Below are 72,089 nucleotides of genomic sequence, written 5' to 3'. Positions count from 1 at the left end.
CAAGCAACAATTTAAGTTTGGTGTTGTGATGAGCGGATAATTTATACGCTTTTTGGCATTGTTTTTAGTATGTTTTTAGTATGTCTTAGTTAGTTTTTATTATATTTTTATTAGTTTTTAGTTAAAATTCACTTTTCTGGACTTTACTATGAGTTTGTGTGTTTTTTTGTGATTTCAGGTATTTTCTGGCTGAAATTGAGGGACTTGAGCAAAAATCTGATTCAGAGGCTGAAAAGGACTGCAAATGCTGTTGGATTCTGACCTCCCTGCTACAGAAGCCCAATTGGCGCGCTCTCAATTGCGTTGGAAAGTATACATCCTGGACTTTCTAGAAATTTATAATAGTTCATACTTTTCTCCAGATTTGATGGCCCAAACAGGCGTTCCAAGTCAGCTCAAGAATTCTGGCGTAAAACGCCGGAACTGGCACAAGAATGGGAGTTAAACACCCAAACTGGCACAAAAGCTGACGTTTAACTCCAAGAAAAGTCTCTACACATGAAAGCTTCAATGCTCAGCCCAAGCACACACCAAGTAGGCCCGGAAGTGGATTTTTATGTCATTTACTCATCTTTGTAAACCCTAAGCTACTAGTTATCTACAAATAGGACCTTTTGCTATTGTATTTTCATATTTAGATCATTTTAGATCTTTTGATCATCTTTGGACGTCTAGTTCTTAGATTATTGGGGGGCTGGCCTCACGGCCATGCCTAGACCTTGTTCTTATGTATTTTCAACGGTGGAGTTTCTACACACCATAGATTAAAGTGTGGAGCTCTGCTGTACCTCGAGTATCAATGCAATTACTATTGTTCTTCTATTCAATTCGGCTTATTCTTGTTCTAAGATATCACTTATTCCTCAACTTGATGAATGTGATGATCCGTGACACTCATCATCATTCTCACCTATGAACGTGTGCTTGACAACCGCCTCCGTTCTACCTTAGATTGAGTGGATATCTCTTGGATTCCTTAATCGGAATCTTTGTGGTATAAGCTAGAATTGATGGCGGCATTCAAGATAATCCGGAAGGTCTAAACCTTGTCTGTGGTATTCTGAGTAGGATTCAATGATTGAATGACTGCGGGTTGAACATTTTCACTGAGAGGACGGGACTGTAGCCACTGACAACGGTGATGCCCAACACACAGCTTGCCATGGAAAGGAGTAAGAAGGATTGGATGAAGACAGTAGGAAAGCAGAGAGACAGAAGGAACAAAGCATCTCCATACGCTTATCTGAAATTCTCACCAATGAATTACATAAGTATCTCTATCTTTATTTTATGTTTTATTCATAAATCATCCATATCCATTTGAATCTGCCTGATTGAGATTTACAAGATGACCATAGCTTGCTTCATACCAACAATCTCTGTGGGATAGACCCTTACTCGCGTAAGGTTTATTACTTGGACGACCCAGTGCACTTGCTGGTTAGTTTTGCGAAGTTGTGATAAAGAGTTAAGATTACAATTGAGCGTACCATGTTGATGGTGCCATTGATGATCACAATTTCGTGCACCACTGAGCATTGAAGCTTTCACGTGCATAAGCTATTCCTGGAGTTAAACGTTAGTTTGCAGCATGTTTTTGGCGTTTTACTCTAGCTTATAACTTATTTCTGGTGTTTAACGCCAGAATAGGGCAGAAAGCTGGCGTTGAACGCCAGTTTGCGTTGTCAAAACTCGGGTAAAGTATGGACTATTATATATTGCTGGAAAGCCCTAGATGTCTACTTTCTAATTCAATTGAGAGCGCGCCATCTGGACTCCTGTAGCTCTAAAAATTTACTTCGAGTGCAGAGAGGTCAGAATCCAACAGCATCTGCAGTCCTTTTCAGCCTCTAAATCAGATTTTTGCTCAGGTCCCTCAATTTCAGCCAGAAAATACCTAAAATCACAAAAATACATACAAACTCATAGTAAAGTCCAAAAATGTAAATTTTGCATAAAAACTAATAAAAATATAGTAAAAAGTAATTAAAACATATTAAAAACTACCTAAGAATATTGCCAAAAAGCGTATAAATTATCCGCTCATCACAACACCAAACTTAAGTTGTTACTTGTCCCCAAGCAACTGAAAATCAAATAGGATAAAAAAATAGAATATATTATAAATTCCAAAACATCAGTGAAACTTAGTTCCAATTAGATGAGCGGGACTAGTAACCTTTTGCTTCTGAATAGTTTTGGCATCTCACTTCATCCTTTGAAGTTCAGAATGATTGGCATCTATAGGAACTCAGAATTCAGATAGTGTTATTGATTCTCCTAGTTTAGTATGTTGATTCTTGAACACAGTTACTTTTGAGTCTTGGTCGTGGCCCTAAGCACTTTGTTTTCTAGTATTACCACCGAATACATGAATGCCACAAACACATAACTGGGTAAACCTTTTTAGATTGTGATTCAGCTTTGCTAAAGTCCCCAATTAGAGGTGTTCTGAGCGGAAGACTCAAAGGGGCAACTATTCCCAAGAAAATAGATGGTGCACGAAATTGTGATCATCAACAATGGTGCCAAAGACTTGGAGCTCTCAAACGTGAATCACACTTTGTCACAACTAACCAGCAAGTGCACTGGGTCGTCCAAGTAATAAACCTTACGTGAGTAAGAGTCGATCCCATGGAGATTGTTGGTATGAAGCAAGCTATGGTCATCTTGTAAATCTCAGTCAGGCGGATTCTAATGGTTATAATGGTTTTTGAATATAAAGATAGATAAAGCATAAAATAGAGATAGAGATACTTATGTAATTCATTGGTGGGAATTTCAGATAAGCGCATGAAGATGCTGTATTCCTTCTGAATCTCTACTTTCCTACTGCTTTCATCCAATCATTCTTACTCCTTTCCATGGCAAGCTGTATGTTCGGGTTTCACCGGCGTCAATGGCTACCTCCCATCCTCTCAGTGAAAATGGTCCAAATGCTCTGTCACAGCACGACTAATCATCTGTCGGTTCTCGATCATGTCGGAATAGGATCCATTGATCCTTTTGCGTCTGTCACTACGCCCAACACTTGCGAGTTTGAAGCTCGTCACAGCCATCCCATCTCAGATCCTACTCGGAATACCACAGACAAGGTTTAGACTTTCCGGATCTTAGGAATGGCCGCCAATAATTCTAGCTTATACCATGAAGACTCTGATCTCATGGAATGGGAGGCTCGGTTGTTAGGCAAGGCAACCATGCGTCGTGGGTCAGGAATACAAGAGATACACACTCTAGCTTTCGTAGGTAGAACGGAAGTGTTTGTCAGGCATGCGTTCATAAGTGAGAATAGTGATGAGTGTCACGAATCATCACATTCATCAGGTTGAAGTGCGAATGAATATCTTAGAATAAGAATAAGCATGAATTGAATAGAAGAACAGTAGTAATTACATTAATACTCGAGGAACAGCAGAGCTCCACACCCTTAATCTATGGTGTGTAGAAACTCCACCGTTGAAAATACATAAGTGATAAAGGTCCAAGCATGGCAGTGAGGCCAGCCTCCCTAAACGTGATCAATAGTCTCCAAAATGATCTAAGGAAAGCTAAAGATTGGTCTAAGGACTAAACGTCCAAAGATTTTAAATACAATAGTAAAAAGTCCTATTTATACTAAACTAGTTACTAGGGTCTACGGAAATAAGTCTAAGTGCAGAAATCAACTTATGGGGCCCATTTTGGTGTGTGCTTGGGCTGAGCTTGAGCTTTATACATGCAGAGGCTTCTCTTGGGGTTAAACGCCAAGTTGTAACGTATTTTTGGCGTTTAACTGTGATTTGTGACGTGTTTCTGTCATTTTACTCCAGAATGCAGCATGGAACTGGTGTTGTTTGCGTCATCTAAACTCAAATAAAGTATAAACTATTATATATTGATGGAAAGCCCTGGATGTCTAATTTCCAACGCAATTGAGAGCGCGCCATTTGGAGTTCTGTAGCTCCAGAAAATCCATTTCGAGTGCACGAAGGTCAGAATCCAACAGCATCAGCAGTCCTTTGTCAGCCTCCTATCAGATTTTTGCTCAGGTCCCTCAATTTCAGCCAGAAAATATCTGAAATCACAGAAAAATACACAAACTCATAGTAAAGTAAAGAAATGTGAATTTTGCATAAAAACTAATAAAAACATCCCTAAAAGTAGCTAGATCTTACTAAAAACTACCTAAAAATAATGCCAAAAAGCGTATAAATTATCCGCTCATCACAACACCAAACTTAAATTGTTGCTTGTCCCCAAGCAACTGAAAATCAAATAGGATAAAAAGAAGAGAATATACTATAAATCTCAAAATATCAATGAATATTAGTTCTAACTAGATGAGCGGGAATTGTAGCTTTTTGCTTCTGAACAGTTTTGGCATCTCACTTTATCCTTTGAAGTTTAGAATGATTGGCATCCATAGGAACTCAGAGTTCAGATAGTGTTATTGATTCTCCTAGTTAAGTATGTTGATTCTTGAACACAGCTACTTTTATGAGTCTTGGCCGTGGCCCTAAGCACTTTATTTTCCAGTATTACCACCGGATACATAAATGCCACAAACACATGACTGGGTGAACCTTTTCAGATTGTGACTCAGCTTTGCTAAAGTCCCCAATTAGAGGTGTCCAGAGCTCTTAAGCACACTCTTTTTGCTTTGGATCACGACTTTAACCACTCAGTCTCAAGCTTTTCACTTGGACCTGCATGCCACAAGCACATGGTTAGGGACAACTTGATTTAGCCGCTTAGGCCTGGATTTTATTTCCTTGGGCCCTCCTATCCATTGATGCTCAAAGCCTTGGATCCTTTTTACCCTTGCCTTTTGGTTTTAAGGGCTATTGGCTTTTTCTGCTTGCTTTTTTTAGAAGCTTTATTTTTCACTACTTTTTCTTGCTTCAAGAATCAATTTTTTGATTTTTCAGATCCTCAATAACATTTCTCTTTTTCATCATTCTTTCAAGAGCCAACAATTTTAACATTCATAAACAACAAGATCAAAAATATGCACTGTTTAAGCATTCATTCAGAAAACAAAAAGTATTGTCACCACATCAATATAACTAATTTCAAGGATGAATTAGAAACTCATGTACTTCTTGTTCTTTTGTATTAAAAACATTTTTCATTTAAGAAAGGTGAAGGATTCATGGAATTATTCATAGCCTTAAGACATAGTTACTAAATACTAATGATCATGTAATAAAGACACAAACATAGACAAACATGAAGCTCAAAAACCAAAAAACAGAGAGATAAGAACAATGAAGTTAAGGAATGAGTCCACCTTAGTGAGGGTGGCGCCTTCTTCTTGAAGGACCAATGGCGTCCTTGAGCTCCTTTATGTCTCTTCCTTGCCTTTGTTGCTCCTCCCTCATAGCTCTTTGAATTCTCTAATCTCATTGAGAATGATGGAGTGCTCTTGGTGTTTCACCCTTAATTGGTTCATGTCATAACTCAATCCTTCTAGAGAAGTGTTGAGTTGTTCCCAATAGTTGTTTGGAGGAAAATGCATCCCTTGAGGCATCTCAAGGATTTCTTGATGATGAGCTTCCTCATGCGTCTCTTGAGATCCATGAATGGACTCTCTTGTTTGCTCCATCCTCTTCTTAGTGATGAGCTTGTCCTCTTCAATGAGGATGTCTTCTTCTATGACAACTCTCGCTAAGTTGCATAGATGGCAAATGAGATGAGGAAAAGCTAGCCTTGCCAAGGTGAAACGCTTTTCGGCTACTTTGTAGAGTTCTAGAGGGATGACTTCATGAACTTCTACTTCCTCTCCAATCATGATGCTATGGATCATGATGGCCCGATCCACAGTTACTTCTGATCGGTTGCTAGTGGGGATGATGGAGCGTTGGATGAACTCCAACCATCCTCTAGCCACAAGCTTAAGGTCAAGTCTTCTCAATAGAACCGGCTTGCCTTTTGAGTCTCTTTTCCATTTAGCTCCTTCCACACATATGTCCATGAGGACTTGGTCCAATCTTTGATCAAAGTTGACCCTTCTAGTGTAGGGGCATGCGTCTTCTTGTATCACGGGCAAGTTGAACGCCAACCTTATGATCTCCAGACTGAAATCTAAGCATTTTTCCCGAACCATTGTGAGCCAATTCTTTGGGTTTGGGTTCATGCTTTGATTATGGTTCCTAGTGATCCATGCGTTTGCATAGAACTCTTGAACCATTAAGATTCTGACTTGTTGAATGGGGTTGGTGAGAACTTCCCAACCTCTTCTTCAAATTTCATGTCGGATCTCCGGACACTCATTTTTCTTGAGCATGAAAGGGACCTCAGGGATCACCTTTTTCTTAGCCAAAACTTCATAGAAGTGGTCTTGATGGACCTTTGAGATGAATCTCTCCATCTCCCATGACTCGGAGGTGGAAACTTTTGTCTTCCCTTTCCTCTTTCTTGAGGTTTCTCCAGCCTTAGGTGCCATAAATGGTTATTAAAAAACAAAAAAAGCTATGACTTTACCACACCAAACTTAGAATGTTGCTCACCCTCGAGCAAAAGAAGAAAGAATAAAAGAAGAAGAAGAAGAAGATATGGAGAAGAGGGAGAGAGTTGTGGGTTTCAGTCAAGGGGGAGAAGAGAAGGTAGTGTTGTGTGAAAATGAAGAAGGATGGAGGGGTTTATATAGTGGAGGGAGAGGGGTTAGGGTTTGGTTATTTAGGGTGGGTTTGGGTGGGAAAGAGATTTTGAATTTGAAGGTAGGTGGGGTTTATAGGGAAGAGTGGATGGATGTGATTAGTGAAGGAGTAATAGGGAAGAGAGAGATTGAGGTGATTGGTGAAGGATATAATGTTATTGGATTGTGTGAAGAAGAGAGAAGTGGGGTAGGTGGGGATCCTGTGGGATCCAAAGATCCTGAGGTGATCCTGTGGGATCCACAGATCTTGAGGTGTCAAAGATTTATCATCCCTGCACCTTTTAGGCGTGTAAAATGCCCTCTGTATGCAATCTTGGCGTTTAACGCCAGATTGATGCTTGTTTTTGGCGTTAAACGCCCAGATGTAGCTTGTTTCTGGCGTTTAACGCCAGTCTGATGCTTGTTTCTGGCGTTAAACGCCAGCTTGGTGCTTGTTTCTGGCATTAAACGCCGACGCTTGTTTCTGGCATTTAAACGCCAGACAACTCTTCCTCCAGGGTGTGCTTTTTCTTCTGCTGTTTTTAATTCTGTTTTTAATTTTTGCAATTGTTTTGTGACTCCACATGATCATAATCCTAATAAAACATAAAAGAACAATAGAAATATAGATAATGAAAAATTGGGTTGCCTCCCAATAAGAACTTTTTTAATGTCAATAGCTTGACAGTGAGCTCTCATGGAGCTTCACAGATGTTCAAAGCATTGTTGGGACCTCCCAACACCAAACTTAGAGTTTGAATGTGGGGGTTCAACACCAAACTTAGAGTTTGGTTGTGGCCTCCCAACACCAAACTTTGAGTTTGATTGTGGGGGCTTTGTTTGACTCTGTATTGAGAGAAGCTTATTGTGCCTCTTTTCCATGGTTGCAGAGGGAGATCCTTGAGCTTTAAAAACAAGGTAGTCCTCATCCTTCCCAGTGTCTAGGATTATGAAATCAGCAGGGATGTAAAGGCCTTTAACCTTCACTAACACGTCCTCTACCAATCCATAAGCTTGTTTTATTGACTTGTCTACCATCTCTAATGAGATTCTTGCAGCTTATACCTCAAAGATCCCCAGTTTCTCCATTACAGAGAGTGTCATAAGATTTATACCTGACCCTAGGTCACACAGAGCCTTCTTAAAGGTCATGGTGCCTATGGTACAGGGTATTAAGAATTTACTAGGATCTTGCTTCTTTTTAGGTAAAGTTTGCTGAACCCATGTATTTAGTTCACTAATGAGCAAGGGAGGTTCATCTTTCCAAGTTTCATTACCAAACAACTTGGCATTCAGCTTCATGATGGCTCCTAGATGTTGAGCAACTTGCTCTTCAGTTACATCTTCATCCTCTTCAGAGGAAGAATAGTTCTCAGAACTCATGAATGGCAGAAGGAAGTTTAATGGAATCTTTATGGTCTTTTTATGAGCCTCAGATGCCTTTAGGTCCTCAATAGGGAACTCCTTTCTGTCTGGAGGATGTCCTATGAGGTCTTCCTCATTGGGATTCACGTCCTTCTCCTCCTTTGTGCATTTGGCCATATTGATTATAGCAATGGCCTTGCACTCTCTTTTTGGATTCTCTTCTGTATTGCTTGGGAGAGTACTAGGAGGAGTTTCAGTGATTTTTTTACTCAACTGACCCACTTGTGCCTCCAAATTTCTAATGGAGGATCTTTTTTCACTCATGAAACTTAAAGTGGCCTTAGATAGATCAGAGACTATATTTGCTAAGCTAGAGGAGCTCTACTCAGAATTCTCCGTCTGTTACTGAGAAGATGATGAAAAAGGCTTGCTATTGCTAAACCTGTTTCTTCCACCATTATTAATGCCTTGTTAAGGCTTTTGTTGATCCTTCCATGAGAAATATGGATGATTTCTCCATGAGGGATTATAGGTGTTTCCATAGGCTTCACCTATGTAATTCACCTCTGCTATTGCAGGGTTCTCAGGATCATAGGCTTCTTCTTCAAGAGATGCCTCTTTAGTACTGTTGGATGCATTTCGCAATCCATTCAAACTCTGAAAAATTATGTTGACTTGTTGAGTCAACATTTTGTTCTGAGCCAATATGGCATTCAGAGCATCAATTTCAAGAACTCCCCTCTTCTGAGGCATCGCATTACTCACAGGATTCCTTTTAGAGGTGTACATGAATTGGTTATTTGCAACTATGTCAATGAGTTCTTGAGCTTCTGCAGGCATTTTCTTTAGGTGAATGGATCCACCTGCAGAATGGTCCAGTGACATCTTGGAGAACTTAGATAGACCATCATAGAATATATCCAAAATGGGCCACTCTGAAAGCATGTCAGAAGAATATTTTTTGGTCATCTGCTTGTATCTTTCCCAAGCTTCATAAAGGGATTCACCATCTTTTTGCCTGAAGGTCTAAACATCCACTCTAAGCTTGCTCAGCTTTTGAGGAGGAAAGAACTTGGCCAAAAAGGCTGTGATAAGCTTATCCCAAGAGTCCAGGTTATCTTTAGGTTGTGAGTCCAACCATGTTCTAGCTCTGTCTCTTACAGCAAAAGGGAAAAGCATGAGCCTGTAGACTTCAGGATCTACTCTATTAGTCTTAACAGTATCACAGATCTGCAAGAATTCAGTTAAAAACTAATAGGAATCTTCTGATGGAAGTCCATAAAACTTGCAGTTCTGTTATATTAGAGCAACTAGTTGAGACTTCAGCTCAAAATTGTTTGCTCCAATGGCAGGGATTGAGATGCTTCTTCCATAAAAATTGGAAGTAGGTGTAGTATAATCACCAAGCATCCTCCTTGCGCCTCCACCATTATTGTTGGGTTTGGCCATGTCTTCTTTTTCGAGATTCTCTGTAAGGTTTTCTCTGGATTATTGTGCTTTAGCTTCTCTTAGCTTCTTCTTTAGAGTCCTTTCAGGTTTAGGATCTGCTTCAACAAGAATGTCCTTGTCCTTGCTCCTGCTCATATGAAAAATAAGAAAACAGAAAGAAAAGAGGAATCCTCTATGTCACAGTATAGAGATTCCTTTATGTGAGTAGAAGAAGAAAAGAATAGAAGAAGGAGAAGAGAAAAATTCGAACACAGAGGAGAAGAGAGGGTTCAAATTTTGAGATGAAGAGAAGTGTTAGTAAATAAATAAATAAATAGAGAAAGATAAGAGAGAGAGAGAGAGGGGTTTTCGAAAATTGTTTTTGAAAAATAGTTAGTGATTTTCAAAAATTAAGAGAAGAAATAAAATTAAAATTAAAATTTGAAACAATTAATTAATTAAAAGAATTTTAAAAAAGTGGATGGTGATTTTTGAAAATTAGAAAGAGAAAAGTGGTTAGGCGGTTTTGAAAAAGATAAGGAATAAACAAAAAGTTAATTAGTTAGTTGAAAAAAATTTGAAAATCAATTTTGAAAAGATAAGGAGTTAGAAAAGATTTTTGAAATTGATTTTGAAAAAAGATGTGATTGAAAAGATATGATTGAGATTTGTTTTGAAAAAGATTTGAAAAGGAAATTAAAAAGATTTTATTTTTAAAATTAAAATTGATTACTTGACTACAAGAAACTAAAAGATATGATTCTAGAACTTAAATATTGAACCTTTCTTAACAAAAAAGTAACAAACTTCAAATTTTTTAATCAATCACATTAATTGTTAGTAAAGTTTTCGAAAATCATGAAATAAAGATAAGAAAAAGATTTTGAAAATCAATTTTTTAAAAAAAATTTCAAAAAATAATAAGAAAAATGAAAAAGATTTGATTTTTGAAAAAGTTTTGAAAAGATAAGATTTTTAAAATTGAAATCTTGACTTGACTAACAAGAAACAACTTATTTTAAAACTTTTGACAAAGTCAACCCAAAAGATTTCGAAATTTATGAGAGAAATAAGTAAAATATATTTTTTTATTTTTGAATTTTTAATGAGAAGAGAGAAAAACACAAAAATGACTCACAACATGAAAATTTTGGATCAAAACCAATGATGCATGCAAGAACACTATGAATGTCAACATGAACACCAAGAACACTTTGAAGATCATGATGAACATCAAGATTTATTTTTGAAAAAAAATTTCATGAAAAGAAAAACATGCAAGACACCAAACCTAGAAATTTTTCATGCTTAGACACTATGAATGCAAAAAAGCATATGAAAAATAACAAAAGACACAAAACAAGAAAATATGAAGATCAAACAAGAAGACTTATCAAGAACAACTTGAAGATCATGAATAACACCATGCATGAATTTTTTCGAAAAAAATGCATAAATTCTAAAAACATGCAATTGACAACAAACTTAAAAATTGACACTAGACTTCAACAAGAAACATAAAATATTTTTGGTTTTTAAAAAAAAAATTTGTATTTTTTGAAAATTATTTTTTTTGAAAAACGAAAACAAAGAAAAAAATTTTTTGAAAAATTTGTGAAAACTTTTTGAAAAGAAAATTACCTAATCTGAGCAACAAGATGAACCGTCAGTTGTCCAAACTCAAACAGTCCCCGGCAACGGCGCCAAAAACCTGGTGCACAAAATTGTGATTATCAACAATGGCGCCAAAGACTTGGAGCTCTCAAACGTGAATCACACTTTGTCACAACTTTGCACAACTAACCAGTAAGTGCACTAGGTCGTCCAAGTAATAAACCTTACGTGAGTAAGGGTCAATCCCATGGAGATTGTTGGTATGAAGCAAGCTATGGTCATCTTGTAAATCTCAGTCAGGCGGATTCTAATGAGATAAAGCATAAAATTGAGATAAAGATACTTATGTAATTCATTGGTGGGAATTTCAGATAAGCGGATGAAGATACTGTATTCCTTCTGAATCTCTGCTTTCCTACTGCTTTCATTAAATCATTCTTACTCCTTTCCATGGCAAGCTGTATGTTTGGGTTTCACCGGCGTCAATGGCTACCTCCCGTCCTCTCAGTGAAAATGGTCCAAATGCTCTGTCACAGCACGGCTAATCATCTCTCGGTTCTCGATCATGTCGGAATAGGATCCATTGATCCTTTTGCGTCTGTCACTACGCCTAACACTCGCGAGTTTGAAGCTCATAACAGTCATCCCATCTCAGATCCTACTCGGAATACCACAGATAATGTTTATACTTTCCGGATCTTAGGAATGGCCACCAATAATTCTAGCTTATACCACGAAGACTCTGATCTCACGGAATGGGAGGCTCGTTTGTCAAGCGAGGCAACCATGCGTCGTGGGTTAAGAATCCAAGAGATACACACTCTAGCTTTTGCAGGTAGAATGGAAGTGTTTGTCAGGCACGGGTTCATAAGTGAGAATAGTGATGAGTGTCACAGATCATCACATTCATCAGGTTGAAGTGCGAATGAATATCTTAGAATAAGAATAAGCGTGAATTGAATAGAAGAATAGTAGTAATTGCATTAATACTCAAGGAACAGCAGAGCTCCACACCCTTAATCTATGGTGTATAGAAACTCCACAGTTGAAAATACATAAGTGATAAAGGTCCAGGCATGGTCGTGAGGCCAGCCTCCCTAAACGTGATCAGTAGTCTCCAAAATGATCTAAGGAAAGCTAAAGATTGGTTTAAGGACTAAACGTCCAAAGATTTTAAATGCAATAGTAAAAAGTCCTATTTATACAAAACTGGTTACTAGGGTCTACAGAAATAAGTCTAAGTGCAAAAATCCACTTCCGGGGCCCACTTTGGTGTGTGCTTGGCTGAGCTTGAGCTTTACACGTGCAGAGGCTTCTCTTGGGGTTAAACGCCAAGTTGTAACGTGTTTTTGGCGTTTAACTCTGGTTTGTGACGTGTTTCTGGAGTTTTACTCTAGAATGCAGCATGGAACTGGCGTTGAACGCCAGTTTGCATCATCTAAACTCGAATAAAGTATGGACTATTATATATTTCTGGAAATCCTTGGATGTCTACTTTCCAGCACAATTGAGAGCGTGCCATTTGGAGTTTTGTAGCTCCAGAAAATCCATTTCGAATACAGGGAGGTCAGAATCCAACAGCATCAGCAGTCCTTTGTCAGCCTCCTATCAGATTTTTGCTTAGGTCCCTCAATTTTAGCCAGAAAATACTTGAAATCACAGAAAAATGCACAAACTAGCAGTAAAGTCCAGAAATGTGAATTTTGCATAAAAACTAATAAAAACATCCCTAAAAGTAGCTAGATCTTACTAAAAACTACCTAAAAACAATGCCAAAAAACGTATAAATTATCTGCTCATCAATAGACACATTCAACAAAGGCAAGGATTGAACAGATAAAAAATATTTTTTAGATGACAAAAACATAAATGACACCAAACTTAAAACATGCAACTAGACTCAATGAGAAACTAACAATTAATAAAGAAAAATAATATTTTTGAAGAAATTTTTTTTGAAAAGAAAGTAAAAGACTCTAAACCAAAAAGACAAATTTTTCCTAATCTAAGTAACAAAATAAACCGTCAGTTGTTCAAACTCGAACAATCCCCGGCAACGGCACCAAAAACTTGGTGCACGAAAATTACAATCTCACTTTGTAATTCCGCACAGCCAACTAGCAAGTGCACTGGGTCATCCAAGTAATACCTTACGTGAGTAAGGGTCGATCCCACGGAGATTGCCGGCTTGAAGCAAGCTATGGTTATCTTATTATTCTTAGTCAGGATATCAATAATGGTTCTTAGTTTTAACTGCGAAAAATAAAAGAACATGAATAAATACTTGTTATGCAGTAATGGAGAATGGGTTGGAGTTTTGGAGATGCTCTGTCTTCTGAATCTCTACTTTCCTACTGTCTTCTTCTTCACGCACACAAGGCTTCTTGGATGGCAAGCTGTACATTGGTGGATCACCGTTGTCAATGGCTACCATCTATCCTCTCAGTGAAAATGGTCCATGTATATGGCTAATCATCTGTCGGTTCTCACTTGTGTTGGAATAGGATCCAGTGATCCTTTTGCGTCTGTCACTATGCCCAACGTTCGTGAGTTTGAAGCTCATCACAGACATCCCCTCCCAGATCCTACTCGGAATACCACAGACAAGGTTTAGACTTTTCGGATCTCAGGAATACTGCCAATTGGTTCTAGTTTATACCACGAAGACTCTGGACTCACGGATTGAACGCTCTATTGTCAGGAGAGTCAGTCAAACCCGTGAACCAGAAACCCAAGAGATAAACAATCAATCTAAGGTTGAACAGAAGTGGTTGTCAGGCACCCGTTCATATGTGGAGAATGGTGATGAGTGTCATGGATCACCACTTTCATCATGTTGAAGCGTGAATAAATATCTTAGAATAGAAACAAGCGTGATTGAATAGAAAACAGAAATACTTGCATTAATTCATCGAGACGCATCAGAGCTCCTCACCCCCAACCATGGGGTTTAGAGACTCATGCCGTCAAAGATACAAATTCAGAGGTAAAATGTCATGAGGTACAAAATAAATCTCTAAAAGTAGTTTTTATACTCAAATAGTAACCTAGGTTTACAGAAAATGAGTAAACTAAGATAGATAGTGCATAAATCCACTTCTGGGGCCCACTTGGTGTATGCTGGGGCTGAGCATTGAAGCTTTCACGTGCATAGGCTATTTCTGGAGTTAAATGCCAGTTTGTAGCCTGTTTTGGCATATAACTCTAGCTTATAACTTGTTTCTGGCGTTTAACGCCAGAATAGGGCAGAAAGTTGGCGTTGAACGCCAGTTTGCATCATCAAAACTCGGGAAAAGTATGAACTATTAATATTTCTGGAAAGCCCTAGATGTCTACTTTCTAACGCAATTGAGAGCGCGCCATTTGGACTTCTGTAGCTCCAAAAATTTCACTTCGAGTGCAGGGAGGTCAGAATCCAACAGCATCTGCAGTCCTTTTCAGCCGCTAAATCAGATTTTTGCTCATGTCCCTCAATTTCAGCTAGAAAATACCTGAAATCACAGAACACACAAACTCATAGTAATGTCTAGAATTGTAAATTTTGCATAAAAACTAATAAAAATATAGAAAAAAGTTATTAAAACATATTAAAAACTACCTAAGAACAATGCCAAAAAGCGTATAAATTATCCGCTCATTAGGCATATTTTTGAAGAACTTGGACAATTCGTACATTGCCTCCGAGACAATAGTATGATTAGTACAAGTGGCCCTCTCTGGCTCCTCCAATTATAAGTTAATGCCATTTTCGAAAAATTTATGACAAAGCCCGGAGGTGGTGCTACTGATAAAAAGCACATCGAAGGCTTCCGATTAGCTTATTACAAGCCCAATTTCCCAAATACACAATCAGATAAAGACCAATTCTGGGTTGTTTTTTCTCTCTTCCATTCCTGTAAAGATTTCTACAATGACAGCCTCAGTTTTGCTCCTTTTATGCGTCAAAATTGTGGTCCTGCATGGCTTGATCATTTACTCTTCCTAAATGACACTGAGGAAAATGAACTTGCAAATCGAAATTGGGAAAACTTGCTAGCTGTCCAAATAATTCCTACAGGGCTACCCCAGCACAGAAAGGAAAGGTTCAAAGTGACCCTGTATGCCTCTCACTTTACAGCCAGGCAACTGGGCTTTTCTCAAGCCATCACAACTCCACTGCCTCGAAACAGTGACCCATTCTGCCACCTTACTCTGACTTCCCAAGAAGAACTCGATGCCTGCCTCTTAAAAAATTAGCAACACAGGAAATGTTTTAATTTCCTTGTTTATGACCGCAGCTCATATATAAGTCCTGCTTCGAATGGTGGACTGCTTACTACTCTAAGTACACTCATAATTTAGAGGAAATTCAACAATCTGCTATTCGTACAACCCCTGCTGCTGAAAGTTTTCCTAAAAGAAACCACAAAAGAAAAGCTGACACTACAACTTCCTCACGACAACCATAACACAAGAGTCGAAGGACTCCCACCAGGACTTCCAAAAGGGTAATTATTTCTGAAATTGAAATATTCTAAAAGCCACATTTATTGAACAACACTCGATTTTGATTTTTCATCAGTTATGATTGCAACCGTCAAGTGAAAGCTCTAATGGAAGTGAGCAAACCATTCAGAACATTCTTTCTACTTCCTCACAATCAGAGGATACAGCTGATTCAGATACTGGTGCTCAATTAATTCGGAAACCAAGACTCATTCTGGTAACATTGTCATTTCTATATTTACTTCATTTGAGTTAGAATAAATCTTTAACTTATAACAGTGAACCTTTTATAGCAGCACACTACTACAGCTCACTCATTCATATCTTCCTTTTTAATATGCATCAGAGAAGGTGGATATAGTTGCTAAAGGATTACGATTTTGAACTAAGTTATCACCTTAGAAAGGCGAATGTGGTGGCAGACGCGTTGAGTCAGAAGCCTTTAATAATAGCTTGGATGAGAATCAAGGAAGAGGAGCTAGTGGATAAGTTTGTAGATCTTAAGTTGAATATTGGTAAAGTGGCTGGAAGAGCTTGTTTGAACCAGTTGCAGATTTCAAGTACGTTTAAAACAGAGATTCAGAGGGCTTAGCAAAATGAGCAAAGGCTTCAGCAGTTATTTCAACTAGTTGGCAAGAAGAGGCATAGAGAGTTTACTAAGGATGATGAAGGGTTGTGGAGATATAAGGGGAGAATTTGTATACCAGATGTTAGGGGTTTGAGACAAGACTTGTTATCGGAAGCTCACAACAGTGGGTTTTCTATTCATCCAGGAAGTACTATGACGTACTATGATTTAAACAAGATGTTCTGTTGGCCTGGGATGAAGAATGACATAGCTACAGTGGTATCCAAGTGCCTGACGTCTCAGAAGGTAAAGATAGAGCATCAGAAATCATCGAGAATGCTATAGCCACTTGAGATTCCTCATGGAAGTGGCAAGGAATTGCGATGGACTTTGTGACCAGATTGCCGAGGACTAGGTCGGGATTTGATGCGGTTTGGGTGATCGTAGATCACTTAACCAAATCCGCTCATTTTCTGCCTATCCGAGTAAATTATTCTATGGAGGAGTTGGCGAGATTGTACATCAAGGAGATTGTAAGATTTCACAGTATGCCATCGAGCATAGTGTCGAACTGTAATCCCTGGTTCACATCAAGGTTTTGGGGAGCTTTCCAAAAGGCTTTTGGTATGAAGCTATGTCTCAGTACTGCGTATCATCCACAAACGTATGGACAGTCAGAAAGGACTATTTAGACACTGGAAGATATGCTAAGAACATGTGTTTTGGATCAACTCGGAAGTTGGGACCGTGACGTTGGGATTTTTGCTAGTAAAGAATTTTATAAAAATAATCGATTGTAGATATAGATTCTAAACCAACAGAAATCCCTTCGTGCAAACGATTTGGTTGTCACAAGTAACAAACCCCTAAATAAATTGATAACTGAAGTATTTAAACCTCGGGTCGTCTTCTCAAGGAATTGCAGGGAAGTATGTTCTTATTATTGGTTATGGAGATTGTAAATTGGGGTTGAGAATGAGGAATGAATATGGCAAATAATTTAAATGGCAATTAAAATAAATAAATACTGTAAAGCAAACCTTTTGGCAAGATATGAGAAATTGGAAATCTAGACTTAGTTATTCTTATCAATAATAATGAAAGTTGAATCTTAATTCCACTTAGTTAACATTTGCTAAAGCAAAGGAAAGTCAAGGGACTAATTAGTTTGACCTTCGAATCCTATTTATTTCTTAAGAAAAGGTTGGGATTATTGAAATCAGTTCAATTAGCAAAGATAACAGTTATCAATTATGTTGAGCTAAGATAACTCCTGAGTTACTGATTTCTTAACCAAGACCAAAAGGGAAGGAAATTAAATCTACCGGAATAAGAATATCTTCAGATTGGGAATGATCAATAACATGAATAAAAAGAGCAATATTGAACTGAAATATCTCAAGTAACATTAAATAAGAAAATCATAACATGAATGTAGCATAGGCCAAATAGGCAACATAACTAATACAAGCAAGCATTAATGGTATCTGAAAATAAGAGATAACTGTCAAGCAAAAGAACATTGAACCTGGTAAAAAGATAATCCTTGAAGCAAATAAAATCCTAAAACTAAATCCTAATCCTAAAGAGAGAGAGGAGAGAACCTCTCTCAAAACTAAATCTAAATCATGGAAAGTGAATTATGAAAGCATTATCTGGATGGATGCATTCCCCCACTTTATAACCTCTGGTCTATGCCTTCTGAACTTGGATTTGGGCCAAAAAGGGCTTCAGAATCCGCTATGAACGTTTTCTGCAATTTCTGGTGCGTGGCCTCTGTCACGCGTCCGCGTGGGTCACGCGGTCGCGTCAATTGGAGTTTTCCTTGTCGTGCGGTCGTGTCAGTCATGCGACCGCATCGCTTCTTCTTCTCGCTTGGCGTGCGGCCGCGTCGTCCATGCGGTCGCGTCGCTCCAGTTTCTTCACAAACTCCGTTTTATGCTTTCCTTCCATTTTTGCATTCTTTCTTTCCATCCTCTGAGCCATTCATGCCCTATAATATCTGAAAACACTTAACACACATATCAAGGCATCTAATGGTAATAAGAGAGGATTAAAGATAGGGAACTTAAGGCCAAAGAAGCATGTTTTCAATCAAAGCACATAATTAGGAAGGTAAATGTAAAACCATGCAAATAGTATGAATAAGTGGGTGAAGAGTTGATAAAATTCACTCAATTAAGCACAAGATAAACCATAAAATAGTTGTTTATCAACCTCCCCACACTTAAACAATAGCATGTCCTCATGCTAAGCTCAAGAGAAGCTATAAAGGGGTGAAGAGGGATGGTAGAATGTATGCAATGCAACCTATGAATGCAACTACATGCTAAATGCTTTTACTTACTTGGTTAAGAGTAAATAAGTTCTTCAAGACAAATATAAATCAAATTTCACTAATTCAAATCATACAATAAAAAGTAAGTAAACTTGTAAGAAGATGGCTCATAAAAGCAGGGAACATAGAATCAAGCACTGAACCCTCACTGGTAATGTATATCACTCGAGTCTCTCAAGTGTCTAGGGTCAATCACTCTACTCTTCCCTAGTCATGCTTTCTAAACTTTGTTCTTCATCTAACCAATCAGCAAATATTTAGCATATCAATGCAAACATCATGAGGTCTTTTAGGGTTGTAATGGGGCTGAGGTAAAGGTAAGGATATATGTATGGCCAAGTGAGCTTTATAAAGTAGTCTAAAATCTCACCTAACATACACATACTTTATATAAATTAAAATGCTTTACCTAGCTTCCCAAATTTTTCCCACTCATGTATTACATTGCTTTATTTTGCATTTGGGAAATTCTTTTGTATCCCCTTTATTCAAATACTGAATTAATTTTTTTTTAATGCACATGGTAATTCAATTATTTTGATTTCACATGAGCATGCTTCCCAAAATTTTTATTTTGAATTATTTCATTCTTTTCAGCTTCCTACCCTTTGTTTTTATCATCCATGTTCCCAATAGGTTTTCCACACTTAAACAATTACACAATTTTTATCTTAAGCTAATCAAGGATTCAACTTGGGATTTTAAATTTGTTTTTCTGCTTAAGGCTAGTGTTGTGGTTTATAGAATAAGAGGGAATTAAAGGCTCAAGGGGGGCTAACAAGGGTGATGTAAAAGGTAGGCTAATTTTGGGATAAGTGAGCTAGAATCAAACAATGGCCTCAATCATATGCAAGCATGTAAATATATTAAATATTGGACATATAGAATGGAACAAAACAAAGATTACAATTATAGAGAAGAAAACACACAAGAATAAAAATTTATGGTTAAATAATGTAACCATATAAATAAGCTCAAAATCTAACAGGTTGTGTGTTCTTTAGCTCAAAAACCATATTCCAAATACAACTTCAAAACAAGTTTAACACAAAATTTTCAATTTAAATTAGTGAAATACTATAAAAATTTCTTGAAAAAGAAAATATTTCTTCAACCAAGTGGTAAAATATGCACAAAATCAAATAAATATGCAAATGCAACAACTAGCTACAAAGAAAATTTAAACATTGGTGTTGAGACAAGAAAGTACTAACCCATGGAGATCAGTGTCAACCTCCCCACACTTAAAGATTGCACCGTCCTCGGTGCATGCTAAGATGTACAAGTGGATGGGCTGCTCCAACTGATGCCTTTCTCCAAAGATTGTGCAGGTGGACTTGTTTGTCTTCCCATTAAGAAGCTTTTCCTCTCTCTTCGTGGTGGCCATCCTGAAAGAAGAGAGAAAAGAAGAAAAATAACCCAAAAATAAAGATAAAAAATAAATAAAATATGGGTGCTAATGCCAGATAATAAGGGTCTTAATTACATGGTAGCTACAACATGCAATTGAGAAAACAGTAGAAGTACATGGCACAGCAAGAGTGCAAAAATTTGCAACAATGGGAAAGAGAGTGCAAGATAATATAAATTCATGTCAATGCAAAATTAATACAAATATCATAAAAGAATAGCATTGACTTAAACAATATTACCCAATAGTGTAAAACAAGTCACTGAGTACAAAAATAATACCAGAAAAGACATAACAGTTGAATATGAACAAGTAACACCAATGGAAAAATTAATAAATTTAGAAAAGAAAATAAAAAGATGCACAAAATTAAAATGCAATGGAAGAAAGTATGCAAATAAATTAAATAAAATAGAATGGAGGTGAAAAAGATGAGAAGAAGAAAGTAAGAAAAGGAAGAAGAAGGAAGAAAAGAAATAAGAAAGGAAGAAAAGAATTAGGTATAGGGAAGACAAGATAAGATATTTGGCTGCGTTGAAAAAGTTGTGCGGCGCAAGCGACGCGGTCGCGTGGGGACGCGGTCGCGCGACTGGCGCTTAAATTAATCGACGCGGTTGCGTCGGTCACGCGGATGTGTGACTCAGGTTATGCTACTGGCGCGAGGGCAGCCTCGCGCTCACACAACACTCTGTTCGAATTTTTATTTTTTGCCAAATTTGGGGTGATGCGATCGCGTGGGGCATGCAATCGCGTGAGTGGGCTTGAGAAGGGAATGACGCGGACGCGTCGGCGACGCGGTCGCGTGATAGAGATTGTGCGTCCAGCACCAATCCAGCACCACTCTCGCACAATAATTCGTTGTGCACCCTTTGTACGTCGAAAATTAGGGCACGCGGCCGTGTGGGTCACGCGGTCGCGTGGGAGGCCATTATTCCCATGTGACACGGACGCGTCAGCGACGCGGGTGCGTGGGGCAATTTGTGCCACTGGCACGCCTCCAGCCACGCTCTCGCGTGACTCTCTGTTTGATTTCTCTTCTTCACAACGCACATGTGACGCGGACGCGTCAGCGACGCTGCTGCGTCGCGTGCGTGCTTTTTTTTTCATGGGAGTCTGTTGAGTGTCCGAACGTCTGAAAGATAATTGATTTATTGCTTGCTCCAGTTGTTGAAGGGTTGCATTAAATCGGTTTACTGATTCTTCGAGGCGAACCTGTGATTCTGGCTTTGATGGATATAGGCATGGTGTATGGGGGAGTGGTGGTTCTTGGGAGTAATTGGATTGGCATTGGGGTGGATAAGGATCCTGTGGTGAATGGTGAAAAGAAGCTTGTGAGTGTTGTGGTTAGAGGTTATGTTGAGAGGATGGTCTATAGGCACGGGGTGGGGCTTGTTGGTAGTTACAAGGTTGTCCACCATATCTTTCAGTTGGGGATGCATTGTAGAATGGTCGTTGTCCATGATATCTCGGAGGGTGTTGTTGCCTAAAGGGTTGATTAGATCCTCTTGGCTCCATCCATCCTTGATTGGTCTGACCTTGATGCATATTCCTGTTATAGCTTCCATTCCTTGCAACAAAATTAGAACTAAACTCAAAGCGAGAGGGGTGAGAATTCATAGTAGTTATCAGAAATAAGTGGGAAAAAGAAGAAACAAATAAACAAGTAAAAGAAAATCTTTTTTTTTTGAAAAAAATATTTACAATAACCAATAATAAGGCACACGTTTGCAATTCCCCGGCAACGGCGCCATTTTGACGTTAGGATTTTTGCTAGTAAAGAATTTTATAAAATAATCGCGTTGTAAATATAAATTCTAAACCAACAGAAATTCCTTCGTGCAAACGATTTGGTTGTCACAAGTAACGAACCCCTAAATAAATTGATAACTGAAGTATTTAAACCTCGGGTCGTCTTCTCAAGGAATTGCAGGGAAGTATGTTCTTATTATTAGTTATGGAGATTGTAAATTGGGGTTGAGAATGAGGAATGAATATGGCAAATAATTTAAATGGCAATTAAAATAAATAAATACTGTAAAGCAAACCTTTTGGCAAGATATGAGAAATTGGAAATCCAGACTTAGTTATTCTTATCAATAATAATGAAAGTTGAATCTTAATTCCACTTAGTTAACCTTTGCTAGAGCAAAGGAAAGTCAAGGGACTAATTAGTTTGACCTTCGAATCCTATTTATTTCTTAAGAAAAGGTTGGAATATTGAAGTCAGTTCAATTAGCAAAGATAACAGTTATCAATTATGTTGAGCTAAGATAACTCCTGAGTTACTGATTTCTTAACCAAGACCAAAAGGGAAGGAAATTAAATCTACCGGAATAAGAATATCTTCAGATTGGGAATGATCAATAACATGAATAAAAAGAACAATATTGAACTGAAATATCTCAAGTGACATTAAATAAGAAAATCATAACATGAATGTAGCATAGGCCAAATAGGCAACATAACTAATACAAGCAAGCATTAATGGTATCTGAAAATAAGAGATAATTGTCAAGCAAAAGAACATTGAACCTGGTAAAAAGATAATCCTTGAAGCAAATAAAATCCTAAAACTAAATCCTAATCCTAAAGAGAGAGAGGAGAGAACCTCTCTCAAAACTAAATCTAAATCATGGAAAGTGAATTATGAAAGCATTATCTGGATGGATGCATTCCCCCATTTTATAACCTCTGGTCTATGCCTTCTGGACTTGGATTTGGGCCGAAAAGGGCTTCATAATCCGCTTTGAGCGTTTTCTGCAATTTCTGGTGCGTGGCCTCTGTCACGCGTCCGCGTGGGTCACGCGGTTGCGTCAATTGGAGTCTTCCTTGTCGCGCAGTTGCGTCAGTCATGCGAACGCGTCATAGGTGTTCTTCTTTAGGTGCGCGGTCGCGTCAGTTATGCGGCCGCGTCGCTTCTTTTTCGCGCTTGGCGTGCGGCCGCGTCGCTCCAGTTTCTTCACAAACTCCCTTTTATGCTTTCCTTCCATTTTAGCATTCTTTCTTTCCATCCTCTGAGCCATTTATGCCCTATAATATCTGAAAACACTTAACACACATATCAAGGCATCTAGTAGTAATAAGAGAGGATTAAAGATAGGGAACTTAAGGCCAAAGAAGCATGTTTTCAATCAAAGCACATAATTAGGAAGGCAAATGTAAAACCATGCAAATAGTATGAATAAGTGGGTGAAGAGTTGATAAAATCCACTCAATTAAGCACAAGATAAACCATAAAATAGTAGTTTATCAGACCGTTACATGCCATTAGTGGAGTTTGCGTACGACAACTGCTTTCATGCGAGTATTGGGATGGCTCTGTATGAGGCTTTGTATGGACGGAAATGTCAATCTCCACTTTGTTGGTATGAGTCTGGTGAAGTAAGTGTTTTAGGTTCTGATTTGGTAGCAGAGACTACTGAGAAGATTAAAAAGATTCGAACAAGGATTTTAACTGCGCAGAGTCGACAGAAAAGTTATGCGGATTAGAGAAGAAAACCGTTGAAATTTGATGTGGGAGAGCATGTATTCCTAAGGGTTACACCGACAACTGGGATCGAAAGAGCAATCAAAACGAAGAAGTTAAATCTGAGGTTCATTGGACCGTTCGAGATTCTGAGACGATTCAGGCGGTGGCATATCAAGTAGCTTTGCCACCTCACTTTTCTAACTTGCATGACGTATTCCACGTGTCACAACTCCATAAGTACACGTCGGATGCAGCTCATGTGTTAGAACCCGAGTCGGTCGAATTGAGGGATAACTTGACTTTTCAAGTAACACCAGTGAGAATTGATGACACTAGTGTGAAAAAGCTGTGAGGAAAGGAAGTTCAGTTAGTTAAGGTTGCTTGGAAGAGAGCAAAAGTAGAAGAGCATACTTGGGAATTGGAGTCTGAGATGCGAAAGGATTCCCCCGAGCTATTCTCAGGTAATCACTAAATTTTGAGGGCAAAATTTCTTATTTGATGGAGAGAATGTAAGAACCGAGACTAATTAAACGTCTAATTAAATAATTAATATTACCCAAAATAGGATCCAAAAATTTAGAGTGAGAATTGGAGGATTTAAACATAATTTTTGGACTCAGTAGATTTTTCTGAGTCAGAAAATGTATTTTCTACGAAAAATCAAAAAAACTGTGAACCGGCAGCCGAACTGGTTGAACCGGTTTAAGTCTGTCTGATACTATGCGAGAAAAATTAAAAACAGTCGAAAAACTTAGAAAAATATTAGAGGACGGAGGCTTAGGTTTCTGGTGTACTGAGGATAGGTATGGTGGAATGAGAATGGAGGAAGATATATGAATTGAGAAATTGATGAACTAATGAGTTCGGAATAAAAATGTTGAATTGATAGTGGTTGAGATGAGTTGAAGACTCGGAATGAAATGATGGATCCATGATATACTGAAAAATGTTTTATGAAAACCACTGAACTACTATTTTATACGGAGATTGTTGAGACACTATGCACCCAGTAGGGACGGCGGTTGGATCCCTCCTGTCGAGGTAGCGGCGGCAGCGTAAGGGCGGTAGTTCATCCCGCTTACGTTGAGATGTGAGGTCCGTGGCAAGAGTATCCCGCTCGCATCCCTTCGAATCACTAGAGTGTGCAGGCACAAAATCCTGGACGGTGTTCCGAGCACCATATCTCGGGGGTTCCCAATTATGATTCTGAAGGGCGACATCTCCACGGAGATGTGTCGGGTTGGTAGTTGAACCGACAATGTGATATCACAGCCAATAGGACAGGCATTCGTCATGTGCATCTTCTATTTGTTTGTTTGCTTTGCTGACTTGTAATTGCTTGCCTAATTGTATAACATGCCTAATTACCTACTTGAATTACTTGACATATATACTTATAATTGTATTTTACTTGCATTGTTATTATCTGTGCTTTCTACTGGGATTGAGAAGGTTCAAAAGGTAGTGGCGATGGGATTGCATGGAGGATGGGTTGGTGAAGGTTGTGGGACAGCGGAGAACTGTTAGATTAGAAATTCCTTTAAGTTAGATTACCCTTTTTATTGTATTATGGTTTAAGTTATGCTTTACTATTTTAGTTATGCTATAAGATGAATATGGTGATAGATATGAAGTTCTAGGATTGCCTTTGGCGTCCCGGGGTCTTATATCTTACATCACTGGGCACTGTTACCATACTGAGAATCCCCGGTTCTCATACCATATTCTGTTGTTATTTTTCAGATGTAGGTCGCAACCCACCTCGGTGAGTTGTTCTGATGGTGACAGAGCGGAGGATCCTAGATGTATATTTTGGATGTCTTTTGCTTATTTTGTATATATATCTCTCATCTTTTGTATTTACTTTTGCCTATAGGCTTATTTTGAGAGTATAAGCTGTTTTCACTTCCAAACTTCTGTATGGTCTGTATATAACTAGCCGGCTTAAACTCCGCGAGCCGTGGCTAGGTCTTTATGCTATTATCCTCTTATATTTTGTTATATTATATATTTATCTTGCGCGTTAAGTTTGTAGCTTCGTGAGTACGTTTTTCATTTTTGAATCCTGTTTTTGAGCTATATCCTTTATCAGGCTTTTAGAGTATATTACTTTTTCTATATATTATATTTATGAGCTTAGAACTGTCGTAACCTTTGATTAACCATTGCTTTACGACGCGTGGTAAGGCTTACGGTAATTAGGGTGTTACACATCTTTTACTGGAGATCTGAAAAAGAAGGTCTATATGAAACCACCTCCGGGTTATCCTTGTCCTTCTAGCAAATTCTATCTCCTTCGTAAGGTACTTTATGGTCTTAAACAAGCTCCTCATGAATAGTTTGACAAGTTCAGCAACACTATATGTAATCTCAGTTTCACTTGCAGCCTTTATGAGAATGTTCTCTTTATTCGTAAAAGTGAACATGGAGTTGTTCTTCTACTTTTGTATGTTGATGACATGATCATTACTAGAGATGATGTTGATGGTATCTCTGATCTTAAAGCCTCCCTTTACCATACTTTTGAGATGAAACATCTTGGTTCTCTTAGTTATTTTCTTGGTCTTGAGGTCATATCCATAGATGATGGCATCTATCTCTCTCAAGCTAAGTATGCTTTAGATCTTCTTGCTCACGTTGGGATTACAGATAGTCGCACTGAGTCTACTCTCCTTGATCCTAATATTCGGTTTACCCCTATGGATGGCACTGTTTTGGATAATCCTATTCTTTATCGACAGTTAGTTGAAGGTCTCGTCTACTTGACTATCACCCAACCAGACATCACATATCCAGTTCATGTACTTAGCCAGTTCTTATCAGCTCCTCGTACGTCTCACTTGCGACAGTTATTTGTATTTTTCGCTACATCAAAGGCACCCTATTTCATAGTCTTTATTTTTCTTCCCATTCATCTTTGTCCCTTCAGGCATACTCATATTTTGGGCTGGTGATCCCACTAATCATCGTTCTACTACTGGTTATTGTTTATTTCTTGGCGACGCTTTCATTTTTTGGCAAGCTAAGAAGCAAACATTCACTACTTGATCAAGCAGGGAAGCTAAAAACTGTGCTCTCGCTGACACCACTGCTAAGGTTGTCTCAATTTGTTGGCTTCTTGCAATTTGGGTGCTCCTCAGTCATCCCCAACCGATGTCTTTTGTGACAATCGCAGTGCTATTTAGATTGCGCATAATGATGTGTTTCATGAACGCACCAAACCTATTGAGATTGATTGTCACTTTGTCCGGCATCGTCTCCTTATTGATGCTGTTTGCCTCGTCGCTGTTGGAATTTTGGATCAGACTGCTGATATCTTTACTAAGACTCATCATCCTACTCGTTTCCGGATTCTAGTATCCAAACTCAAGATGGTATCTTTAGCTTCCACTTGAGTTTGAGGGGAGGTGTTAGAGAATAAATTAGAATCAAATTAGATCAATTAATATCATTTATATTTATATAAAATATCTGTATATTAATTGTAGGATTATATGCTTTTATTACTTTGATTCTTCTAGCACCTATATATACCCCTATATATTGTACCTTTTAACTTACTCAATAATATACTCTTCAAATTATTCTCTTAGTTCTAACACCCATAATGACATGTACCTATCTGGTATCACTCTTTCTCCTGAGAATCCTAATAGCTCGTTGTTGTGCAGCTCGAAGTCCTTTCTTGTAAGCCCTAAGCATTGAAACAATGTCACAGGAGGATGTCAATGGAACTAACTTGGTCCACGAAGAATCTACATACGTTGGAGTTCATCATTAGTAGTTGATTTGAGCTTCTTGTATCTCGGGGGCAAAGAATGTGATTGCTAGAGGAGGAAAATCTCTGAGTGCTCTGCGCATTAGATCAACCAAGAACCATTGAAATCTTCCTATCTTAGCTTTTATGTTTCCGCCCTCTTGGAATTCTCCTAAGATAATGGTGATTTCCCTGTGGCTAGTCTAGGTCTTTAATTCTTCGCTGTTTGACCCATTTTCGGAGGTAGGGACGGACCTAGAGGGGGGCGAGTAGTGGCCTTGGCCCCCCAAAATTTTAAAAAGTTATATTTATATATGAGATATGTGTTTAAAAATAAAAAATATTATGTAATTTAAAAATTGAATATGTATTATTCTTTATTATGTAATAAATTTATGTCTTAATTATTTAATTCACTAATATTTATAACTTAATTAATTTAATATCATACCCTCAAGTCTTTGTATCTTTTAAATTAGATTTTATATAATAATCTCTATATTTATTTAAAAAAATCATTTATTTTTTTATATTAAAATATTTAATATTTATATTATTATATTAATAATAACTTATGTAGTTATATTTTAGTAATCATATTATGTACTTTAGATATTCTTTTCTTATAAAAAATATTCATTTTTCTTCTAAATTTACGTTGTTAAAAAAAATTTTATAAAATTATCTTATATCTTGTATTCTATAAAGATATTGTGTCTTTCAAACAATTAATATTATATAATTTATTTTTAAATTTTTTAAAATTTTTGGATGAATTAATTCTAATTATTAAAATATGTGATAATTTTTAACTAAATACATTATAATTTATTGGTATTTTATAATTTTATAATATACTATTGATATTATTCTATTTTTTTATGTAATATTTAAAATAAAATTATAAAAAAAATTATAATTATATATATTTTGATAAATTTTTTAAAAAATTAACTCTAATAATTATATATTAATTATTTTTATAGAATAAAATAACTATTTTAAATTCGACTCTACATATTAAAATGTCTGGATCCCATCGGTCCTACATGTCGTGACTGTGAGCCACTTGTGATAAAGAAACATTGAGAGGATGACTGGGCTTCTGATCCCTCCTGCATCTGTCCTCCCTAGAATGACGTACACTTCCGGGTGTCGTCACAGCGACTTCTATCTTCTTTTCACAGCCTTCTAGCGCTTTTCCTATTGTAGGTAGTCGTATGCGTCTTTCTAAACAGGCCGAATTCCGTGCGTTCTACCCCATCGTGGGAGATGCTCTACCCCATCGTGGGAGATGGACCGTAACATAATACATCGTATCTCGTATATTGACAATCAATTACATTACATTTAGATTATCAAATATGTATGTGTTACAAAGAGTGTATAAGTCAGACCAATTAAAATAAAAAAATTGACACTCTTACTAGAATTGATTACAGAAAATAATGAAATGAAACATCAGAACCAAATTAAAAAGAAAAAAAAAATCGAATTGGAGCGCGACGTATACCCATAAGTGGGGTTTTAATGGCATCTGTAGAAGAGAAATGTCTTCTACTCTTTATTTTCTTCCTTGTTGGTCCACCGTACCCACTCTGATATTTGCCATTATATCTTCATGGCTAGGAATTTTTTAGTCAAATTGTCCTTAAGTTCTGAGCACAACTACATGTTCCGGCATTCTGACTTTTACATTATTCATTGGTATTGCTGAAAGTTGGTCAGAAATAAATGGCCAAATGCAACCAACAAATTAAACGCTGAGAAAGATGAGATAAATATAGTTAAAAAAGCATTCAATATAGTACTAAATCACAATGATGACTTTCATTTTTGAATCACACTGTACATTGAGTTAGTATTCATTTGTTAAGAGAAGAAAAAAGAAAAAAAAAAGAAAGCGTTGATTATTATGTAGACTTCACATAAAGACTTCACATAAAGATTTTTTGAATACGTATGTTCAAATATTGACATATATTATGTAGTTAATTTAAGGGTGAGCACGTAATTTGAGAATTTTTTTTTTTAATATTGAATTATTAGGAGTGAAATTTTTTATGATGAACCAAATTATGTGTTAAATATACTATATTTATTTACAAGAAGTCAATGACGTTTTGTGTTTTTCAATTAAAATAATATTTTTTTACAAAATATCAATGATGTTTTGTATTTTAATAATTATAATATTTTTTTATTATAAAACGTTAGTGACGTTTTGTTCTTTCATAATTAAAAATAAAATTTTATTACAAAACGTCAATGACGTTTTCTGTTCATAACTATATAGAACACTAAAATAATTAAATATTTTTTATATTTTACATTAAAATTATTCATATATAAAAATTTTAGTCCCTAATTTGACTCTTGACCATTACTTAAAAGAATAAAACGTTTTTTAATAATAAAAAAAGAGTTTAATCTGATTCTTGTCTTTTAACGTTTTGGGACAATGTTATTCTCTTCTTTCATCTTTATTGTTAATTTGTAAGAAAAATTATTTAGGTGATATGTTTGAGTAATGAATTGGTACATTGAGTATCATATTGTCATAATTAAATTGATTAGGAACTTATTTGTATTTAAATTTAAATTGTTCAAGAATCTATTTATTTCTGTTTACTCAAAAAAAAATATTATTTTGACATTAAATTAATCAGACACCTATTTGTTATGTGTCAATTTATCTCAAAAAAAAAATTTGATATAATATCTTTTTAAATTAATTTTTAATTACTATGATATTCATTATATTAATATTCTTTTTTAATAAATTATTAAACATATGGTAAAATAAATATAAATTAATTAATAAATTATTTAAATTTAAAAATATAATTTATTATAAAACGAAGTAAATAATTTTCAATATAATTTTTAAATATATAAATAAAAATTATGCGATCAAAAATAAATAATATTAGTAAAAATTAAAATAAAATTAATAAATAATATATAATATTTAAAAAATATATTGAGAATTATTTATTTTATAGATTAATTATATTATTAATATTTTAAATTTATTAATGGCTAAAATACAATTAATTATTTAAAAAAAATAATTTTCTTTATTTTCTTTATTTCATTTAGTACTAAATTACTAATAGCCATTAAAAGTGTTTTTCAACACAAAGATATCAAAATTATTATTAATTTAGTTTAATTTAGCTTAGTACGATGATGATGATTATTATATATGTCACATATACTAAATAATGTATTCACTAGTTTGTAAATTTTCTTTCAATTTTCATTAACATTTTGCTTTTAATTACTAAATATTTTATTTATATATTTAAAAAATATATTAAAAATTATTTATTTTGTTTCATAATAAATAATATTTTTAAATTTAAATAATTTATTAATTAATTTATTTTTATTATATCATACATATAATAATTTATTAAAAAATATTAATATAATGAATATCATAACAATAAAAAAATAATTTAAAAAAATATTTATCAATTTTTTTAAGATAAATAAGTTTTTAATAAATAAATTTTTGATTAATTTAACATTCAAATAACATCATTTCGTCTATGTGAATAAAGATAAATAGGTTCCTGATCAATTTGAATTTAAAAATAAATAAATTTTTAACTAATTTGATAATATTAACATAGTACTTATTAATGTATTATTTCACCACTTAAACGTGTCACCTAAATAATTTTCGTTATGAATTAATAATAGAAATGACAAAGGTCACGTTTTTTTTTTTTAATTTTAAGAGACAGAAATTGAATTTAACTTTTTTTTTTTTCAGGAAGAGCTTTGTCCTTCTAAATTATGGTTAAGGGACGCATTAAATATTCACTCGTTAATGTAACAAAAAAATATCTGATTTGATTAAATCAAGATGAAGTTCGAAGAAAAAAAATAATTAGTACCCTCTTATAAAAGATAAATTAGATATTTTTCATTAAACGATTATATAATACGTGACAGTATCTGAAGCTATATTTTCAATTCACATAAAAACAATTCTAGATATGTTTATCTGAGTTTTTAGCTAAAAAGACATTAATGCTTGGTGTAACAGATCTTATCATATAAAATTTTATGTTTAAATTATAAGATAAATGTGACGATGTATTACGACATCTAAAATTAAAATACATATATACATATATATATATATATATATATATATATATAATATAATAAAATAAATATTTATAACTAAAAGCTTTTGAAGATAAGTTAAAGCAAAAGCGGTAAAACAAAACATGCAACACTCACGAAGCGATAACATAAACGAAGCAAAGTAAAAGTAGCTAACGTGATGTAAACAAAAAAGAATTTTAAGGTACAAATATCAAAATTCAAGACTTGGCTCGTGAAGCCTAAACCGGCCAGAGAACACAAGTGTATATACATATATATAAGAGAATCCAAAAAAACTCAATATATAGAGTTACATACAGAACCTATTTCTCTAAAATAACCTCTAAGAAGAAGTTAATATATATATATATATATATATTAAGTGGAGATAATAAGTATCTATATAAATACATATAACCAAAATAAAGTTCCAACAGCTCAAAGATCTTTGCCATTAGAAGCTTCTAGAATGCCTCAGCAAAGTGCCTCACGTCCTGCATCTAAAAACCACAAAATCTACATGGGGTGAGAACCGGAGGTTCTCAACATGGTAACAGTGCTGATGATTGGATTTTTGTGTGGTCTAGAATTTCGTTAATAAAATCTCGTTGCAAGTATAGTTTCTAAACCAATAATAATCCTTTCATACAAACATTTGGTTGTCACAAGTAACAAATCCATATAGAAATAACCGAAGTATTCAAACCTTGGGTCATTCTCCCTAGAAATCGCAATGAAGTGTTCTTGTTATTGGTTTTGAAGTATGTTTGGGGTTTTTGAGATAATAGACAAGAATTATAAATGGCAAAGGAAATAGACTAACAACTAACAAAACTCTTGGTAAGGTATGAGAACTAGAAGTCCTATCCTAGTTATCCTTATCAATTGTGATGAGAGTTGTTCATTGCTCCCACTTAGTTAACCTCTAACCATGGAGGAAAGTCAAGTGGATGAATTAACTTGATTCCACAAGTCTTAGCCAACTCCTAAGGAAAGACTAACTTTAGCGGCATTCAAGTCAATTAGCAATCTCTAATTGTCAATCAACAAATAAAGGAATTGGATAACTCAAGTGTCTCCAATTACTCTACCTAGGCCAAGAGGAGAAAATTCTACTCTAGCATCCTTACAAGCATTTAATCAAACACTTGGAAGGCATAAAATGAAAGCATAGTAAATTGACAACAAGAATAAATTCTAACAACAATTAAATGCAAAGAATTAACAACAAAAATCAAAGAAAACACAATTAACATGAATTACCTCAAATTGCATTAAAAGAAAATAAGAAGAACAAGAGTAGATCAATTACAAAGTATAAGAGCAAAATAAAAGAAATGGCAACAAGGGAATAAAAGAGCAAGATGTCGAAATGTAAAATTGAGAAGTAGAAGTAGATGAAAGCAAGGATTAAAACCTAGATCTAAGAGGAGAGATTAACCTAAACCTAATCCTAATTCTAGAGAGAAGAGAGAGCTTCTCTCTCTAGAAAAACTAAGACTAAAACTAGATCTAATTCTCCTTAATGATCCATGATGCCTTCCCCTCCAATCCTTGGCTCTTTTTTAGCATTTTGGCGCAAAAGTTGGTTCAGATTGGGCCCCACACCTTCTATGAATTCGCTGGGCACGAATTCACTTAAAAATCACGTGTCAGCATCGACGCGTACGCGCATGGCACGCGTACGCGTCCATGGTGTTTTTGTGCGATCTGCGCGTCTACGTCTAGTGCGCGTGCGCATCCATGGACTTGTCTCAAATCTTTGGTTTTTCATGATTTCTTCGCTTTGCATGCTTTCTCTTCACTCCTTTGATTTATTCCTAGCCCTTTTCAATCTGAAAATCACTAGCAAATACATCAAGGCATCTAGTGGAATCAAAAGAATATTAAAATTATCAAATTGAAGACCCATAAAGCATGTTTTTACACTTATGCACAATTAAAGGAGAAATCACAAAACTATGCTATTTTATTGAATAAATGTGAGAAAAGGTTGATAAATGCTCTAGATTCAACACAAGATAAACCCTAAAAACGGGGTTTATCAACCTTCCCACACTTAAACCTTAGCATGTCCTCATGCTAAATTAGGAAGAAAACAAGGGATATGACATTCATTCAATGTAACTAAACTATATGCAAACTATCTAAATGCAACTATCTATATGAGTGCAAACGCTTGGCCAAAACAAATCAACTTCCAAGGAAGCATATGCTAGTACAAGGGCTAGAGTAATAGGAATCAAATCTAAATCAAACCCACAATTGCATCGAATTTCCACAAAGGGTTGAAAACTTGCATGAATATAGATGATAGTGGTGAAAACATGAAATTGAGCAATCGAACCCTCACCGGATGTGTATTTGCTCTAGTCACTCAAGTGTTTAGGGGTTGATTCACTCAATTCTCCCCTAATCATGCTTTCCAAAATTTGTTCTTCATCTAACAATCAACAATCGTTCAACGCATGCATACAAATATCATGAGGACTTTCTCAAAGGTTGTAATGGGGTTAGGGTCTAGGTAGGATCATATATGGTGGTTAAGTGGACTCGAATTTGAATCTTTGATGAGCTTAAACTTTCCCACCTAACCTATACAATGACCTATACAATTAAGTGCTAACCTAACTACCCAAATTTCACGTTTTACATACTCATGCATTCTCTTTTCATTTCTCAACACTTATGCATTGACACTTATTAGACTTCACTTTGGGGTATTTTGTCCCCTTTTTATTATTTTTCTTTTTCCATTTTTTTCTTTTTCTTTTCCATATATATTTTTTTCCTTTTTCTTTTCTTTCATTTTTCTCCCTTTTTTTTCGAACTATATGGAAGAACATCAATGCACAAGGTCTATACATTTAATCAATACATGAGCATGCACCCAATTCCCAAATATAAAAATACAAAACACCCTTTTATCCCAACCAATGTTCACAAACCTCCCCAAACTTGAATAATAAACACTCTCACTAGCCTAAACTAATCAAAGATCCAAACAAGGGATAGTTATTGTTTTTCGCTTTAGGCTTGTAATGTGCTAGAATAAAGAACAATTGGGTTAAGCGTAGGCTCAAAATTGGTTCAACAATGGCGAGTAAAAGGTAGGCTATTTGGGTAAGTGAGCTAATAAAATAATGGCCATAATCATATAAATGCATGAATACAAGGAATCATTGGATATATAGAATGAAAAAAATCAAGGATCACAATCATAGAAAGAGAACAATTGCACACAAGACGGAAAATGGGTGGTTATAAGATGTAACCACATCAATAGGCTCAAAACTCACAAGCTTGTGTTCTTAGCTCAAAACATGCTTCACAAGATATAGGATTCAAGCAAGTTCCACAAAAATTTTCCAATCAATTTGGGGTGGTGCCCTAAGATAAATTTCTTGGAAAAATTTCATTATTTTGACTAAGCTTGTCCTAAATGCAATGTTGTGATTAAAAAAAAAAATCAAAAAGATCATTCCTTACTTCATCCCTTTTTCAATCAAAATCAATTTATTGTGCAAAAAGGGTCAACTAGGTTCCAACAATCCAAGATATTTTCTAATCACAACCAAAAAGCTAAAATAACTATATAAAGGAATTCCAACTAAAATATGGAATATAAAGTGCAAAGTGCATACACTAAAGTAAAAGTATGCTAGAACCAAAATAAAAGTATCCAGAATACTAGTATATACAATAATCTCAAAAAAAAAAGTGCAAAATAAAGCAGAATAACATAAACTAGAAGATAATGTCCGGAAATGTTCACCAAAAAGATAACTCCACCGACGGCGACGAAGGTGACCTCCCCACACTTTGAATCAAACATCGTCCTCGATGCTACTGCTCGGGCACATGGGGGTCAACGGTCGTGTCTGGCTGCTAGAACTGAGGCTGTGGCTACTCAGGCGGCTGCTGCACCTCCGAGGTGGCCTATGTCTATGGTGGCGCCTCTGACTGAGCCTGCTCCTCCTCATCGGATGCGGAAGAAGCGGGGAGAGGGGACGGCTCAATGCCTAGTGCCATGAACATCTGATCTATTTTGTCTAGGCATCTCAGAATGCCACGCTCACTGCGCTCCATGAACTGGAAAAGATGCTGAACTAGGAGATATGTCAGCTGGGGGGATGGCGATGGTACTAATGGTACTGCTGGTGTCGAAGGTCCTACTGCTGCTGAAGAAGAAGATGGACCGGTTGGTGCTGCCCTGGCTTGAGCCCTGGATGCGCACTGGGATGGGGGCTTTTCGTGCACCCACACACCCTACGGAATAATGTCCTCCTTGTCGTCGTCGTCTGGGGGTGGTGGTGTGACGTCGTCGTCCCTCCAAGGGGCACCTGCTAACTCAACCATCCTGGTGACCAGAGTGGGGAATGGGAGTAGGCCACGGATGTGTGCTCGCCACATGTACCTCTGGTGCAGAATTTATGCCCACAAACTAACCGGCAAGTGCACCGGGTCGTACCAAGTAATACCTCAAGTGAGTGAGGATCGATCCCACGAGGATTGATGGATCAAGCAACAATGGTTGATTAATTACTTAGTTAGACAAGCAGAAAATGGTGTTTGAAGGTTCAAAGGCATTAAACAGGAAACTCAGAATATCAAAAGACAGACAATAAATAAGTTGGGAAGGCAGTTAAGGCTTCAAAGTTATCTATTTTCCGGATTGACTTTTCTTATTAATTTATTTTAATCATGCAAGATTTAATTCATGGCAAACTATATGTGACTAGACCCTAATTCTTTAGACCTTTCTACTCTCCTCTAACTCTCATCAACCGCCAATTCCTTGATCAATTAATTCCAATTAGAGGTGAAGTTCAATTCTAGTTATATGCCACAGAAATCCTAATTACCCAATTATAAGAGGATTATATGTCAGGTATCCCATTAAATCCAGATAATTAGAAATTTAGGAGAATATATTTTCAAGTTGTTGTTCAAGTAAAGAGCTTTTCCAAGTTATACAAGAACTCAATTAGAAAGAGGGTCATACTTCCGTTCCACCCAATTTTATAAAATAAATAACGAAAACAATTCTTGAAATATAAATCAGTACATAAATTAAAATAGAAAAAACAAGGAACAAAATCAATCCATACAATAGACAGAGCTCCTAACCTTAACAATGGAGGTTTAGTTGCTCATGGTTCAGAGAGGAAAACTAGGATTCAGGTAAACTGTAATTTACATTATGAAAATGGAATCCACCCAGAAGAGAAGTTTCTTTTCTCTTTTATATCTAATCCTAATAAATTTAAAATCTAATTTCTTAAATTAAAATAATATCTTTTCTTATTTTAAAAATAAAATTTAAATTTAAATCAGAATTAATTAAAGATATTCGTATTGTAACATGGGGACCACTTGGCTTCACTAGGATCCACACCTAACTTGGGCTTGGTAGCATGAATTGGAGTTTAGTTGAGTAAAGCTGCGCCTAACTTGAAGTGGGCAGAACCAATCTCAAGTTAGGCGCAGCCTTGGAAGCGTGGTTGGAGAAGAAGTATGGACTATTATACATCATTGGAAAGATCTAGAAGTTAGCTTTCTAACGCCACATGAATCACGTCCATTTGACCTCTGTAGCTTGATTTATTCAGGTTTGAATGCAGAGAGGTCAGGATTTCCAACATCATTCGTCTTCTTCTCTTTTTCTGCGGAAACTCCATCAAATTCATTTGAATGCTACCTGAAATAAATAGAATTGCATACAAATCAAAGTAGCATCCATAGTTGCTAAAAGATACTTAATTCTTGATTAAATTCAATAAATTAAATACAAATTCACTAGGAAAAGATAGGAAAGATGCTCACGCATCACAACACCAAACTTGAATTGTTGCTTGTCCTCAAGCAACCAAAATAAGTGCATGATTAAGATGTGAATTTGCATGAGAAGTGAGAGTTTAGTCATACTCAAGTCTACTCTTAAAATGTGGTTTATTCATTGTAACTTTGAACAGTTTTGGCATCTCAGTCTCCTTTGAATCAGAGGAATATCAGTGTCATTTGGAATTAGAATCCGGATCATATTATGAATTCTCTGATCTTTATACTCCAATTTAATCCTTGAACACAGCAAAATTTACTTTAATTCTCTTTTCTTTGGTGCTTTGTACCGTGAGCCTAGCCGTGACTTTAAATATTTTGTCTCAAGGGTTACTTGACACAAAAACACCATAAGCACTTAACTAGGAAACTCTCTTTAAGTTCTGATTTTTCTTTCAGTTACTCCCAGACAGTGGTGCTCAAAGCCTTTGGCATACTCTATTAAATGCATTTGATCTCGACTCTTAGTGTTCTATCTCAAGGATTACTTGACACAATCACACCACAAGCATATGACTAGGGAAACAACTCTTTGAGCTTTTAATCATGTCTGACCTCCCTAGTTATTGATGCTCAGAGCCTTGGACATTGCTTTTATTTTTTTCTTTTGATGTTTTCTTTTGCTTCAAGGATTAAACTTTCATAAATTTCAGAGAAGTCATAATAGTTCTCTAAATTCTTATTCCTTATACATCAACATCCTTTGATTCAAATTCAACTATGCACTGTTCATATCATGCATTCAGAATTACAAATAATACCACCACATTTAAGTAAATAAGATTACTCTTAAAATTAAACTCAATTTCTCATGCACTACATCTTTTCTTCTTTCTTTTTGATTTCAAGCTTAGTGGGCAATACATGAGACATTTTTTTAAAGAAAATCAAATAACAACTAGGCAATAAGTTAACTAGAACTAGGAATTGAAATAACAAATGATCATATAATAACTAAAACAAAACAGCAGAAAACTGAAACATAACATAATAAGAGCGGGAAGGAATATAGAATGAAAAGAATTCAACTACCTCAGTTATCCTAGTGGCCGTTTTATTCTTCAGGCTATTGGTGCACGAAATTGTAATCTCAATGGCGCCAAAAACTTGGTACGTACAATTGTAATATCACTCTTCACAACTTCGCACAACTAACCAGCAAGTGCACTAGGTTGTCCAAGTAATAAACCTTACGTGAGTAAGGGTCGATCCCATGGAGATTGTCGGCTTGAAGCAAGCTATGGTCACCTTGTAAATCTCAGTCAGGCGGATTCAAATGGTTATGGAGTTTTAATAATTAAAATATAAATAAAACATAAAGTAAAGATAGAGATACTTATGTAAATCATTGGTGGGAATTTCAGGTAAGTGTATGGAGATGCTTTATCCCTCTTGAATATCTGCTTTCCTACTGCTTTCATCCAATCATTCTTACTCCTTTCTATGGCAAGCTGTATGTTCGAATTTCACCGGCGTCAATGACTACCTCCCGTCCTCTTAGTGAAAATGGTCCAAATGCGCTGTCACCGCACGGCTAATCACCTGTCAGTTCTCGATCATGTTGGAATAGGATCCATTGATCCTTTTGCGTCTGTCACTACACCCAACACTCGCGAGTTTGAAGCTCGTCACAGTCATCCCATCTCAGATCCTCTCGGAATACCACAGACAAAGTTTAGACTTTTTGGATCTTAGGAATGGTTGCCAATAATTCTAGCTTATACCACGAAGACTCCGATCTTTCGGAATGGAGGCTAAGAGATACGCGCTCAATCTAAGGTAGAATGGAAGTGGTTATCAGGCACGCGTTCATAGGTGAGAATGATGATGAGTGTCATGGATCATCACATTCATCATGTTGAAGTGCAGCGAATATCTTAGAATAAGAATAAGCTAAATTGAATAGAAGAATAATAGTAATTGCATTAATACTCGAGGAACAGCAGAGCTCCACACCTTAATCTATGGTGTGTAGAAACTCCACCGTTGAAAATACATAAGTGATAATAAGGTAGGCATGGCTGAATGGCCAGCCCCCAATGTCTAAGGACTAACAATAATCAAAGATGTTCCAAAAGCTCGTCCAAAGATGAAAATACAACAGTGAAAAGTCCTATTTATACTAAACTTGTTACTAGGGTTTACAGAAATAATTCTAAGTGCAGAAATCCACTTCCAGAGCCCACTTTGGTATGTGCTTGGGCTGAGCTTGAGCTTTACACGTGTAGAGGCTTATCTTGGGGTTAAACGTCAAGTTGTAACGTGTTTTTGGCGTTTAACTCTGGTTTGTGACGTGTTTCTGGCGTTTTACTCCAGAATGCAGCATGGAGCTGGCATTGAACGCCAGTTTACATCGTCTAAACTCGAATAAAGTATAGACTATTGTATATTCCTGGAAAGCTCTGGATGTCTACTTTCCAAGGCAATGAGAGCGCTCCATTTGGAGTTCTGTAGCTCCAGAAAATCCATTTCGAGTGTAGGGAGGTCAGAATCCAACAACATCAGCAGTCCTTTGTCAGCCTCCTATCAGATTTTTGCTCAGGTCCCTCAATTTCAGCCAGAAAATACCTGAAATTACAGAAAAACAAACAAACTCAAAGTAAAATCCAGAATTGTGAATTTTTCATAAAAACTAATAAAAACATCCCTAAAAGTTTTTCAGAATTGTGAATTTTGCTCAAGTCCCCAATTAGAGGTGTCCAGAGTTCTTAAGCACACTCTTTTGCCTTGGATCACGACTTTAACCACTCAGTCTCAAGCTTTTTACTTGGACCTGCATGCCACAAGCACATGGTTAGGGACAGCTTGATTTAGCTGCTTAGGCCTGGATTTACTTCCTTGGGCCCTCCTATCCATTGATGCTCAAAGCCTTGGATCCTTTGTACCCTTGCCTTTTGGTTTTAAGGGCTATTGGCTTTTTTTGCTTGCTTTTTTTTCGCCATTTTCTTCTTTTTCACTGCTTTTTCTTGCTTCAAGAATCAATTTCATGATTTTTTAGATTATCAATAACATTTCTCTTTGTTTATCATTCTTTCAAGAGCCAACAATTTTAACATTCATAAACAACAAGATAAAAAATATGCACTGTTCAAGCATTCATTCAGAAAAGAAAAAGTATTGTCACCACATCAATATAATTAAACTAATTTCAAGGATGAATTCGAAACTCATGTACTTCTTGTTCTTTTGTATTAAAAACATTTTTCATTTAAGAAAGGTGAAGGATTCATGGAATTATTCATAGCCTTAAGACATACACACTAGACACTAATGATCATGTAATAAAGACACAAACATAGACAAACATGAAGCTCAAAATCCAAAAAATAGAGAGATAAGAACAAGGAAGTTAAGGAATGAGTCCACCTTAGTGATGGTGGCGCCTTCTTCTTGAAGGACCAATGGTGTTCTTGAGCTCCTCTATGTCTCTTCCTTGCCTTTGTTGCTCCTCCCTCATGGCTCTTTGATCTTCTCTAATCTCATTGAGAATGATGGAGTGCTCTTGGTGTTCCACCCTTAATTGGTTCATGTCATGAATCAATCCTTCTAGAGAAGTGTTGAGTTATTCCCAATAGTTGTTTGGAGAAAAATACATCCCTTAAGGCATCTCAGGGGTTTCTTGATGATGAGCTTCCTCATGCGTCTCTTGAGATCCATGAATGGGCTCTCTTGTTTGCTCCATCCTCTTCTTAGTAATGGGCTTGTCCTCTTCAATGAGGATGTCTCCTTCTATGACAACTCCAGCTAAGTTGCATATATGGCAAATGAGATGAGGAAAAGCTAGCCTTGCCAAGGTGGAGGGCTTTTCGGCTACTTTGTAGAGTTTTAGAGGAATGACTTCATGAACTTCTACTTCCTCTCCAATCATGATGCTATGGATCATGATGGCCCGATCCACAGTTACTTTGGATCGGTAACTAGTGGGGATGATGGAGCGTTGGATGAATTCCAACCATCCTCTAGCCACAGACTTAAGGTCCAGTCTTCTCAATTGAACCAGCTTGCCTTTTGAGTCTCTTTTCTATTGAGCTCCTTCCACACATATGTCCATGAGGACTTGGTCCAACCTTTGATCAAAGTTGACCCTTCTAGTGTAGGGGCATGTGTCTTCTTGCATCATAGGCAAGTTGAACGCCAACCTTACGTTCTCCGGACTGAAATCTAAGCATTTCTCCCGAACCATTGTAAGCCAATTCTTTGGGTTTGGGTTCATACTTTGATCATGGTTCCTAGTGATCCATGCATTGGCATAGAACTCTTGAACCATTAAGATTCTGACTTGTTGAATGGGGTTGGTGAGAACTTTCCAACCTCTTCTTTGGATCTCATGTCGGATCTTCGGATACTCATTTTTCTTGAGCATGAAAGGGACCTCAGGAATCACCTTCTTCTTGGCCACAACTTCATAGAAGTGGTCTTGATGGACCTTTGAGATGAATCTCTCCATCTCCCATGACTTGGAGGTGGAAGCTTTTGTCTTTCCTTTCCTCTTTCTAGAGGTTTCTCCGGCCTTAGGTGCCATAAATGGTTATGAAAAAACAAAAAAGCTATGCTTTTACCACACCAAACTTAGAATGTTGCTCGCCCTCGAGCAAAAGAAGAAAGAATAGAAGAAGAAGAAGAAGAAGATATGGAGGAGAGGGAGAGAGGTTTGGGTTTCGGCCAAGGGGGAGAAGAGAGGGTAGTATTGTGTGAAAATAAAGAAGAATGAAGGGGTTTATATAGTGGAGGGAGAGGGGTTAGGGTTCGGTCATTTAGGGTGGGTTTGGGTGGAAAAGAGATTTTGAATTTGAAGGTAGGTGGGGTTTATGGGGAAGAGTGGATGGATGTGATTGGTGAAGGGGTAATGGGAAAGAGAGATTGAGGTGATTGGTGAAAGGTATAGTGTTATTGGATTGTGTAAAGAAGAGAGAAGTGGGGTAGGTGGGGATCCTGTGGGGTCCACAGATCCTGAGGTGATCCTGTGGGGTCCACAGATCCTGAGGTGTCAAGGATTTCTCATCCCTGTACCTTTTAGGCGTGTAAAACACCCTTTGTATGAAATCCTGGCGTTTAACGCCAGACTTTAGCTTGTTTCTGGCGTTAAACGCCTGCCTGATGCTTGTTTCTGGCATTAAACGCCAGCTTGGTGCTTGTTTCTGGCGTTAAACGCCAGACAGATGCTTGTTTCTGGCGTTTAAACGCCAGACAGCTCTTCCTCCAGGGTGTGCGTTTTCTTCTGCTGTTTTTGATTTTGTTTTTAATTTTTCAATTGTTTTGTGGCTCCACATGATCATAAACCTAATAAAACATAAAAGAACAATAGAAATATGGATAAATAAAAATTGGGTTGCCTCCCAATAAGTGCTTCTTTAATGTCAATAGCTTGACAGTGAGCTCTTATGGAGCTTCACAGATGTTCAGAGCATGATGAGGGCCTCCCAACACCAAACTTAGAGTTTGAATGTGGGGGCTTCTCAACACAAAACTTAGAATTTGGTTGTGCCCTTCCAACACCAAACTTAGAGTTTGATTGTGGGGGCTTTGTTTGACTCTGTATTGAGAGAAGCTTTTCATGCTTCCTCTCCATGGTTGCAGAGGAAGATCCTTGAGCTTTAAACACAAGGTAGTCCCCATTCAATTGAAGGACTAGCTCTCCTCTGTCAATGATAAACCACTATTTTATGGTTTATATTGTGTTTGATTGAGTGGTTTTATCAAGCTTTTCACCCACTTATTCATATGATTAGCATGTATTTACAATTCCTTCCCAAATAGTTCTATGATTGAAAACTTGCTTCCTGAAGACCTTTCAGTTGTATATTTTTATTTTCCTTCGTACCATTTGATGCCATGATCTGTGTGTTAAGTGTTTCAAGCTTCATAGAGCAAGGATGGCATAAGGAATGAAGAGGAAGCGTGCAAAAATGGAAGGAACACAAGGAATTGAGGAGATGACCAGCGAGAAGTCACGCGGTTGCATGGCTCACGCGACCACGTGAAATGGAAGAAATCAGAGTGACGCCTTCGCGTGCCTGACGCGATCGCAGGGACTGGAAGCTGCACGAACGATGCGCACGCGTGGTACGAAAAACGCTGAGTGACGCGATCGCGTGGACGACACGGCCGCGTGACGTGCGCGATCTGCAGAATTACAAAAGTCACTGGCAGAGATCCTGGGCCGCATTTCAACCCAGTTTTTGGCCCAGAAACAGAGATTAAAATCAGGGAACATGCAGAGACTCAAGACAACACTTCATACAACAATCATTCATTCATACATAGTTTTAGGATTAGATGTAGTTTTTAGAGAGAGAGGTTCTCTCCTCTCTCTTAGGAATTAGGATTAGGATTAGGATTAGGATTAGGATTTATCTTATTGGGATTATTTCTTCATCATAGGTTCAATGTTCTTTTTATTTATTCTCTCTTTTATTAGTTTATGAACTCTTTATGTTTGGATTGATTTTATTTCAACATCAATCACAGCCTTTGCTGTGGCTAGGAAGGGTCTGCCAAGGATGATGGATTCATCCATGCACTTCCCAGTCTCTAGGACTATGAAATCACCAGGGATGTAATGGTCTTCAATCTTTACCAGAACATCCTCTACAAGTCCATAAGCTTGTTTTCTTGAATTGTCTGCCATCTCTAGTGAGATTCTTGCAGCTTGTACCTCAAAAATCCCTAGCTTCTCGATGACAGAGAGAGGCATGAGGTTTATGCTTGACCCTAGGTCACACAGAGCCTTCTCAAAGGTCATGGTGCCTAATGTACAAGGTATTGAGAACTTCCCAGGGTCCTATCTCTTTTAAGGTAATCTCTGCCTAGTCAAGTCATCCAGTTCTTTGGTGAGTGGTGCACGAAATTGTGATCATCAATGGCGCCATCAACATGGTACGCTCAATTGCAATCTCAACTATTTATCACAACTTCGCACAACTAACCAGCAAGTGTACTGGGTCGTCCAAGTAATAAACCTTACGCGAGTAAGGGTCGATCCCACGGAGATTGTTGGTATGAAGTAAGCTATGGTCATCTTGTAAATCTCAGTCAAGTAGATTCAAATGGTTATAGATGATTTATGAATAAAACATAAAGATAAAGATAGAGATACTTATGTAATTCATTGGTGAGAATTTCAGATAACCGAATGGAGATGCTTTGTCCCTTCCGTCTCTCTGCTTTCCTACTGTCTTCACCCAATCCTTCTTACTCCTTTCCATGGCAAGCTGTATGTTGGGCATCACTGTTGTCAGTGGCTACAATCCCGTCCTCTCAGTGAAAATGTTCAATGCACCCTGTCACGGCACGGCTAATCATCTGTCGGTTCTCAATCAGGTTGGAATAGAATCCATTGATTCTTTTGCGTCTGTCACTAACGCCCAGCCTTCAGGAGTTTGAAGCTCGTCATAGTCATTCAATCATTGAATCCTACTCAGAATACCACAGACAAGGTTTAGACCTTTCGGATTCTCTTGAATGCCGCCAATCATCACACACTGAAGCTCATTCAGCCTGCTCAACTTCATTTTCAGTTGATGAAACAGATGTATGAATTTCAGTTATAGGTGACTATTTTGACAGAGGAAGGCACTGAACTTGTTTGAGAGCTACCAACTAAGGATACTGGAGCTGCAGGGGAATGTGAGATGCCAGACTTGTAACGCTGTAAATTATGCAACATGGCATAATAGAACAATGGATAACATTAGAGTGAGAAAATCACCATAATTATTTTTAACCTACACCAGATTTACTTGATTCTGGTTTCAATATAATATCTTATCCAAATAATCTTAAGATAAAAATGCAAAACAATAGATAAAAAACATACCTCTTTAATGTCACGATAATATATAAGAACAATGTGCTCTAACTGCCTGCAGACAAAAACAATGTTTAAGTTGACATATGATCAACACTAGCAATTTAAGTGATAAGCCCCTTAAGATCCCATATGGCCTTTTCTAGTTAACCCGAGGATCAAAATGAGTCAGATGCAGCTGCAGGGTAGCCTGCTTCAGCCAGCGGCTTTATCAATTTTCAAAATATATTTGATCTCAATCTTTTATTATAAAACCTAACAAACGCTGTTTGTTTGCAAGGTCCAAGTTTGGATTAAGAACAAATTAAACATCATTACAAAACAAATTTCCACAAGTTTCAACTAATGCAAAATTAAGACTCAATCTATTAATAACTCAACAATATTACCAAAAATGCCAATAAGCCTCTAAGTATCATTTTGAATGTAATGAAAGAAATCAGGAACAGGCATTACAAACCCTAACTTCAACAGAATGACAGAAAATTACTCATCAAGCATCCAATAACTTCACCTTTGAAAGTTCTCATTATCCTCCCCATGAGCATAGTAACAATTTAGGACATCAACATTACCAGCCTATACTCAACAATCAAGGTAATTTACAAAAATTAATAAATACAGTAATCAAAATCAATGCATATATTAACATATTCTGTAATAAAAAGCACTAAATTAGGGGTTGGCCACGAATTCATAACATAAATTAACACATTGAGTATGGAATGATGACCTACCTACAGAGCGATGGTGACAATGACTGCAAGCAGAAAGCAGAGTCATTTACAATGAGGAGGACAGAGGAGCAGCAATGATCACAAAGGCAACACTGACTTAGAAGAGCAGATTGACGACAAATTCAAAGGTTGCAGCCTCACTGGAGAGATATCAAGAATCATGATCGAGCGAGAGCGAGATCAAGAATCGAGCGAGAGTGAGGGCGAGACCGAGAATCGAGCGAGAGCAAGATTGGGATTGAAATCCAGCGAAATTAAGATCAAAGCAAACACGCGAAGGAATAAGTGATTAGATCGCAGCGTGAGCGAGATTAGTCACTTGAGAAGATAGCATTTGGACAGATTCAGGGATCCACTTACAACCTCAAGCTAAACATGCAAACCATCGCTGCACAAAGATAATAATTGAAACGGAAATATATTATTTCCAACATGTTTAATTTTTTTTTTGGGTTTTTGTTTGGGGGGAGTGGGGATCATAAGAGAATATCTTTCAATAACCTTGTGATGAAGAAGTCAACAGCTTGTGAGATTGAAAGCACATGGCTAACTAAAAACCTGAACCATTAACTTCTTGCCAGTGACTTTCAAAGTGTATATATATATATATATATATATATATATATATATATATATATATATATATATATATATATATAATGCTTAAAGGAAGTTAATATTTAATATCATACCTGTCAGAATTGGATAATTACAACTATTATGCACCAGTTTGCGCAACATATTCATTTGATCCTAATGAAGTACCTTGCTCAATGCACTGGAAGACATTAAATTATAAGACCTTACTGATGAAAAGGAAAACAAGCATAATTTATGATGTCAAGGAAACGCTTTTAGAAACTTTTGAAATATTAGTGACTCACTTGTGCAATATCGAAGAGAGACAAAATTTATTAAGCAAAGATAAAATGCAGCATATGATTCCAAGCTCAGACAAAAAATCCGCTGTCATTTCTTCTTGGTTCCCTCTTGTCAGCTTCTTTATGGCAACAAAGGTTCCATCTTCCAATTTTCCTAAGTATACCTCTGCATACCCTCCCTCCCCAATTACATTATCTGCCAATAACAACAATCATTTTCGATTTAACGAGTAAACTACCATTTCTGACCATAAAAATGTAATAAACTAACACAATCATGCCATGGATGAAGTCATCAGTTGCAGCCTAGAGTTCAGAGAGAATGAAATTCTTCCATGAAGATTTGAAGTTGGCAAACTCAGAGTAAAAAAAAGAAGGAATAAGATCCTATCTAACCCTCTTACTCTTCCTTCTAGTTAACTTAGGAATATTCTTTTTAAGAAGGTGAAATGGTTGAAATGGCATTTGTGAGCCTTTCTTGAGAAGCTTGAAGAAACTATGCCATTGGTTGTTAGCATTAAAACCCCCACTTCCTGGTAGAGCCTCAGAATCAGAAGTGTTGTTAGGTATATCCATATGTATTGACTTTATTTAAAATGCAATAACAAAATTTTCTCTCTTAAAAATATATAATTAAAAAAGAAAAATTTGTATTAATGAACCAATAAACAATATGTTTATAGAATCATTTGTGTGAACACGACTAAAAAGAAAGTATGAACAAGATGATATTAAATAAATAAACATATTGTACCTCTCCCTGCAAAATTGAATGTCGGCAATGAAATGCTAATATTGGACTTACATTATTTTCACATGTTGTTCAGGTTTCTGAGGGTAAGAAAATTTATTTGTACCCAAAAAATCCAAAAATAATACACATGAAAAAAATAAAAAAATGTTGTATGGTAGTGTGACAATACACGTCGATAAGAGGAGATTCTTACAATTTTATTACTGCCTAACTCTTTAGCAAGCAAAAGGTATTGAGCCAATCGAAAGATACCATAACTTGGATAAGAATAGAGAAAGCCTCAGGGATCATCCTAACTGGTTCTGACAGATCCTCAATGTTGCAAGAACTTCCCTAAAATTCTTTGAAGCATTTCATCAAACAATTTAAATGCACTCCTAAAAGCACAAAGAACTTTCCTGAAAAAATTGATTCTAAAAAATTTTGAATTCTTCATCAAACACAACATAGCATTCATTCGCATAACAATGAAAATCCATTAACTATAATTGAGAAGCCAAATAAAAAAATAAATTCAATGAAAGATAAGAGAAGTTACTTGTGCAATTGAAGTTTCTCTTCGATCTACAACAAGAAACTTCATTGCATGATGTTGATGAATAGCTTACTGTAAAATCAGGTAAGAGAACAAGCATAAAAGACTTGTAAACCTATCAAATCAACCTTTTCATTTTCAAAATGATTGAAATGAGTAGTGAATCATGAGATTTACAAAAACAATTTTCAAAAGACATAGATTTAATTCAATGAGATTAACTTTAGACACAAGAACACAAACATAAAATAATAGATTAAGTTCTACATACCTTGAGAGTTTCCAATCAGATCCTAGAGCAGATATCTCACCTTGACGGTGACAATGGCGGCGACGGTGGCTTCGATGACAGTGACAAAGGAGAGATCGAAGAGGAGGAGCAAGAGATTAAAGAGGATTAAGAGGTGGATTCAGTTCAAAACATGCGATTGTGGTTTTCATTTGCGAACCATGAGATTGATGAGGGAAGCTACAGACTGAAGAGAGCAGCTCAAGAAATTGAGGAGGACGGAGAGGTAGTTTCACCATTTTAGGACACTGATAGTAAAAATGAGTGTGAGAACACGCGTGGTTAGCTCATTGAGAATAGGTAACATTTTTTGAAGTTTTTTAAAAAATTAGATGTATTTACTAATATTTGAGTTTAAATGTTACCTAAAATTTATTTTTGATGAGAATTACTAACATTTTAACAAATGTTAAGAAGTAAATGTTACTAAAGGTAAAAAATGTAGTAGTGTGAGGTACTCAGGTATTGGCATCTCACTCATCTTATTGAAATAAAATTTTAAGCACAAAATAGATCAATAGGATTACTTTATTACTTCCGCTGCGTGTTATGAACACATGTAATCTTTCAATGGTATAAGAGCCATGGCCCTTTTGTGATTAAAATTTTATTGCCAAAATTTACAGAATTAATAGGATTTATTTAAGATTTATTATTATAGTGAATGTGATTCGTAATCTATGGCATGAGATGCTATTGTCAAAATTATAATTTTATATAGGATAAAATTATATGTATGTTAAGGAACATACTATTATTAGTATCTTTTATTTATTTATGAAATAAAGCTAAAAGGAAAAGAAAAAGATAAATAAATTTTATACTTTGTTTACAAGGAGCTACCTGACAAACAGGAGATTCGTACTCAAGGATAAAATTTATATATGTATTTGATACATGGAATGAATTAATTTGTACTTGAACCTAGATAACCTAAGGGTATAAAATATAATTCACTTAAATAATGACCTGACAACCAGGTAATTATTTAGGATTAAAATTGTATGTGATACATTTAATCATCTATTTAAAAAATGTATGAGTAATGACTTAACAACTAAGACACTCCTTCATGATTTTAAATATTTTTTAACACTTAATTAAAGAAATAACGATTTCTTAATTTTCTATAATAATAATTATTGAGAAAAGTGTTATTTGTAGGTGTGATTACATACTTACATTTGTTTTTCCCTTTTAGATTTATGAATAACATATCTGCACTATCACTGCGTGGTGTACTTGAAAATAATAAATTGGTTGGAGCCAATTATGATGACTGGTATCGTAATTTGAGAATTGTTCTCATGCATGAAAGGCTAATTGATATAATCGATAAGCCTGCTCTTACAGCCCCAGTTCCTAAAGAGGATGGAAGTATTGATAATGAGGTAACCAAGGCTTATGAGAAGTACTTAGAAAATTGTCTTACTGCCAAATGCATTATTTTGGCATCCATAGGTTCTGATCTTCAGACACAACAGCAGGATATGGACCCACCAACTATTGTTGAACATATTAAGAAGATGTATGGTGCACAAAGTAAGATAGCTCGATATCAATTGTCTAAAATTTTGTTTAGATCTACACTTGATGTAGACTCTCCTGTTGGACCCCATGTTCTTAAGATGAATGATCTTATTAAACAACTTGAGAAGTTGGGATGCAAAATGGACAAAGAACTTTCACAAGATTTGATCTTACAATCTCTTCCAAAAACTTTTTCACAATTCATTGTTAGCTTTAATATGATTAAAGTAAGTTGTGATCTTCATGAAATTCTCAATATGCTAATTGATTATGGGAATCAAATTGCATCTGAGAAAAAGAAAGGAGTTGTTATAGTAGTTGGCAACTCTTCTAGGAAGAAAGAAAAGTGGAAAGCAAAAGGAAACGGAAAGAATAATTTTAAAAGAGAATCCATGGCACCTAAGAGTGGTATGACCAAACCCAAAGGCAGGCAAGAAAAGGCTGACAAAAATAATGCTAAATGCTTTTATTGTAAAAGCAAAGGTCATTGGAAAAGAAACTGCAAGGAGTACCTTGCTTCTTTAAAAACCAAGGAGGAAGGTGAGACATGCTTGAAAATTATTTTCATGATTTCTTTAGCATAATCAGTATGTATATATGTTTTCTATTTTGATGGTTCTTTATCGTTGACACAAATAGATAATTCATTAGAAAAAAATAATGGCGCGTCATATATAATGGCGTGATATTATTATATTTCTACATTATTAACCCCCGAGTTCTTTTAACTAACTGTCACATTTTGTAAGACTAATTACTAAAAGAAAAATATTAGATATTAACACTAGGTCAATATTTTATTTTTATATCATTAGAATTTTTTATAATTTAAAAGATTTAACCAACATTATGAGTATAAAAATATTTTTATTAATTAAACATTGATAAAAAATAATAAATTTTATTGATAATATAATATTATTCTTAATAAAATGCTATACTAGTTTTAATTTGAAACAATTTTCCCATTGCTACTATGGACCGTGGTGGCATTTTTGTCGCCTAGGAGGCGCACCTTCTAGATGAAGGTTCCTTTTCAATTTTCCAACTGTTTTGGTGTTTTCACGTTGGAGGTTTCAGGGTATGGAGTTCTCATGTTAACGTATGTAGATAGCAATCATTACTTATTTTATTGAATTACTTAATATATCAATAACTTCGCGTAGTAACAAATATTTTTTTAGGAAATTAAAGTCTTTTTTTTATGTGTTTTGTGATTTCATTCGTATATATAAAAATATATAATTATATATTAACTTTTATATATTTTGATGTATATATAATAGTTTTACTATTATTTTGAATAAAAAATTATATAATTTTTTAAAAATAAAATGAATAAATTATATTATATATTTATCATCAGTTCAAGCCTTAACAAGAATAAAACTAATATATATCATCCTTTTTATTTAGACCATATATAAAACCTAGATGAATATGAGTTATTAGAACATAATTTTTATGTTCAACGTTTACAGAATCTTATAGAAATAATCTTATATGATTCGTTGATTATTATTCAATGGTTAAATCCATAAAAAAAATACGTTTTTTTAATGAATATATAAATAGTATAACTTTAGTGAAATTAACTCTTATATATTTATATATAAATATATATAATTTAATTTATTTTTAATATATATTTTTATATTTTAATTTATATTTTATGTTAATAATAAAGTTCGGTAATTGATTTCAGTACATAAGCATAAGTATATCCTAACTTTTATATAAATAACCGTATGGGCCCCGGTAGAGAGCAACAAAAGCATCTAGAATGCAAGATCCTTTATATATATATAAATTAAAGGTTGGATTCTAAGTGCTAAAGGGGCAAATACAATACTCGTCTTTGCGTACGAAACAAACACTAGCTAGCTTCTGTATGTTACTGCTTCCTTCTTTTCTTTCTCTTTTGATATAATCAAGCAAGTTCATGAGTGTTAATATGGAAGAGGGTAGAGTAGTGATGAGTAGTAGTAGTGAGTATACACAAGATGGTAGTGTAGATCTTAAAGGAAACCCTGTTCTCAAATCCAAAAGGGGTCGCTGGAAAGCTTGCTCTTTTGTTGTCGGTAACTCTCTCTCTCTATATATATCTCTCTCTCTCTGTTCCATTATTTTTATATAATATATGGACTTTTTTTTTTAAAAGTTAAATGTTTCAACAGGAACAGTGTATATTATAGAGTAAACAGTGAGTATAAAAAAAAAAACTATCAAATCGTACACGAAAGTATATATAGGTCTTTTCCTTTTTAAATTATTTTGTGTTAATTTTTTTTTTTTGAAAATAACAAGATTAAACTCTAAATATTTAGCTATAAAAATAATAATATTATATGATAAAATTAATTTTCAAAAATTTTAAACTCATCAAAATACATAAATAATTATATTTAAAAATAACAAATCTCTTCGATAATAAAGGTTTTCTTCTCCTTGAGTTCTGTAATCTTGGTCAAATATGTTTGCTTCGCGCCATACATATACATAATTTGTTTATACAAAAGATTCAGCTAGAACATTTTTGAGGAGGAGCCGAAAATTCTTAGTCTACAGACATTTACCCATGACATAAACATATGTAAATTCACTACAATCATTTGAAGCCTAGTATTAACACATAAAGAGATGTGTGGTATACTTCTTGTTCTTTTAGTGTCAAAACTTATAATATGTAAAAAGAAAAGTATAGGTAAAAAATTTTTAACTAATCAATTTTAAACAATTGTAATTAATAATTAATAATTTTATATAAAAAAAGAAGAAACTTGAATTGTCTCTTAGCTTAATTTATACAAAAGAAATACATTGTATCCACTAAAATATTGATATCAATAAGATATGATGTAACTATTTTTTTTATGAGGATAAATTGTAATTTTGTCCTTAAAATTTTTTAAATATTTTTTAAAATATTTCTAAAATTTTATTATTTTAATATTTTTTAATATTTTAAATATATTTTAATTATACTATTTTAGAATTAATTATCGATTAGCATATATACTGATATAGTAACTTAAATTTATATAATGATTCTATTAAATATATAATTATTGATATGATAAATAATTTTGAAATAAATAATTTTGTGATAATTTTTTATAATCTTTTACTTTAAAATAACCTAATTTATTATCTTTAATTATAAACAATTAAAAACATGTGAGAAGTAAGACAAAGAAACTTGTCAGTTGTCACTTACCATATTTTTCACTAACATTACCTAATCAAATTTATACATCCGGCTGAACAGTTTCGATCCACACCCAAAATTATCCACAGAAAGAGGCCAAATTAAAGATATTTTTACTATTCTTGTACTACGAGTCTATGACTGCTTTTCTAGGCCCTTCTTTATAAAATGTGGAATTCAGAATGATTTGGTTTATAAATTTTATTTTTCTTAAAATGTTTATTACATATATTCATAAATATAATTTTTTTATGATTTAAATCCAAAACTTCTTAATTAAAATGTAAGATATACTTCTTATTTTGATTAAGCTTACCATTATTATTATTATTATTATTATTATTAGGCTGCGCCCCAAACTTGTTGTACCAATAAATATATTCTCATAATTTATATTAATTTGTTCGTTGTAGCGATTTTATTCCAACTGAATAATATTGGACGACTATTGGTATGCTATAGGTTGTTAGGTAGAACTATTTATTTCTAGTACCGTTACCTAATTATACAGCACTCATCAACGTAAAAAAGAGAACAATTATTATTGCATATACTTTAATGTTGTGATCGATCGCCACAAAAGAAGAATCTAAAACAGCTTTAGTACTATATAGAGATTTTTTATTTTTCAGTACATTATATAATCATTACACAGTAATTCATACTTATAAAGCTAAGTTTTTTAGACTATAATACTGTGATATATAATAGCAGTTTTATGTGGATATAACATATCATTTCTTTTTTTTTTTAATATTTTTCTAGATAAGGGGTGTAATTCTTAATCACATAAAGAACATGTATTTAATGTTTTACAATATAAATTCGTTACATCACATCTTATTAATAATATGGCAATAAATTAGTTACATCATATCTTATATTGCCGGACGGACCTGCTAATTTTAGTTTAATTATACTGAAAAATAATTTAATACTTAATCACATAAAGAATATTTATTTAATGTTTTACAATCTAATAATTAAGTTATTAATAAGTTGTTGTTAAAAGAAATGTTTCATCGTGTTTAGAAAATATACGTAGAGGAAAAGACTAATTAAATATAATTTTATAAATTTGTCAGAATAGCAGTAGTATAATATGTCAATAGTAATATTTTCAGTCAAACTAAAATTAGCAGGTCGGGCAATATAAGCGGCTATATGTATAATATTGCAAAAAAACCTAGAATCTATTTTACATTTTCAATCTTTTGTATTTTTAAAATAATATAAATAAATATTATTACTTTTTCTATTTTTTCATAAAATGAAAGAATAAAAAATACTAAAAAAATAAAATATTAATAAAATATCATAAAATCACTACTTATTCTAAAAATTAAACTGATAAAAAAGAGATACATAAATAATTATATTTTTATTATATCTTTTTTATACAAACTTTTTTTTGTTGATTTTTTTATATTTTTAGCATAGATTTTTTTTATTTGTTTTATCCTAAAAAACGGATAGAAACAAATACATAAATATTTATATCTCTATTATATTTTTTTACACTAATTTTTTTGTTGGTTTTTGTAAATTTTTAGCATAGATTTTTTTTCATTTGTTTTATCCTAATATTTATTTTAGGTTACTAAATATTAAACTCTAAATTTTTAGGATATAAAAATTTTAATATCATAACATAAAATTATTTTTTTTTTAAATTTGAGTGAAAAAAAATAAATACATAATTATTATATCTCATATTTGGATTGATTGCTAAGATTGGATTGATTGATTTTTGGTTGACTATTGAAGAATAAGATATATATTAATGAATAATGGTAAATGCATATGCAGTATACGAGATATTCGAAAGGATGGCATATTATGGAATATCATCAAATCTGATATTGTATCTGACAAAGAAGCTTCATCAAGGAACTGTTACAGCTTCGAATAATGTAACAAACTGGGTTGGCACCATTTGGATTACTCCCATATTTGGTGCCTACATTGCCGATGCTCATCTTGGTCGCTATTGGACCTTTCTCGTTGCCTCTATCATCTATCTCTTGGTATGCGTTATTTTCATGCTTTTCTTTCTCTCGCATTTCTATTTATTTTTTAAATTAAAATATCATATTATGATAGTAAACTATTCATCAGTCACATGGCAATGACAAAGTTGCTATTTGAAAGAAAAAGGAACAGGAAAAGTATTTTCTACATCTAAATATATTAATTCGTTTGACAAATCTACTAAAATTTGGATTTGGTTGTCATTCCAACATATTTTTTTAATATAATTTAAAATCTTTATCATTTATGGATAACTTTGCAGAGATTTAGTTTTTTGAAGGATGAATAATATGCTTTTTTTACTCTTATTGCATATATATATATATATATATATATATATATATATATATTGTCTGTCGATATAACCATCTATTTTTTCATTATTTTTAATTTAAATTTTTATAACCAAAAGATATAAAATTAATTTTTTTATTCAACAAAAAAGATTTTATCGTAAGATAAACACAATAAAAGAAAAGTCTTTAAAAAAATTTTAAGATAAAAAAAAAAACTCTTGCACAAATAATCATATTAAATATATAACTTCATATGTCTCTAATTATTATTTTAAATTTTAGAATAATTAGTTTCATTATATATATATGTTTTATTGAGTATTATTTTTCCTAATAATTTGATAATTTTGTCGTATTTTTAGGTTCATAATAAGAATAAAAATTATAAGAAAAATAATAGTGATTAGGGCATGAATTATTTTATTTTATTCAACAGATATATATCTCTTTATATCTTTTTCTTTCGTTGCATTTTCGAGGAATAATTTTTTAAATATTTTTTGAAAAAGGCATCTGTTAAAAAGTAAAATATGAAAAATTTTCATCGATGGTTGGACTTGGACTATAATTAAGTTTAAAATTTTCAATATATTTATTAAATAAAATACTTCATCATCTACACTTTTTCCATTTAAAAACCTTAACCTTTAATTTATCGTTATTTCTTTGTGTCTCTATCTAACTTCATGTACTATATATACACTTCAATTGTTTCTGTAATAAATGTTCATTGGACTTTCCAGCCGCCAAATAAGAACAGGCAGTAGTATATAACTACATATTAATCTCTCGTCCATGACATGTTCGAGGTTTTCAACTCCCAACTCCTAAACTAATCAATTTATGGTGGACTTTTATTTCTCTCTGTCTAGATATAGTACTTACCCTCATTGATATATATATATATATATATATATATATATATATATATATATATATATATATATATATATATATATATATATATATATATATATATATATATATATATATATATGGTATTGACTTAAAGCAGCACGAGCTGAAAATATAGAAGTCTTAAATGTGAAATATATATAATTAATTTTCATCAAGATTTTTCTAAACATCTTTTATTTTAAGTACTGGAGGAAGTACCTTTTTCGTTCTAAAGTAATTTATAATAAATTTTGAAAGAGGCCAGTGTTACATGAAAAAAAGAAAATATAAGCAACTTTATTTAACAAATCTCATAAAAAAAATATTTAATAAAATAATTTTCCTAATTAAGTAAACTGTAAATTTCTGATAACCATGCATTATATATATAGCACCAAAAGAAGAAAATTAACGAAACCTCCTGGCTTAATAAATTGACTTTTAGGGTTTGCATAATTAAAGACTATATACATTTTTCTCTTTTTAATAGATATATGGATAGTGTTAGGTAAATAATGATTATCTTGAATAAGATGAACAATCATCAATTAAATATAGGATCCCGCTAGGGAGACAATGGACTATTTGTACAATGGCTATTGAGTTATGAAATGAACATTTCCTATACTATTTAGAGTAACCATCCGAGTACAAGGGATAATAAACATCTTCCTATACTATTTAGAGTAACCATCCGAGTACAAGGGATAATAAACATCTTCTCGAAAAATTAGTTTAATTTTTGGGTTCACCAAGTTTCGAACTCTTGACCTTTCGGATCTAGCACTTTAATACCATGTCATGATACCACTCATCCCAAAAGCTTCAACTGATGAGAAGATGTAACACTAATGATTATATTTCTAATACTTCATAAACCTCCATTGTATACATTGTATAAATATTTCATTGGCTCCTCATATTTTTCCTTAAATATAATAGTACACTACACCCTAGTTTAATGATATTTATTAAATTTACTCTTTTAACCCTATTAATTTACATTGTTCACATATTATTCAAAAATATTATTAGTTACCTATACTTTTTCTATATTTAATAGCTTCTTGTCGTTCCATTCATAAATGAAAAATAAGGACACAAATTTGGGTTTGACTTTCATATACCATATGTTTGCTACTAGTGGACTAATAATGTTGACATTTCAGCCATGCTCTGATTTTCAAAGCATTTGTTGCTGAAGAAAATTAGTAAATTACAGAGACTAAATAACTTAATAGTATATATATCATTATTTTTTAAGAAAAGTCTTCTTTTCATACCAAAAATTAAATTAAACGTAACTTGTAGGTCAGTTGTCATGGAAACATATTTATTGGTTACTTAAAATTAAATAAAAAAAACATTCCGATGAACCAACAAGTTAATTAATTTAATTTAATACCAATTTTAGTTTCATATCATTTCATTTTAAAACGACGTGTAACTGTATCAGTTAATTTTAGATCAAAACATGTTTTTACCTCTTTAAATAACGTATTTTAAAAAAAATCATTTTTTAAAAAATTTTACTTAGACAAATCATATATAATAAGAGGGACAAGAAACATCCATCCCCATCTTTATAACTTGCATAACTAACTCAGGTCACTAAATAAAGAAGAATGGGGAAAAAAAAGCATGTTGAATTACTTCATAGTAATTACTAATTAGGAGACACAGCATAAATTTTGAATGCTTTGAACAAGAAAATGCAAAGCTCCAGTAGCAACCAAATAATTTTAATTGGGTGATTTCTCCGATCCTGTAATAACTTAATTATATTAAGGGTAAAAGTTATTCCTTTTATTAGTTGGTATTGTTTAATAAAAATAATATCTGCATACTACAAATTAGTCATCATTTATATATATAAATATATCATGAATATATATAATGTTTAACTCATTCAATATACATTTTGTATTTTAACATGTATTTTATATAGGTAGTTAATTAGTTTAATAGCATATTTTTTATATAGACCTTGTTTGATTTATTAATTATTTAAAGTTGAACATTGTCAATTTAATGTAAAATCAATTCAATTAGTCTTTATAAATTCAAATTAAATTTAAGTGTCTAATATCTCAAAGAATAATAATTAATCATATAAGGTATTTTAATATTTTAAAATTATTCCTCAAGGTTTTTTTTGTTGATTTTAAAAATGAATTATAGGAACATTTTATTCTTTTTAAATATTTAAATATATACAATTCAACATGCTGAATTCTAAAGGAGTCTTTTAGATATTTGAAAATTAATTATAAGAGTATTTTAGTCTTTTTAACATTAACACTAAAACGTTATTTTACTATTTTTAGTCTTTTAAAATGAACTATAAAAGTATTTTAGTCTTTTTAAAATTAATATTAAAAGAATATTTTAGCCTCTTAAATATAATCTGTGGATATTTTAGTCTTTTTAAAGTCAAATTCAAATTTTGATTTAAATAGATATTTTAGTTTTTTTTAATTTAATCCTAAAAGTTTATTTTTATGTCAAAGTATAAAAAAAAGTACTTTAGTCCTTTTTCAATATTACTGAAAAAGATATTTTAATATTTTTATACTTAATTAGAAAAACATTTTAATATAAGATAACATAAGATATATTTTTAAATCTTATTAGTATTTGGGTGAAAGTATAAGAAAAAATATATAAATGCAAATGCTGGTATTTAAAATATAGTTTAATTATTTGTTGATGATATAACATTAAATTGACACATATTTAATCTTAAATAATGTCAACTAAAAGAGTTAATTTTTACCCTTATAGTTAGAGGAGGTATGAAAAAGAACCATCTTTTAATCATTATATATGTTAATTAGTCTTACGATTTATAAGTTTTGAGCTACTCAAAAAAAAATATTTTTTATTTGAATTTTTTTAAAAGATTTTTTGAAATAATAAAAATAATTTGATGTTTAAATATTTTATATTAAAATATTTTTTATTATTTATCAATTTTATTTAAATATAATAATATAAATTTATTTATTTATTATATTAAAATATATTTTTTTAATAAAAATATTTTAAAAACAAAAAATATACATTGTAATTTTTAAAAAATATCTTTTTTATTTTTTAATTTTTTTATTATAAAAAATTTGTTAAATATGTTAAAAAATAAAAAAAATCTTTTTTAATGATTTAATAATATTCAAACAAATTCTTATATTTTTTCATATATACAGTGAATATGACAGGGATATATATAGATACAAAAACACTAAAATTTTCAAAATGAGACATACGTAATATGATAATAATACATATATGTATACTTTCAAGTTGTATAGTATTTAAGCATATATAAAATTCATAGTGCTAATATTTTATACTTTAAATTATGAAGAAAAACATAACTAATCAAAGACATTATCATACATATAACATGCATATATATATATAAATGAGTAATATTATACATCTAAATTTTTTTATAAACTAAATTCAATCAAGTTAAATAATAAAATTTAAAATAATATGATAAGTAAAAATTAAAGTTTATAAATATCACAAGTACACCGAATCATTTAAGTACTATCATGATGAGTGAATATCGTTTTTACGAGAATTAAAAGATTAGGCAAGTAATATCAGATTAAATACCTAATTAGATTAAAGAAAAAATATAGGTAGACAATAAAAATATTAAACAATGTGAACAATGGATATATCAGATGTTCAATTCAACAGGTGTGCGAATGGTTATTCTAATATTAAAATTTAGATAGGTAATTTGGAAGTGTAGTGTGTTTTTACTTTATTAGGCCAATTTTAGAGCCTATTGTTAACAAAAATTATTGTCTACCTAACAAAGTCCTAAATTAAAATAACCTAGATTAACAAAGAATCTTTGAATCTTGAGGGTTAAAATGCCTACGGACAGAGACTTGAATGTTGATTTAAGAAGACAGTGATAGTGAGAGTCAAGAACTTCAGAGATTCTTATACTTTTAGAGAAATCAAACCTTGTTTACTTATTTTAAAGTTGTCTACCTAGCAAAATCCTAGATTAAATTAACCTAGATTAATGAAGAATCTTTGAATTTTGAGGGTTAAAATGCTTATGGACAGAGACTTGAATGTTGATTTCAGAAGGCAGTGATAGTGAGAGTCAAGGACTTTGGAGATGTTTATACTTTTAGAGAAATCAAACATTGTTTACTTATTTTAAAGTTTGCAAAGATCTTTCACGACAAATCTATAGTAACTGATTTTCAATTCCTTGGTTCCTCAGTTTTTCAAGTATTAATTAGTCATTAATTAATTAATCAAGAGATTAAACACAAAAAACTGATTTCAAATTCAAATAAGATTTAAAAGTAGTCCTTAGTTTGAATTATATGTCATATATTTAAATTAGTCCTGTCTAGCTAAATATTAGAAGAAAACACAATTTTCAAAAATTGTACTAATTCAAATTATACGTCACTTATTCAAAATTAGAGTAATTGAAATTATGTATATGTCGCACACTAATTAATTGAACCACTATTTCTAACTGAATTTAAAAAGTTATATGAAAAAGTTTTCAAGCTTTAATTCAAATATCAAAATTTCCAATTATAATAAAAGAATTCAAAATAGATTAGCATACCTTTTGATACCACTAATCTGAATGAAGAACGAATAACTCAATCATGAAATAGATCAATACACAACTTCAAAATAAAATAAAGGTTAAATTACATAGTTGGTCCCTACATTTTCAGTGAAATTGCAAATTAGTCCTACACTTTAAAAGTTTATAATTGGGTCCCTAAAGAGAATTAAAATTTGCAATTTAGTCTCCGCCGTTCAAAAAGTGTTTGATTTAACAGAATATTCTCAGAATATTCTCTATTTTGAACATGTGACCTGCACATGTTTGACAACAGGAACCAATTTGTAATTTTAGTGAAAATATGGGGACCAACTGTATAATTTGATCATTTGAAGTGACCAAAAACTCCCTAAGCTATCTGAACCTACCCCTCCCTCCCCAACTCTCTCACTCTCACTTTCTAAAATGACACCCGAACCCCACGGCTCTCTATCTCTCACCTCGGTTCACCGTCGCTACACCGGATCCACCGCATTTGTGCTCACGAGTCGGGTCTCGCCTCCTTTCTCCATCTCACCTCTCTCATCCGACAACTTTTTTTCTCTTCCAATCCCAATACTGAACACTGATGATAAATGAAAGAGAACAATTCCAATCCCAAGCATGCTCAAAGCGAACAATTTAATGTCTAAGAAAAAAATAGTAGCAAATGAATACAAAAATAGCAACTCAATTTATTAGTGAATTCGGCGTGGTGATGGAGGCGAGAGGCACAACGATGGTGAGTCGAGGTGAGAGACAGAGAGCGTTGGGGTTGGGGTGCCATTTTGGAAAGTGAGAAAGTGAGAGTGAGAGAGCTGGGGAGGGATAGGGTGATTCAGATAGTCTAGGGAATTTTTGGTCATTTTCAAATGGTTAAATTACACGGTTGGTCTCCATACTTTCACTAAAGTTACAAATTGGTCCCTATTGCAAACATGTGCAGGTCACATGTTCAAAATAGAGAATATTCTGAGAATATTCTGTTAAATCAAATACTTTTTGAACGGCGGGGACTAAATTACAAATTTTAATTATCTTTAGGACCCAATTACAAATTTTTAAAATGTAAGAACCAATTTGCAATTTCACCAAAAATATAGAGACCAACTGTGTAATTTCACCTAAAATAAATATAGATTAATAACCCATATAAAATATATACAGAGCTCCTAACCCTTTAACAAAGGATTAATTACCTATGGAAAAAAAAAAGAAAACAATGAAAAGAGATTACAGAAGAGCATGAATCTCCCTTTCTATAAATAAGGTTCATTTATTTATATCCTAAATTTTAGAATTCAAATTCAAATTAAACTAATTTTATCTTTTGGAAAGATTTTATCTTTCGAATAAAAAAATAAGCTAACTAATTACTAACTTATAAATTCAAAATTCAAAACATTAAATCAAATTAAATCTAACAACTGAATCTCTTATGTTTTTAGAAAGAATTAATAACTAATTTTTTAGAGTCTTCAACATTTTAGATGTGATTAAGGCCTGTAACGATGTAAATAATAAAAGTTAGGCCTTAATTATTGAATCATGAGAATTGTAATTACTTTTAAACTAGCTTGAATTAAAAAAATTTTGGGAAAAGCCCAAATTACACTTCTAGGGGTGCAGGCCCGCCGGATGTGCGTGGAGACAGGCCGTCGGGCATGCTGGAGTCATGCATGGAGTCCGCCGGGCGTGGATGGAAGGCTGCTGGGCGTGAGGCCAATCCATCGAGCGGGGGGGAAGGTCCTCCAGGCCTGGGAAAGGTTCTAGGTGTGCGTGTTGTTTTGGCCCTACTTTTTCTTAGGACACGCTTTCTTTAGGTTATGCTTTTGCTGCCTTTGTGTTTTTCATTGTGAAAATGCTTCATTTCTTGCTTGTTTTTTAACTGAAAACTCTTGTAAACATAAAAAGCCTATCTCAATTCTAAGTATTTGATTATTTATTAAATTCTATTACAAAATATAAGAATTTTGATTGAAACCTAAAAAAATAAATAAAAAATAATTTTAAAAATCGTTTAAGATGATGTATTATCATAATGTTAATTATAACTAATTTTTATTAAACTACGCTAACTTAGTTAGACTTAATTAACAAAAAAAATTACTTAAATGTGTAACATTATTCTATACGAATATCTTCGAGTATCGAATACGAAACATGTAAGACACAAATATATATTATACATAGGCTGCGTTTGTTTTTGAAAACAGTACAGGACAAGACATTGAGAACAAGACATAAAAAACAGAGACACAAAATTGTGTTCTTGTATCCTATTTAGTGATAAATTAGAACAAATTATGAAAATCTAGTTTATTCTCTTTTTTTCATTTAAAAAATTTGAGACGAAAATTATAATAATAAAAAATTAACAAAAATAATGAAAGAAAAAATGAAAAATAAGTTGTGTCATTTGTTAGTGTCTCTGTGTCCTTTCTATCAGGATGAACACAAAATATAATAATTTAGTGTCTCTGGACATATTGTCTCTATCCATATCTTCTCTATTAAACACGATTTTATGTCTCTGTGTCCCTATTTTAGTATCCTATCTCTGTAAACAAACGTAGTCATAGTGTGCCCATTATGTTTTTAGGTGGTAGGTGGCCTATTAAATATTCGGATCTTCTTAAATAATTGATAATGTTGTTTAATTAACAATTAATTTATTAATCAACTAATTTATGTGTATTGACACATTTGCAAGCAGGGTATGTCTGTACTGACATTGTCAGTTTCCCTTCCGAGCCTAAAACCACCTCAATGCCATGAAGCTGATGTAACAAAGTGCCAAAAGGCCTCAACACTTCACCTAGCTGTATTCTATGGTGCACTTTACACTCTAGCATTGGGAACAGGTGGGACCAAACCCAACATTTCCACCATAGGTGCTGACCAATTTGATGACTTTGATCCAAAAGAAAAGAGCCACAAACTCTCCTTCTTCAATTGGTGGATGTTCAGCATCTTCATTGGGACCCTCTTTGCAAACACTGTCCTTGTGTATATACAAGATAATGTAGGGTGGACTTTAGGGTATGGTCTTCCAACTCTTGGCCTTGCATTATCAATTATGATATTTTTTGCAGGGACACCCTTCTATAGACACAAATTGCCTTCAGGGAGTCCCTTCACTAGAATGGCCAAGGTCATTGTGGCTTCTATAAGGAAATGGAATGTCATTGTTCCTAGTGACCCTAAAGACCTATATGAGCTTGATTTAGAAGAGTATGCAAAGAATGCGAAAGTCAGAATTGACTCAACTCCAACATTGAGGTATATATACATCATTGTCCTCCATCGTTTTATCAATAATCGTCTTTTGATAAGGTTAAATTTTTTGTTTAAGGTATATATACACTTCATATATAAAATACACTTGAGTTAAAATTCAAGGGGGTAAATGATGTTATTATTTGAAAACATGTTGACAAATGGATTATGCAGGTTCCTGAACAAAGCATGTGTGAATACTGGTTCAAGTCATAATGCATGGATGCTATGCCCTGTTACACAAGTGGAGGAGACAAAACAAATGCTTAGAATGATCCCAATCTTAGTATCCACATTTGTCCCTAGCACAATGGTTGCTCAAATCAACACCCTTTTTGTGAAACAAGGAACAACACTTGATAGAGCCATTGGAAGAAGCTTCAGTATCCCCCCAGCAAGTTTAGGTGCATTTGTGACACTCTCAATGCTCATATGTGTTGTGATCTATGACCGTTTCTTTGTGAAGATTATGCAAAAGTTAACCCACAATCCAAGAGGAATTACCCTTCTTCAAAGAATGGGAATTGGACTGGTAATTCACATTGTGATTATGGTAATTGCATTTTTAACTGAAAGGTATAGGCTTAGTGTTGCAAAAGAACATGGGTTGGTCCAAAATGGAGGACAAGTTCCACTAAGCATATTCATATTGCTACCTCAATTTGTGCTTATGGGAACTGCTGATGCATTTTTAGAGGTTGCAAAGATTGAGTTTTTTTATGATCAAGCACCAGAGAGCATGAAGAGTTTAGGCACTTCTTATTCCATGACATCCTTAGGAATTGGGAATTTCCTTAGCACTTTTGTTCTCTCAACAGTTTCACACATCACCAAGGAACATAGCAGTGAACACAAAGGCTGGATTTTGAACAACTTGAATGCTTCCCATCTTGATTATTATTATGCACTTCTTGCAGTGCTCAACTTCTTGAACTTGATCTTTTTCTTGGTTGTTGTAAAGTTCTATGTCTACAGAGCTGAAGTTTCTGATTCCATAAAACATCTTACCGAAGAATTGAAGGAAAAGAAAGCTGTTGTGTCAAACCAAGTCATACCAAGAGATTAATTTCGTGATATGGATGTTTGAAATGTGGAAGAGAAAACAACTAGCTAAAATGGATTAGTTCAGAATATACATAATGTACTTGAGTTTGATACATTCAGTCTAATTTATACCATAATAAACTTGTTTGGGTTTAAGAAAAATCTTTTTTGAAGTAATTTTTTTAAAGATATTTTAAAATAATAAAAATAATTTTATATTTGAATGTTTCATATAAAAATATTTTTTTATTTAACAATTATGTTTGGATACGACAATATAAAAATAATTTTTTATTTATTTATTATATTAAAAGTATCTTTTCTTTTAAGTAAAAAAGATCATTTTAAAAAAATATTTTTTATTTTTTAATATTTTTATTTTTATTATTAAAATTTTGTCAAATATACTAAAAATAAAAATTATTTTTTAATAACTTAATGACACCCAAACAAATTCTATATATTTAAGAAAAATGTTTAATAGTCCTAAATCTATTACATTTTTTTTCTTTCTTCTCCCATCAAATGATTATGATTTTCTGATCAAGTTTAATATTATGTGTGCATTAAACTAAACTTATTCATTATAATCAGTTACTAATATAATATTACAAAAATTTTGGCAAATAGCGACGAAAATTTTGCGATAATTATCAAAAATTGCTGCAAAAAAAATTAGCATTGGTCAACGCGGCAAAAGATGTAATCGCTACTAAAAACTACCTTTAATGGTGGATAATGCAATGAAAAAATTGTGGTGCCAAAACTGTTGCATTTAGCAGCAGTTAAAATCGGACCGGACCGGCCGGCCGGTCGAACTGGTTCAACTAGAAACTGACGGTGCAAGCGGTCCGGTCTTCCCTTTATAACTGTTCAAAAGAAAATCGGTGGAAAACCGGCGAACTGGTCGAGAACCGGTCAGTTGGGTCGGATTGGTAACCGACCGGTTCGGATAAAACGGCACCGTTTTTAAACTTGTAAAAAAAAAAAGAAAGAAATGGATCCACCGATCCAGTGATCCCTCGTGACCCAACCCCCCTCTTTCCCCAATTATTCATTCATCCATGTTCTGGAGAACTCTAAATGAAAGAAACCCTAGCCGCGTTGCTCTCCGCCTAACCCAGCTCCTCAGCGTTGCCGTCTAACCCAGCTCCTCTTCGACTCTTCATCTTCGCTGGCTTCTCGGCACGGATCCAGGTTAGTGGCTTCTCTTCTTCATCTTCACTTTGGTAGTCTTCTTCAATTTTTGCTCCATTTCTGATTTTTCTTCAAGTCTGCTTCAATTTTTGTTCAACTCTGCTTCAATTTTTGTTCAAGTCTGCTTCGGTCTTGGTTCAAGTCTTCTTCAATTTGTTGAAGTTTTGATGGTCCTTGAAGTTTGGTTCTAAATGTTTTGTTACTCTGTTTTCTAATTGCTGTGAATGTTTGAAATTTTGTTACTCTAAAAGTTTGGTTCTGGATCTGTTACTTTGATGGTTTGAAGTTTGCTGTGAATATTTGAAGTTTTGTTACTCTGATGGTTCTTTTAATTTTTCTCTGGTTAATGATGGCTTTGTTTAGTTTCTGAATGCTCGGTTCTTCTTCTTACTTTTAATTTCTGAATTTTTTGTTCAAATAATGTTGCTAATGTTCTTCTTCTTCTTCCTTGCTAATGCTCTGTTTAATTTATTGTCATCATTGTTGAGTCTGTTTTAGTGTTTTGAATGTCTGATACTCTAATTTGTGATTTCTGAATCTGAAATTAATTAAATAATTGATTTTGTGTTGTTAAAATTGTTGATTAAAATGGATTTGTTATGCTGCTGTTACCGTTTTTTTAATTTTTAAGTATAATGTTTCTTAATTTTTGTTGAAATAGTTGTTAATTTCAGGGTTTAGAGTGATTATTTGTTGGTAGTATTTAACTTATGTTGCTGCTTCTTTTTTCTTTCTTCTTTTTTTTCTTACTGATTTTCTGTATTGTATTTATGTTTGACATTATTATTGCTTTAGCTGTTGAGCTTGTATCTTGATAATGTGCTTCTGTTGCTTTAACTCTTTCTAATGCTAACTTATAACAAAGTTTTCTTCTGGCAGGTTTATCTTAGACACTTTGAGTTGCATTACGGAACACATCCATGCACAAAGATACTGGAGGTATTACAAGCAACCTGCTTGGAGTTTTATCCAGCTGTCTTAGGAGATGCATATTCGGCATATTATCTATGGGTCCTGTGCCACATCATATTGCTTTTATCATGGATGGGAATCGAAGGTTTGCAAAGAAGAGTAACTTGGCTGAAGGGATTGGTCATAAGGCTGGATTTTCATCTCTCATTTCCATGCTTAGGTATTGTTATGAATTAGGAGTGAAGTATGTAACTGTCTATGCATTCAGCATCGATAACTTCAAAAGAAAGCCCAAAGAGGTGCAATCATTGATGGAATTGATGCGAGAAAAGATTGAGGAGTTGCTTCAAGATGAAAGCATTATCAATGAATACGATGTTAAACTACATTTTATTGGAAACTTGCAGTTATTGGCTGAACCTGTGAGAATTTCAATGGAAAAGGCAATGAAGGTCACTGCCCACAACAAACAGAGAGTATTGTTAGTTTGTGTAGCCTTAACTACCTCATTTTTTGGTGCCATTCCTTTTATACTATTTAACTTGAGTTTGTATATTAATAAGATTATATGAATTTGATTGATGACATTTAATGTAGTTTTTTAAATTTGAAAAATATTTTAATATTTATATTATACTATAATTATATTTTAGGATGTTTATTTATAATTTATTTATTATTTTATTTTAAAAATAGTTTTTTCGGTTAAACCATCGATTAAATCGGTTGAACCAATAAATCAATAAACTAATAATTAGAACGGTTTAATTACCGGTCCGGTTTTCCGAACCTTGGTTAAAATTGAACTATTGTTATATTATTAATTTAGTGGTGGTTTTTTAACCACCACAAAATTACATAATCTTTATACATCATTTATATGTTAATTTTTTTAAAAAAAATCAATCGAATATCATTTGAATAAGTTCACACGCAAATTTTTTAATACTGTGCTAATCCAATATTTTTTTTTGTTTAAAACAAAATCGTAAGCAAACTAGAACGAACGTAAAAGAAAGAGTTCAAAAAGACACACAAGCCATAACTTATATGGCGAAGATAAAAGAAATAAAATATAGTAAGAAATTTCACAGGAAAATAACCAAGGCACACAATGACCAATATAAGAGACAAACAAATATGGAAGGAATGATAACCAATGACCAGGATATAACAGAAGGGAATAACAAGACTAAGCCGCAGTGCGGCGTTCTTTTTTCTTTTTTCTTTTCTTTTTTTTTTTTGGACTAGGTTATAAGAAAAATACAGAAGTTTGATACCAAATTTGACATAAGATGAAAAATTAAAGAAATGAATTCTTCTATTTCAATTTAATTGTCTAATACAACAGTTACAAAAAATCATTCTACCTCTTCTATTCTCATCGAAATTTCTCAAAAAATTCAAAAAAATGTTCATTTATCAAAATTAAAAAAAAAAAAGATGGCTATAAAGTTTTAGAAATTTTTATACCTTTTGAATTTTAAATCCTAACTCATGAGTTCACTAAAATAAAATAAGATCAAATTATAACCGGGTCTAAACCAAACAAATAAAATAAAATAAGTCTTAAAATAAATACTAAAAAAGTGATGCTTATTTGATTCAAATTGACTAACGAGAATCTTCAATGCAACTTGTAAATAGTAAGACGTTTGGCTTTCTATAATCGTTAACAATTTTCTTACCCAATTCTTGATGCATCTATCGAACAAATGATTTAGCCATGTTTACAAAATATTTTTTTATTCTCTTAGTTGTTGCTTTTGTAATTGAACGAATTAGTATATAATAGTTCTCAGTTTGTCCCATAAAACTCGTATCATAAACCCAAGTCTTAAAATCAAATAACAGCACATCATCAATTACTAGTGATTTATTCAGATTAAATTTTTCTTGAAACATCGTATTGACCTGATTAAAAATACTCTGTTATGAATCTACATACTTCACGTGCTAGAAGGTCTAATAAATCATCTCCAAACCATGATTTTTTGTTCATATCGAAGCTCTTACATACAACATGTACATCATCTTTTAGTTGCTGTCCATCTATCGCTCCGTTGTCTTTTTCCAGAACCTTATTTAGATCGAAATATATGACAATATCTGTTTCAAGGGAAGTGATCTCAACTAAATTGTCATGTGTCTCAGTTTCAACTCCATCTAACATATCATTAACTATTTTGTCTAAATCTTTATCTAACTCTGAAAATTTCAACATGCATTAAACAATGTGAGTATACTCTAGTCATAAGTAAAAATTGTAAAATCCAAAAAATATAAATAATTAATTAATAAATTAATTATGAACAAAAATATTAAAAACTTATAATTTCTAATTTGAAAAAATTCTGGTGAAATTTTAACTTAGAAAAAAAATTGAGCGCGAAAATATCATTAATTGTGAAAAATGTGTACCGACGTTAGAATTAACTGTACCGGCTTAAGTTTGTTCAGTACCGCGTATAAAAAAAAATAGAAACATAAAAATAACAAAAAAAATATTTAAAATAAAAATTCAAACAATTATCTTAAAGATTTTGACCCAAAATAGGGCCAATAGACTAAAATTGCATCGGGCATTTAGGCCCAAGCCCATAACCCTTAAACTCCCTTCATAAAATGTGAGCTCCTTCACTTCATTTTGAGAGAGAGCCATGATAGAAGAGAGAACTAAGCCTGAACACTATTCCTTTCCAACTTCAATTCTATTTTTCTCTCAATCCGGAGCTTCAACTGACGACTCTTTAGCGGCTACGCGTTCGTCTCGACTTTATTTTCATTTCTATCTAACTATTATGGTAAAGAATTTTGAAATTCTTGCCCCATTTTTTGTTTCTTCTTTGATTTCACGTTTTAGTAGTTGGGGTGTTGAAACATTATGATTTTGGTGTTTAGGAGAAGTTTAATCTCGAGTTCTAGCAGGATCTATAGTTATTAGTTTTTCATTTTATTATTTCATTGTATTTATTTGATGTACTTGAATTTTAATTTATTTGAATATTGTATTATTTATTTTAAATAAAAGTTATTCATTATTTATGAATGGACCACTAATTGTGTAAAAAAATTTACCATTTATTTCAAATTTAAAAAAAAAGTTGACATTACCATCGGAATTACCGTATGAATAATCCGACGGTAATAGTGCAAAAATAACAATTTTTGGCGCCAACAATACTGTCGGAAGGATTCAGCGGTAACCAATTGGTTTTTCGAGCTGAGAATTGTCACAAAATCCAACGGTAGTTTATCGTTGGACAAAAAAATTCTGATGGTAAACATTTACCGACGAGATTTATACCGTCTAATCATTTTCGACAGTAATTAAATTACCATTAGATTTTTTTTCTTTTTTCCGTGGTAAATCTGACGATACTTAGCGTTTTTCTTGTAGTGGAAAAAACTGTAAGGATACAAGAAAAACGTTTTTCTGGACTTTACTATGAGTTTGTATATTTTTCTATGATTTCAGGTATTTTCTGGCTGAAATTGAGGGACCTGAGCAAAAATCTGATTCAGAGGCTGAAAAAGGACTGCAGATGCTGTTGGATTCTGACCTCCCTGCACTCGAAATGGATATTCTGGAGCTATAGAAGCCCAATTGGCGCTCTCTCAATTGCATTGGAAAGTAGACATCTTGGGCTTTTCAACAACGTGTAATAGTCCATACTTTGCTTGAGATTTGATGGCCCAAATTGGAGTCAAAACACCAGTCAAAGACCCTTTTCTGGCGTTAAACGCCAGAACTGGCATAAAAGCTGGAGTTAAACGCCCAAACTGGCACCAGAGCTGGCGTTTAACTCCATGAAAAGCCTATGCACGTGAAAGCTTCAATGCTCAGCCCAAGCACACACCAAGTAGGCCCCAGAAGTGGATTTCTGCATCATTTACTTATTTCTACCCTAGGTTACTAATTCACTATAAATAGAACCTTTTACTATTGTATTTTCATCTTTTTGATCATCTTTGATCTTGGGATAAGGTCTTTGAACCCTTTTTCGATTGCTTCATGTTATTTGGGAGGCATGGCCATTCGGCCATGTCTAGACCTTGTTCTTATGTATTTTCAACAGTGGAGTTTCTACACCTCATAGATTAAGGTGTGGAGCTCTATTGCTCCTCATGAATTAATGCAATTACTACTATTTTCTATTCAATTCAAACTTATTCTTGTTCTAAGATATCCATTCACACTTCAACATGATGAATGTGATGATCAAGTGACACTCATCACCATTCTCACTTATGAAAGCGTGCCTGACAACCACTTCTGTTCTACCTAAAAACAAGCTTGAATGCATATCTCTTGGCCTCCTGGTTCACGACGCATGGTTGCCTCTTCTGACAACAGAGTCTTCTATTCCGTGCGATTAGGGTCTTCTTTACATCCCTGCTGATTTCATAATCCTAGACACTGGGAAGGATGATGATGAATCCATCATCCTTGGCAGACCTTTCCTAGCCACAACAAAAGCTGTGATTGATGTTGACAAAGGAGAGTTGGTCCTTCAAGTGAATGAGGACTACCTTGTGTTTAAGTCTCAAGGATCTCCTTCTGTACACATGGAGAAGAAGCATGAAAAGCTTCTCTCAATACAGAGTCAAACAGAGCTCCCACATTCAAACTCTAAGTTTGGTGTTGGGAGGCCCCAACCATGCTCTGAACATCTATGAAGCTCCATGAGAGCTCACTGTCAAGATATTGACATTAAAGAAGCGCTTGTTGGGAGGCAACCCACTTTTTACTTATCTATGTTGAATTTCTATTTTCCATTGTTATTTTATATTTTCTTTAGGATGATGATCATGTGGAGTCACAAAAACAAAAGCAAAAATAAAAAATAGCATTGAAAATAGCACAACCTGGAGGATGAGCTTACTGGCATTTAAATGCCAGTAATGGTAGCAGAATGGGCGTTAAACGCCTAGTCTGGCACCATTTTGGGTGTTTAACACCAGAAAATGGCACCAAACTGGCGTTTAATGCCAAAAAGGGCACTAAGTTGGCGTTCAATGTCAGAAAGGGAAGAAAAGCTGGCGTTAAACGCCATAAATGGGCAGCAACC

General features: G+C 33.8%; 2 protein-coding genes across 3 annotated transcripts; both read left to right on the top strand.

The window, feature by feature from the left end:
• Positions 1 to 51,383: 51,383 nt before the first annotated feature.
• LOC112742987 (protein NRT1/ PTR FAMILY 5.2) lies at positions 51,384 to 65,070 on the top strand. 2 transcript variants are annotated; one of them, XM_025792225.2, is made up of 4 exons: positions 51,384 to 51,634; positions 54,571 to 54,788; positions 63,302 to 63,867; positions 64,039 to 65,070. In XM_025792225.2, exons 1-4 carry the CDS (start codon positions 51,496 to 51,498, stop codon positions 64,928 to 64,930), a joined length of 1,815 nt encoding a protein of 604 aa, XP_025648010.1. In that variant the 5' UTR covers positions 51,384 to 51,495; the 3' UTR covers positions 64,931 to 65,070. The 2 variants fall into 2 exon arrangements, with proteins under 2 accessions (XP_025648010.1, XP_072075021.1); XM_072218920.1 differs by having other exon boundaries at positions 63,299 to 63,867.
• Positions 65,071 to 65,986: 916 nt separating this feature from the next.
• Positions 65,987 to 67,589, top strand: LOC112723826 (dehydrodolichyl diphosphate synthase CPT3-like). The gene is made up of 2 exons (XM_025775225.3): positions 65,987 to 66,105; positions 66,985 to 67,589. Exon 2 carries the CDS (start codon positions 67,026 to 67,028, stop codon positions 67,587 to 67,589), a length of 564 nt encoding a protein of 187 aa, XP_025631010.2. The 5' UTR covers positions 65,987 to 66,105; positions 66,985 to 67,025.
• Positions 67,590 to 72,089: the final 4,500 nt, after the last annotated feature.

The sequence above is a fragment of the Arachis hypogaea genome, chromosome 2 (genome assembly GCF_003086295.3).
Source record: "Arachis hypogaea cultivar Tifrunner chromosome 2, arahy.Tifrunner.gnm2.J5K5, whole genome shotgun sequence".
In the NCBI taxonomy this organism is placed as follows: domain Eukaryota; kingdom Viridiplantae; phylum Streptophyta; class Magnoliopsida; order Fabales; family Fabaceae; genus Arachis; species Arachis hypogaea.
Note: the sequence above shows the minus strand (reverse complement) of the source record. Positions and strands in the feature narration are given on the sequence as shown.

Coding starts and splice junctions, on each gene's coding strand:
- LOC112742987 (XM_072218920.1), top strand. CDS start 51,496: ATGAGTGTTAATATGGAAGAGGGTAGAGTAGTGATGAGTAGTAGTAGT. Junction 54,789..63,298: donor CCTCTATCATCTATCTCTTG/GTATGCGTTATT, acceptor CACATTTGCAAG/CAGGGTATGTCTGTACTGAC. Junction 63,868..64,038: donor GACTCAACTCCAACATTGAG/GTATATATACAT, acceptor TGGATTATGCAG/GTTCCTGAACAAAGCATGTG.
- LOC112723826 (XM_025775225.3), top strand. CDS start 67,026: ATGCACAAAGATACTGGAGGTATTACAAGCAACCTGCTTGGAGTTTTA.